Source organism: Pseudophryne corroboree, chromosome 7, assembly GCF_028390025.1.
Source record: "Pseudophryne corroboree isolate aPseCor3 chromosome 7, aPseCor3.hap2, whole genome shotgun sequence".
NCBI lineage: Eukaryota > Metazoa > Chordata > Amphibia > Anura > Myobatrachidae > Pseudophryne > Pseudophryne corroboree.
The window spans coordinates 289,394,187-289,459,357 of record NC_086450.1 but is presented as its reverse complement, the minus strand read 5'-3'; the positions used below and the strand labels follow the sequence as shown (position 1 = coordinate 289,459,357).

At 47.0% G+C, this 65,171-nt stretch overlaps 1 protein-coding gene across 1 annotated transcript; it reads right to left on the bottom strand.

The window, feature by feature from the left end:
* Positions 1-6,547: 6,547 nt before the first annotated feature.
* Positions 6,548-24,490, bottom strand: MPG (N-methylpurine DNA glycosylase). The gene is made up of 4 exons (XM_063934210.1): positions 24,424-24,490; positions 12,679-12,865; positions 11,055-11,259; positions 6,548-8,067 (listed from the first exon to the last, which is right to left on the bottom strand). Exons 2-4 carry the CDS (start codon positions 12,862-12,864, stop codon positions 7,664-7,666), a joined length of 795 nt encoding a protein of 264 aa, XP_063790280.1. The 5' UTR covers position 12,865; positions 24,424-24,490; the 3' UTR covers positions 6,548-7,663.
* Positions 24,491-65,171: the final 40,681 nt, after the last annotated feature.

Below are 65,171 nucleotides of genomic sequence, written 5' to 3'. Positions count from 1 at the left end.
TTCATTCATCTGATGGGGGAACAAAACACTGCCTGCTTTTTCTACCCAAACATAAAAACCCATTTTTAGAGGTTAATGTCAGAAATGTGTAACACATTTTTTATTGCCGGGATCAAGTCACGGATGTTCCTAGTGGATTGTGTATATGTCTCAACCTTGACGACACTGGAGTCAGACTCCGTGTCGACATCTGTGTCTGCCATCTGAATGAGCGGGCGTTTTTGAGCCCCTGATGGCCTTTGAGACGCCTGGGCAGGCGCGGGCTGAGAAGCCGGCTGTCCCACAGCTGTTACGTCATCCACCCTTTTATGTAAGGAGTTGACACTGTCGGTTAATACCTTTCACCTAACCATCCACTCTGGTGTCGGCCCCACAGGGGGCGACATCACATTTATCGGCATCTGCTCCGTCACTATATAAGCCTCCTCCTCAAACATGTCGACACAGCTGTACCGACACACCGCACACACACAGGGAATGCTCTGACTGAGGACAGGACCCCACAAAGCCCTTTGGGGAGACAGAGAGAGAGTATGCCAGCACACACCAGAGCGCTATATAATGTGGGGATTAACACTATAACTGAGTGAATTTTCCCCAATAGCTGCTTGTATATACAATATTGCGCCTAAATTTAGTGCCCCCCCCTCTCTTTTTAACCCTTTGAGCCTGAAAACTACAGGGGAGAGCCTGGGGAGCTTTCTTCCAGCTGCACTGTGAAGAGAAAATGGCGCCAGTGTGTCTGAGGGAGATAGCTCCGCCCCTTTTCCGCGGCCTATTCTCCCGCTTTTTTATGGATTCTGGCAGGGGTATTTATCACATATATAGCCTTTGGGGCTATATATTGTGATTGTTTTGCCAGCCGAGGTGTTTATATTGCTGCTCAGGGCGCCCCCCCCCAGCGCCCTGCACCCTCAGTGACCGGAGTGTGAAGTGTGCATGAGGAGCAATGGCGCACAGCTGCAGTGCTGTGCGCTACCTTGGTGAAGACTGATGTCTTCTGCCGCCGATTTTCCGGACCTCTTCTTGCTTCTGGCTCTGTAAGGGGGACGGCGGCGCGGCTCCGGGACCGAACACCAAGGACTGGGCCTGCGGTCGATCCCTCTGGAGCTAATGGTGTCCAGTAGCCTAAGAAGCCCAATCCGGCTGCAAGCAGGCGAGTTCGCTTCTTCTCCCCTTAGTCCCTCGCTGCAGTGAGCCTGTTGCCAGCAGGTCTCACTGAAAATAAAAAACCTAATTCTATACTTTCTTTCTAGAGGCTCAGGAGAGCCCCTAGTGTGCATCCAACCTCGGCCGGGCACAAGATCTAACTGAGGCTTGGAGGAGGGTCATAGTGGGAGGAGCCAGTGCACACCAGGTGGTCATAAATCTTTCTAGAGTGCCCAGCCTCCTTCGGAGCCCGCTATTCCCCATGGTCCTTTCGGAGTTCCCAGCATCCACTAGGACGTTAGAGAAATAAAATTTACAGGGCTCTGACTGCGTCCAGCAACTTGGAATCCTCCAAGTCCCCAGTAGCCGCAGGCACCACAATAGGTTGGTTCAAGTGAAAACCTGAGACCACCTTCGGGAGAAACTGAGGACGAGTCCTCAACTCTGCCCTATCCATACAGAAAATCAGATAAGGCCTTTTACATGACAAAGCCGCCAATTCTGACACACGCCTGGCCAAGGCCAAGGCCAACAGCATGACCACTTTCCACGCGAGATACTTTAGCTCCATGGTTTTAAGTGGCTCAACCAATGCGACATTAGGAAATCCAACACCACGTTGAGATCCAAAAAGTGCCACAGGAGGCACAAAAGGAGGCTGAATATGTAGTACTCCTTTAACCAAAGTCTGAACTTCAGGCAGTGAAGCCAGTTTTTTCTGGAAGAAAATCGACAGAGCCGAAATCTGGACCTTGATGGACCCCAATTTGAGGCCCAAACGTCACCCCTGCTTGCCGGAAGTGCAGGAATCGACATAGTTGAAATTCCTCCGTCGGGGCCTTCATGGCTTCCCACCAAGCAACAAATTTTCGCCAAACGCGGCGATAATGTCTTGCGGTGACATCCTTCCTGGCTATGATCAGGGTAGGGATGACTTCCTTCGGAATACCCTTTTCCTTTAGGAACCGGTGTTCTACCGCCATGCCGTCAAACGCAGCCGCGGTAAGTCTTGGAACAGACAGGGTCCCTGCTGCAGCAGGTCTTGTCTGAGCGGCAGAGGCCAAGGGTCCTCTGCCAGCATCTCTTGAAGTTCCGGGTACCAAGCTCTTCATGGCCAATCCGGAACCCCGAGTATGGTTTTCACTCCTCGCCTTCTTATTATTCTCAGTACCTTGGGTATGAGAGGTAGAGGAGGAGACACATAAACCGACTGGTACACCCACGGTGTCACTAGAGCGTCCCCAGCGATCGCCTGATGGTCCCTTGACCTGGCGCAATATCTTTTCAACTTCTTGTTGAGGCAGGACGCCATCATGTCCACCCGTGGTCATTCCCAACGGTTTACCCGCATTTGGAAAACTTCTGGATGAAGTTCCCATTCTCCTGGGTGTAGGTCGCCCATCGGAGAATCCTTGTGGCTTCTGCCATCGCCATCCTGCTTCTTGTGCCGCCCTGTCTGTGTACATGGGCGACCGCCGTGATGTCGTCTGATTGGATCAGTACCGGCTGGTTCTGAAGCAGGGGCCTTGCTTGTTTTAGGGCATTGTAAATGGCCCTTAGCTGCAGAATATTTATGTGAAGCGAAATCTCCTTGGAAATTTCTTTCCTGTGTGACTGCACCCCAGCCCCGAAGGCTGGCATCCGTGGTCACCAGGACCCAGTCCTGTATTCCGAATCTGCGGCCCACTAGTAGATGAGCCCTCTGCAGCCACCACAGCAGCGACACCCTGTTTCTTGCTGACAGGGTTATCCGCTGTTGTATCTGTACATGGGACCCGGACCATTAGTCCCACAGGTCCCACTGGAACGTCCTTGCGTGGAGTCTTCCGAATGGAATTATGCTTCGTACGAAGCTACCATTTTTCCCAGGACTCGTGTGCATTGATGTACCGACACCTGTCCTGGTTTTAGGATGTCTCTGACTAGAGATGACAACTCCTCAGCTTTTTCCACTGGAAGAAACACTCTTTTCTGGTCTGCGTTCAGAAACATTCCCAGGAACAGAAGACGTGTCGTCGGGACCAGCTGTGACTTTGGAATATTGAGAATCCAGTCGTGCTGTTGTAGCACTTCCCGAGAGAGTGCTACCCCCACTACCAACTGTTCTTTGGACCTCGCCTTTATCAGGAGATCGTCCAAGTACGGGATAATAAAAACTTCCTTCTTGTGAAGGAGTATCATCACTTCGGCCATTACCTAGGTAAAGACCTTCGGTGCCGTGGACAACTCCAACGGCCGCGTCTGGAACTGATAGTGACAGTCCTGTACCACATATCTGAGGTACTCCTGGTGAGGGGGGGGGGGGGAATGGGGACATGCAGGTACGCATCCTTGATGTCCAGGGAGACCCTGTAATCCCCCTCGTCCAGGCTCGTAATAAGCGCCCTGAGCGATTCCATCTTGAACTTGAATCTTCTGATATAAAAGTTCAAGTATTTTAATTTCAAGATGGGTCTCACCGAACCGTTGCGGTACCACAACCATTGTGGAATAGTAACCCCTTCCTTGCTGAAGGAAGGGGCACCTTGACAATCACTTGTTGTGATTATAGTGTTGAATATCCACCAACACCGTCTCCCTGGCAGAGGGAGGTGCCGGTAAGGCAGATTTTAGGAAACGGCGGGGGGAAGAACGTCTCGAACTCCAGCCTGTACCCCTGAGATACTACTTGAAGGACCCAGGGATCTATGTGAGAGAGTCCACTGTCCGCTGAAATATCTGAGACGGGCCCCCACCGTACCCGGGTCCGCCTGAGCAGCCCCAGCACCATGCTGTGGCCCTACCGGACGCAGGGAGGACTTCTGCTCTTGGGAACTAGCTGTGTGTTGCAGCTTTTTTCCTCTACCTTTGCCTCTCGGCAGAAAGGATGAGCCTCTAGCCCACTTGTTTTTCTGGGGCCGAAAGGACTGTACTTGATGATACGGTGCTTTCTTTTGTTGTGGGGTAGCCTGTGGCAAAAAAATTAATTTCCCAGCAGTAGCTGTGGAAACGAGGTCTGAAAAACTATCCCCAAACAGTTTTACCCCCTTATAGGGCAACTTCCATGTGCCAATTCGAGTCGGCATCGCCTGACCATTGCCAAGTCCATAACCCCCGTCTGGCGGCAATGGACCTAGCGCTTATTTTTGATGCCAGCCGGCAAATATCCCTCTGTGCATCACGCATGTATAAGACCACGTCTTTTATATGCTCTATTTTCAGCAAAATATTGTCCCTATCCATAGTTATTTTCCGACAGGGAATCTGACCACGCAGCGGGAGCACTGCCCATCCATGCCGAAGCAACGGCTGGTCGCAATATAATGCCCTAGTGTGTGACCATATCTTATAAGGTAACCTCCTGCTTTCTATCAGCAGGTTCCTTCAGGGCGGCCGTACCCGAAGACGGTAGTGCCACCTTTTCTGATAAGCGTGTAAGCGCTGTATCTACCCTATGGGGTGTTTCCCCGCGTGACCTATCCTCTGGCGGGAAAGGGTACGCTGCCAATAACCGTTGTAGAAATTATCAATTTCTTACCGGGGGAAGACCACTCTTCCTCACACACCTCATTTAATTTCTCAGATGCAGGAAAAACTACTAATAGTTTTCTCTCACCAAACACAATACCCTTTTATGTGGTACCTGGGGTATAATCATAAATGTGTAATACATTTTTCATTGTCTCAATCCTGTAACGGGTGGACCTATTTGGAGGGTACACCAGTCTCATCGATGTCGACACTGGAGTCAGTGTCCGTGTCGACATCTGTGTCTGTTATCTGAGGTAGCGGGCGATTTTAGAGCCCCCCATGACATTTGAGACGCTGGAACAGGCACAAGCTGAGTGGCCGGCTGTTCCGTGTCGTCGGCCTTTTATGTAAGGAGTTGACACTTTCACGTAATCCTTCCATAAGTTCAACCACACCGGTGTCGACCCCGCAGGGGGTGACAACATATTTACAGGCATTCGCTCCGCCTCCACCTCATTATCCTCCACATACCTGTCGACACAGCCGTACCGACACACAGCACACACACAGGGAATGCTCTGATAGAGGACAGGACCCCACAAAGCCCTTTGGGGAGACAGAGGGAGAGTATGCCAGCACACACCAGGGCGCTATATATCACAGGGATAGCACCTATAAAAAAGTGTTTTCCCTTATAGCTGCCTATATGTTGTATACTGCGCCTAAATTGTGCCCCCCCCTCTCTTTTTAACCCTTTCTGTAGTGTATTAACTGCAGGGGAGAGCCAGGGAGCTTCCCTCCAACGGAGGGAAAAATGGCGCCAGTGTGCTGAGGAGATAGGCTCCGCCCCTTTTTCGCGGACTTTTCTCCCGCATTTTTATGGAATCTGGCAGGGGTTAATATACATCCATATAGCCCTGGGGGTTATATGTGATGTATTTTTGCCAGCCAAGGTGTTTATATTGCTGCTCAGGGCGCCCCCCCCCAGCGCCCTGCACCCTCAGTGACCGGAGTGTGTGGTGTGCATGAGGAGCAATGGTGCACAGCTGCAGTGCTGTGCGCTACCTTGGTGAAGACTGATGTCTTCTGCCGCCGATTTTCCGGACCTCTTCTTGCTTCTGGCTCTGTAAGGGGGCCGGCGGCGCGGCTCTGGGACCGGACTCCGAGGCTGGGCCTGTGTTCGGTCCCTCTGGAGCTAATGGTGTCCAGTAGCCTAAGAAGCCCAAGCTGGCTGCAAGCAGGCAGGTTCGCTTCTTCTCCCCTTAGTCCCTCGATGCAGTGAGCCTGTTGCCAGCAGGTCTCACTGAAAATAAAAAACCTAAAACTAACTTTTTCTAAGAAGCTCAGGAGAGCTCCTAGATTGCACCCTGCTCGGTCGGGCACAAAAATCTAACTGAGGCTTGGAGGAGGGTCATAGGGGGAGGAGCCAGTGCACACCAGATAGTCCTAAAGCTTTCTTTAGATGTGCCCAGTCTCCTGCGGAGCCGCTATTCCCCATGGTCCTTACGGAGTTCCCAGCATCCACTAGGACGTCAGAGAAATAAAAAATACTGCCACTGGTTATGTAAACTATAGTATAAATACAGTCACTGTTTATGTAAGCTATAGTATAAATACTGCCACTGGTTATGTAAACTACAGTATAAATACCGCCACTGTTTATGTAAGCTACAGTATAAATACTGCCACTGGTTATGTAAACTACAGTATAAATGGCGCCACTGTTTATGTAAGCTACAGGAGAAATGGTGCTACTGTTTATGTATCTAGGGGGAGGGGGACCAACCTTTGGCGCTACTGGTTAATACTCAGAAATAGCGGTTTATTTAAAATAGAACACAGTTTTCTGCAAAAAAATATATAGTGAAATTCTGTTGTCAAATTGAGGTATGTATAGTTATGCACAGTGTATATATGGGTGTAATAGATATTAACGGAGGCAATGGGATGTGTCTAAATAAAGCTTGTTTATTATGGTAATAATTCTTTAAAAAAAGGACAATCTTGATTTAAACCTTTTTGCTTTAGCGCGCTCTTTTTGTTATTATCACTAGCATGCAGTGAGAATAGGAATGAAATATAAAAATAAAGCTACAGTATAAATACCGCCACTGGTTATGTAAGTTACAGTATAAGTGGCCCCACTGTTTATGTAAGCTACAGTACAAATGCTGCCACTGGTTATATAAGCTACAGGATAAATGACTCCACTGTTTATGTAATCTGCAGTATAAATTGCGCCACTGTTTATGCACGCTACAGTACAAATGCCGCCACTAGTTATATAAGCTACAGTATAAATGACTCCACTGTTTATGTAAGCTACAGTACAAATGCCACCACTGTTTATGTAAGCTACAGTACAAGTGCCGCCACTGGTTATATAAGCTACAGTACAAATGCCGCTACTGGTTATATAAGCTACAGGATAAATGCCACCACTGGTTACTTAAGCTACAGTATAAATGGCTCCACTGTTTATGTAAGCCACAGTATAAATATGGTCACTGGTTACGTAAGCTGCAGGATAAATGCCACCACTGTTTATATAAGCTATGATGTTCGTTTTCTCAAGCACTTTCTAAATACAGGTTGAGTATCCCATATCCAAATATTCCGAAATATAGAATATTCAGAAAAATAGAATTTTTTGAGTGAGATAGTGAAACCTTTGTTTTCTGATGGTTCAATGTACACAAACTTTGTTTAATACACAAAGTTATTAAAAATATTGTATTAAATGGCCTTCAGGTTGTGTGTATAAGGTGTATATGAAACAAATACATTCTGTGCTTAGACTAGGGTCTCATCGCCATGATATCTCATTATGGGATGCAATTATTCCAAAATACAGAAAAATTCGATATCCAAAATACTTCTGGTTCCAAGCATTTTGGATAAGGGATACTCAACCTGTATAGCCAAATTGTTTAAAATACCTAGAGAACCATAATACACACGCATAAAAAACAAAAACAGGTACGTTTTTATATCTTAATTAATAGAAAAGCATATAAAATGATTACAAGGAAAGTCCATATGAAATATTTTTATACAATATCAATTACTTATCTGCCTGAAACGCTGTAATTACACTTAGGCAAGGAACACCAGTCTCTGCAGCTTTGTTCCGCACACTAACATATTTGTTGTCTTTAATATAAAATCGCAGAGGCTTGTGGGTCCACTCTCCTGCATTACCAATCCCAATTCGTGCACAAGACGCAATGTCCTCCTCCAATATACTAGACCCAGCCTCTAGCCAAGCGCTCTTATCAGTTGCAAGATCTCTTCGGTCAAAACTCTTTTCAAAAGCAAACGCTTGGCAGAGTTTTGAGGGTCCATTGCAAAGTTCTTTGTCTTTCAGTGGTTTTGATTGTTCACTTCTTCTAACATTTCTAAATGTTCTCATTGTATCAAGGCCTTCTATAGGTTCTATTGAGCGTAAAAGAACTGCAGCTCCATCTCCTGCAGACAGAAAAGAATAGTAATGAACTGATTGAGAACTTTTAAGGAGGATTACAGCTTGATGATAAATGGAGTTTTAAGGCAAAGCCACTGATGATTGGTGGTTTAGCATTCATTTATGTTACTACTTTAAATCAGATCAACGGTGGCTTTGACAAATCAACACTTAGTAAATCCACCCCTTAGTCTAGTATTTAAATCTTGTCATACAGTATTAGATAGTATGATTATATCACTGTTTTACTTGTTTTGTACATGGAAGAGGGAAGGAGCGACGGCTCGATAATCAGAGAGCCTCCATACACTACACAATCCATGGAGAAAATCTCCACTCACAGCCTGAAGTTGGCTGAACAATGGTTGGTGGATCAGACAGGTTTCAAAACCAAACCAAATGATCCTGAGCGTTTCTGGGCTGGCTGGTTTGATGATTATTGTGCAGTGTATAATCAACTTAAGGGGAAATAAACACAGGTCTATGAAATTCAACTTTAATATAACTTCCAACAGGATCCAGAGGAAGGCAAAACAAAGCAAATAAAGAGATGGATACAAGTTGAGTTTTACACTTAGAAAAAAAAAATGTCCTTCCTGACCCTAAAAATAGCAAACAGATAACCACCCCCTTCCCCCCATTAATTCTTTCTCCTAATATGGGGTACACAGAGATGTGTGCTGAGTGATCTAACACAGTGCGATGTGTGCTGAGCGAGCAGGGGTAGTCAGATGGCTTAGAAATTAAGCATACATCGCTATGTGGATACCCCCCTTAATTATAGCTACATATACAATTTCATGAAAGGCATCCAATTCATCTTTACATTCAGTAAGTGAATATCCCGTCATCACCAAAGTAATAAAAACACCTTCATGTGCTCATGGTGAATACATCTTTCTTCTATTCAGTTAGTAACTCCTTGCCCTCTGTATTGTCATCAGGCAAATCTTTGTATTGACCTTGGATATATTTATAAAAATTAACCTCTAAACCGCCAAAGTAAATAAAACTAGACGCAGATTTATCAAGCCTTGGAGAGTGATAAATTGCACGGTGATAAAGCACCAACCAGCTCTTAACTGCCATGTTACAGGCTGTGTTTAAAAAATGACAGGAGCTGATTGGTTGGTACTTTATCACCGTGAAATTTATCATTCCCCAAGACTTGATAAATCTATACAAGTGAAGGCTTCCATTTCCTTTATTAATCAGGATGCCTGACACTGATCCCTCTGGTGTTCTCCTTACAGTTAGGTGCTCAAAATAGCAAATGCTATTTAAGATGTTCTGTAACTAGTGACATATAGAATGTTAAATGCATATGATGGAAACATGATGTCCTCCATTTTATTGATACCAAAACAGTGTAGAGAGTCACCTAATAAAACTAATACATTGTGAAGATATAACATTATGGCAAGATCTTAATTTGTATATTATGTGGCTTAACTATTGGGGAAGGTAAATTATTTAATGTGCAAATGTACTACACCATAAATATTTCAGCCCTGTTACACTACAACCTCTATCTGTGGGTTAGTACTTTCCCATGGCATATTCTGAATACACAGTGACTAAACCCCTCATATAAAGTGCTGAATGTAAAGGATGCTCCCAGAAGTGACACTGCCTACATTGGAAATAAAGAAAGCTACGCTGTCCTGGCATATTCTCTTCTGTGTGTGAGCACAGAACAAACTAATGGGCCCTACACACTGATAGATCCGCCGCCGAGCTGCCCGACAGCGGATACGGCCGGCGGGCGACCCAGCGGCAGGCAGGGGGAGTAGTGACGTGGGGAGTAAAGTTTCTTCACTCCCCCGTCACCCGGCTCCATAGCAGTGCAGGCAAATATGGACGATCTCGTCCATATTGGCCTGCATGCACAAGCGACGGGGCACCAGCGATGAACGAGTGCGGGGCCGTGCATCGTTCATCGCTGGTGCCTCCACACTGAAAGATATGAACGGTATCTTGTTCATTAATGAACGAGAACGTTCATATCTTTCAGCATTATCTGCCAGTGTGTAGGGCCCATAACTCAACCAAGATCTGATAGGGCTGGATTATATCGTTATCATGAATTTGATTGGCTACAGATCACAATGTGCAGCTGGGTTGCATTTATCAGCTGAAAGAACTGTTTTAGTTGTGCAGAAAAGTTATGATAGTGGGGAAATAATGTTTCCCAATGCACAGCAGAGTTTCAGAATGTATCTGAAGGCACTGTAGGCAAGCTGCGTCTAAAATGCATCAGGAAGCATTAGCTTTCACTTTTCCTGATCTAGCTTCCATACGTAATGATTGGCAGCCCTCAGGGCGCATGAGAACTGCCAGCTCCCATGTGACCTGGCCAGCGCCAAGCTTTTTTCCCCCTCAAAACTGAATCTTTTTTTCCAGGAAAACACTGTAACATAGCATTTCATATGCAGACACAGCTGCAGTCGCACACAGTACACATATAATTTTAATCAGCAAATTCTGCTTGTGCGTCTTATTTGCACAGTGATACGAATAAGGTGCATTTTCGGGAGAAAAAAAAATGTACAAAAAGAAGGGCTGTTAAACTTGACTGCAGCAATAATGAGGGAGGACACATCTGTACCTGAGTAGCAAATGTAGATACAATGTCAAACATACAACTAAACAAATTTACTAGACATTTCCTATTCTCTTGTGACTCCCAAATGACAGCTAATCCTACTGAAATCAATTAACATCATTATCAGCCATGGTGGAGTATGCTGCCTTAAGCTGATGAATATATAAGCTTTGGTTGCTTGTGACTGCACTAATAGACCGATATGAAGCCACGTGGCTACTTGGTAAAAAGATGAACATCTAGATCTTGTCCAATTAGGCCCCCTCTGAGTGTGGTCAAATGTAGCTATGATATCACTGATCAAACGTGAGGTGAAAAGGCAGATTAGTCATACGTTTATGGATTTATTTCCCACCATATTTTAACAGCCAAAGATACCTGACTCACCCTGACTGGAGACATTCATACAGAAGTATACACCATAAATCTGATAAACGTATATGGTTCCAGGCTTCATGAACATTGCTACATTTCTTTCCGTCTGTTTTCCTCCTCTCGAATGTGAGGCTTCGTCTTCCCCTCCTAAGTAAGACTCTGTCTCCACAATCCTACCACGGAGTTCTGTCCCATCTGGAAGCCTGCGAACCAGAATCTGAGAGACATGCTGTACAATCAAGAACAGCTCTCGATACAAGCATCAGAAGAACAAGTATCAGAACCCGGACCTTCTATACAGTATTTGTCAAGAAAAGCACTCCTCCAGAGAGCAGATGTAGCATACAGTTACAGTACAGTACATATTGTATTAAGCACTCCTCCAGAGAGCAGATGTAGCATACAGTTACAGTACAGTACATATTGTATTAAGCACTCCTCCAGAGAGCAGATGTAGCATACAGTTACAGTACAGTACATATTGTATTAAGCACTAGGATTGTCTGAATGTGACACAATCCTTTTCATGGAAGAACAGTACTTATACAATAAAAATAAGTATGTGATGTATGCTTGCAGGTTTCAGGATAAGGAATTTTTCTGTAATTTGCCAAAATTGTACCTATATTTAGAAGTAATCTTCTTTCCCCATTCTGTACCATATTCTCCTGTTCGTTAAACTGCTTAGCACTAATCATCACAGAGACTGTAGGCAGCATCCAGTGATCACGTCTGCAGGCATAATACTACAGATCTGCCAACAATACCAACTGGAACATATCCACACCCTTCCGTCCATGCCAGTCAATTTCAGGTGAGGTCATACCCATTTGGAATAACATTATCGCACAACTGAAACAATATTTTTTTCTGTTTTATTGGAACTTTCTCTATAATAGGTTTTTGGTTAAAACAAACCATGCCTGTAATAACAATAAATACATTTACCAACTAACTACAGTGGAGATCAATTTAAACTTTCTGATAAAGTTTTTTTGAATGTTTTCAAACTTTCAAAGTTCTAAGGAACCTTCCTTGGTAGTAATCTCTAAGGTGGTTTTAGAGGGGAATTTATATCACTTTTCCGTCTCTCAGTCACTCCCATGGTGACAGGCATAGTGAGGGTGGAACACTCTTCCCTCTCACATGGGAGTGATTAAGCTCAGAAAACCTGGCATGCAGTTTTAAAGCTAGAAAAGCCCATGTGTTCAAATCATCCATGTGATGTCACCCTTACAGCGTTTTATCGAACACTGATTTTTACCATATTACATTTATCACTCTTATAATTGCTATTACTATTTTTATTTGTAGAAAGTATTCACTTTCTCATCTACAGTATATTGCAGTTAATGATCTCATAGGACTATCTGGACAGTATCACGCTTCCATCAGAGACCATTGTTCTGAACGAAGAACAGGCAACAGTATACAGAGGCACTCACTATGATCTGCTTGTATACTGTGGCCACTTTTTATGTGGAGATCAATGATCCCCAATACCAGAGTTGATAATGCTGTTTTTATGCTGCACTCACCTTTTACCTGGTATGCGGTATGCAGTGAGCAGAGATGAATGAAAAACAACACCCTATTGCAGAAGAAAAGACAAACATTTTACAACTAAATGAATTACCTGTCCCAAAAAGGATTTAGCCAGCTCAATGCAGGACTTATTGTAAAAGTCAGACAAGAGACGAGTCATTTTGTCCTTGAAGTATTTGCTAGTGGCTGAATCCTTTTCTCTCTCAATTAAAGCGCCATCCATTTCTTTACTGTTGTCATCAGCTAATGCTTGTGCACGTCTTCGTTTTCTAGGCATTCTGGCAGAGAAAATGTGAGTTTCTGAGACAGAAAGTGGCAGTTACAGCAGTAAACCACAGGCCAGAGACAGAATAAGCAAAACAAAGGATTTGAAACTGGCAGATGCACAATGTGGTTTTGTGTTTATACTTTGCACAAATTCACCAAACAGCAGTTATTGATTACTGATGGCAAGGTGCAGCCAAACCAAGCAATTTGTTTTAATCAGGTCCAGATCTCTTCATTACCCACTGAGTGAGTGAGCTTAATAGTTGTGTTCATTCTAGCACCCTGTACCTGTGTTACAGTCAGTGCAGTTCCTCTTTCTTGCCTGTTGTGTCACTTTCTGCTCTGTTGCTTCTAGCACACTCTGATCTGTATCTTAGCACTGAGTTACAAACCAGAGTGTACTAGAAGCACCAGAGCAGAGTGACACCCCAGTCAGGAAAGAACTGTGCGGGTTGTGACAGCTGCAGGGTGCTAGAATGAACATGATACAGGTTGAGTATCCCTTATCCAAAATGCTTGGGACGAGAAGTATTTTGGAATAATTGCATGCCATAATGAGATATCATGGTGATGGGACCTAAGTCTAAGCACATAATGCATTTATGTTACATATACACCTTATAGACACAGCCTAAACCTCATTTTAGCTAATGTTATAAATAAGAATTTACTTACCGATAATTCTATTTCTCGGAGTCCGTAGTGGATGCTGGGGTTCCTGAAAGGACCATGGGGAATAGCGGCTCCGCAGGAGACAGGGCACAAAAAAGTAAAGCTTTTACCAGATCAGGTGGTGTGCACTGGCTCCTCCCCCTATGACCCTCCTCCAGACTCCAGTTAGGTACTGTGCCCGGACGAGCGTACACAATAAGGGAGGCAATTTGAATCCCGGGTAAGACTCATACCAGCCACACCAATCACACCGTACAACTTGTGATCTAAACCCAGTTAACAGTATGATAACAGAAAGAGCCTCTTAAAGATGGCTCCTTAACAATATAACCCGAATTTGTTAACAATAACTATGTACAGTATTGCAGATAATCCGCACTTGGGATGGGCGCCCAGCATCCACTACGGACTCCGAGAAATAGAATTATCGGTAAGTAAATTCTTATTTTCTCTATCGTCCTAAGTGGATGCTGGGGTTCCTGAAAGGACCATGGGGATTATACCAAAGCTCCCAAACGGGCGGGAGAGTGCGGATGACTCTGCAGCACCGAATGAGAGAATTCCAAGTCCTCTTTTGCCAGGGTATCAAATTTGTAGAATTTTACAAACGTGTTTTCCCCCGACCACGTAGCTGCTCGGCAGAATTGTAATGCCGAGACCCCTCGGGCAGCCGCCCAAGATGAGCCCACCTTCCTTGTGGAATGGGCCTTAACAGATTTAGGCTGTGGCAGGCCTGCCACAGAATGAGCAAGTTGAATTGTGTTACAAATCCAACGAGCAATCGTCTGCTTAGAAGCAGGGGCACCCAACTTGTTGGGTGCATATAGTATCAACAGCGAGTCAGATTTTCTGACTTCAGCCGTCCTTGAAATGTATATTTTTAAGGCTCTGACAACGTCCAACAACTTGGAGTCCTCCAAGTCGCCAGTGGCCGCAGGCACCACAATAGGTTGGTTCAGGTGAAACGCTGATACCACCTTAGGGAGAAAATGCGGACGAGTCCTCAGTTCTGCCCTATCCGAATGGAAGATTAGATAAGGGCTTTTATAAGATAAAGCCGCCAATTCAGATACTCTCCTGGCGGAAGCCAGGGCCAGTAACATAGTCACTTTCCATGTGAGATATTTAAAATCCACCTTTTTCAATGGTTCAAACCAATGGGATTTGAGGAAATCTAAAACTACATTTAGATCCCACGGTGCCACCGGAGGCACCACAGGAGGCTGTATATGCAGTACTCCTTTAACAAAAGTCTGTACCTCAGGAACTGAGGCCAATTCTTTTTGGAAGAATATTGACAGGGCCGAAATTTGAACCTTAATAGATCTCAATTTGAGACCCATAGACAATCCTGATTGTAGGAAATGTAGGAAACGACCCAGTTGAAATTCCTCCGTCGGAACACTCCGATCCTCGCACCACGCGACATATTTTCGCCAAATGCGGTGATAATGTTTCGCGGTGACTTCCTTCCTTGCCTTAATCAAGGTAGGAATGACTTCTTCTGGAATGCCTTTCCCTTTTAGGATCTGGCGTTCAACCGCCATGCCGTCAAACGCAGCCGCGGTAAGTCTTGAAAGAGACAGGGACCCTGTTGTAGCAGGTCCCTTCTCAGAAGTAGAGGGCACGGGTCGTCCGTGACCAACTCTTGAAGTTCCGGGTACCAAGTCCTTCTTGGCCAATCCGGAGCCACTAGTATTGTTCTTACTCCTCCTCACCGTATAATCTTCAATACCTTTGGTATGAGAGGCAGAGGAGGAAACACATATACTGATTTGTACACCCAAGGTGTTACCAGTGCGTCCACAGCTATTGCCTGTGGATCTCTTGACCTGGCGCAATACTTGTCCAGTTTCTTGTTGAGGCGAGACGCCATCATGTCTACCATTGGTCTTTCCCAACAGTTTACTAGCATGTGGAAGACTTCTGGATGAAGACCCCCCTCTCCCGGGTGAATATCGTGTCTGCTGAGGAAGTCTGCTTCCCAGTTGTCCACGCCCGGGAAGAACACTGCTGACAGTGCTATTACGTGATTCTCCGCCCAGCGAAGAATCTTGGTAGCTTCTGCCATTGCACTCCTGCTTCTTGTGCCGCCCTGTCTGTTTACATGGGCGACCGCCGTGATGTTGTCCGACTGAATCAACACCGGTTTTCCTTGCAGGAGTGGTTCCGCCTGGCTTAGAGCATTTTAGATTGCTCTTAGTACCAGAATGTTTATGTGAAGAGACTTTTCCAGGTTCGTCCATACCCCCTGGAAGTTTCTTCCTTGTGTGACTGCTCCCCAACCTCTCAGGCTGGCGTCCGTGGTCACCAGGATCAAATCCTGTATGCCGAATCTGCGGCCCTCCAATAGATGAGCCTTTTGCAACCACCACAGAAGATATACCCTTGTCCTTGGCGACAGGGTTATTCGCAGGTGCATCTGAGGATGCGACCCTGACCATTTGTCCAACAGATCCCTTTGGAAAATTCTTGCATGGAATCTGCCGAATGGAATTGCTTCGTAAAAAGCCACCATTTTTCCCAGGACTCTTGTGCATTGATGTACAGACACCTTTCCTGGTTTTAGGAGGTTCCTGACAGGTCGGATAACTCCTTGGCTTTTTCCTCGGGAAGAAAAACCTTTTTCTGAACCGTGTCCAGAATCATCCCTAGGAACAGCAGACGTATCGTCGGAAAACAGCTGCGATTCTTGGAATATTTAGAATCCAGTCGTGCCGTCGAAGAACTACTTTAGATAGTGCTCTTCCGACCTCCAACTGTTCTCTGGAACTTGCCCTTTTTAGGTCGTGCAAGTAAGGGATAATTTAGATGCCTTTTTTCTTTGAAGAAACATCTTTTCGGCCATTACCTTGGTAAAAAGGCCCGGGGTGCCGTGGATAATTCAAACGGCATCGTCTGAAACTGATATTGACAGTTCTGTACCACGAACCAGAGGTACCCTTGATGAGAAGGACAAATTTTGGACATGGAGGTAATCCTTGATGTCCAGGGACACCATATAGTCCCCTTTTTTCCGGTTCGCTATCACTGCTCTGAGTGACTTTATCTCGATTTGAACCTTTTATGTAAGTGTTCAAAACATTTTAGATTTAGACTATGTGTCACCAAGCCGTCTGGCTTCAGTACCACAATATAGTGTGGAAAAATAATACCCTTTTCCTTGTCGTAGGAGGGGTACTTTGATTATCACCTGCTGGATATACAGCTTGTGAATTGTTTCCAATGCTGCCTCCCTGTCGGAGGGAGCCGTTGGTAAAGCAGACTTCAGGAAGCTGCGAGGAGAAGATGTCTCGACTCTCCAATCTTTACCCCTGGGATAATACTCGTACGATCTAGGGGTCAACTTGCGAGTGATCCCACTGCGCCCTGAGACTCTTGAGACTACCCCCCCACCTTGAGTCCGCTTGCACGGCCCCAGCGTCATGCTGAGGACTTGGCAGACGCGGTGGAGGGCTTCTTCCTGGGAAAGGGCTGCCTGCTGCAGTCTACTTCCCTTACCTCTATGTCTGGGCAGATATGACTGGCCTTTTGCCTGCATGCCCTCATGGGAAAGGAAAGATTGAGGCTGAAAAGACGGTGTCTTTTTTAGCTGAGATGTAACTTGGGGTAAAAAAGGTTGGATTTCCCAGCTGTTGCTGTGGTCCCCAGGTCCGATGGACCGACCCCCAAATAACTCCTTCCCTTTATACAGCAATACTTCCATCTGCCGTATGGGATCTGTATCACCTGACCACTGTCGTGTCCCTGACATCTTCTGGGAGATGTGGACAACGCACTTATCTTGATGCCAGAGAGCAAATATCCCTCTGTGCATCTCACATACATATATATAGAATGCATCCTATTAAATGCTCTACATGAATAAAATATTTTCAGTCAGGGAATCCGACCAAGCCAACCCAGCACTGCATCTCCAGGCTGATGGCGATCGCTGGTCGCAGTATAACCACCGTATGTGTGTATATACTTTTTAGGATATTTTTCCAGCTTCCTATCAGCTGGCTCCTTGAGGGCGGCCGTATCTGGAGACGGTAACGCCACTTGATAAGCGTGTGAGCGCCTTATCACCCTAAGGGGTGTTTCCCAACGTACCCTAATTTCTGGCGGGAAAGGGTATAACGCCAATATTTGCTATCGGGGTAACCCTACGCATCATCACACACTTCATTTTATTTTATCTGATTCAGGAAAAACTACAGGTAGTTTTTTCACTCCCACATAATACCCTTTCTTGTGGTACTTGTAGTATCAGAAACACGTAACACCTCCTTCATTGCCCTTAACGTGTGGCCCTAATGAGAAATACGTTTGTTTATTCACCGTCGACACTGTATTCAGTGTCCGTGTCTGTGTCTGTGTCGACCGACTGAGGTAAATGGGCGTTTTTAAAACCCCTGACGGTGTTTCTGAGACGCCTGGACCGGTCCTAATAGATTGTCGGCCGTCTCATGTCGTCAACCGACCTTGCAGCGTGTTGACATTCTCACGTAATTCTCTAAATAAGCCATCCATTCCGGTGTCGACTCCCTAGAGAGTGACATCACCATTACAGGCAATTTCTCCGCCTCCTCACCAACATCGTCCTCATACATGTCGACACACACGTACCGACACACAGCACACACACCGGGAATGCTCTGACAGAGGACAGGACCCACTAGCCCTTTGGGGAGACAGAGGGAGAGTCTGCCAGCACACACCAAAAACGCTATAATTATATAGGGACAACCTTATATAAGTGTTTCTCCCTTATAGCATCTTTTATATATATACAATATCGCCAAAATCAGTGCCCCCCCTCTCTGTTTTAACCCTGTTTCTGTAGTGCAGTGCAGGGGAGAGCCTGGGAGCCTTCTCTCCAGCTTTTCTGTGAGAGAAAATGGCGCTGTGTGCTGAGGATAGGCCCCGCCCCTTTTTCGGCGGCCTCGTCTCCCGCTATTTTTGAAGTTAGGCAGGGGTTAAATATCTCCATATAGCCTCTGTGGGCTATATGTGAGGTATTTTTTGCCTCTAACAAGGTTTTTATTTGCCTCTCAGAGCGCCCCCCCCAGCGCTCTGCACCCTCAGTGACTGTTGTGTGAAGTGTGCTGAGAGGAAAATGGCGCACAGCTGCAGTGCTGTGCGCTACCTTTATGAAGACTCAGGAGTCTTCAGCCGCCGATTTTGGACCTCTTCTCTCTTCAGCGTCTGCAAGGGGGCCGGCGGCGCGGCTCCGGTAACCATCCAGGCTGTACCTGTGATCGTCCCTCTGGAGCTAGTGTCCAGTAGCCAAGCAGCAAATCCACTCTGCACGCAGGTGAGTTCACTACTTCTCCCCTAAGTCCCTCGTTGCAGTGATCCTGTTGCCAGCAGGACTCACTGTAAAGTAAAAAACCTAAGCTAAACTTTCTCTAAGCAGCTCTTTAGGAGAGCCACCTAGATTGCACCCTTCTCGTTCGGGCACAAAATCTAACTGGAGTCTGGAGGAGGGTCATAGGGGGAGGAGCCAGTGCACACCACCTGATCTGGTAAAAGCTTTACTTTTTTGTGCCCTGTCTCCTGCGGAGCCGCTATTCCCCATGGTCCTTTCAGGAACCCCAGCATCCACTTAGGACGATAGAGAAATATACTTTGTGCATTAAACAAAGTTTGTGTACATACACACAATTTATTTATGTTTCATATACACCTCATACACACAGCCTGAAGTTCATTTAATACAATATTTTTAATAACTTTGTGTATTAAATAAAGTTTGTGTACATTGAGCCATCAGAAAACAAAGGTTTCACTATCTCACTCTCACTCAAAATAGTCCGTATTTCGGAATATTCCGTATTTCGGAATATTTGGATATGGGATACTCAACCTGTAATAGGATATGGGGGAGATGTACTAAGCAGTGATAAGAGTGAAGAAATGAGCCAGTGGAGAAGTAGCACATGGCAACTAATAAGCTGCTCTGTATAATTTTATAATATGCAATTTATAAATGTTATTTCAATGCTGATTGGTTGCCATGGATAACTTCTCTACTGGCTCATTTCTCCACTCTTATCACTGCTTAGTACATCTTCCCCATAAACGCCTGTCACAAAAAAAAAAAATTATACAAGAAGGTGCAATTAATGAGGATACCCCAAAAAGCAGCCCATTGGGAGATGAAACCAGAATTTGTGGTGAGCAGTATAAATATCACAGTAGTTTAAAAATTTAATAAAAATTAAAGTTTTGCTTTTGTTCTGATAAGAAAATGCTGGAAGGTATGTTTGGAAAAAACTTCAGAGTCCAACATATCGTGTGGTTGTGCGGTTGAACTTGCGTTGATCGCAGCAGGATTTTTGTTAGCAATTGGGCAAAACCATGTGCACTGCAGGGGAGGCAGATATAACATGTGCAGAGAGAGTTAGATTTGGGTGGGGTGTGTTCAATCTGCAATCTAATTTGCAGTGTAAAAATAAAGCAGCCAGTATTCACCCTGCACAGAAACAAAATAACCCACCCAAATCTAACTCTTTCTGCACATGTTATATCTGCCTCCCCTGCAGTGCACATGGTTTTGCCCAATTGCTAAAAAAAATACTGCTGCGATCAACTTGGAATTACCCCCAAGGTGCAGCACATGAGAGGGGATCATACAATGAACGATAGGTGAAAATGACGGACTGGGTGTACCCACTATAAGATGATCATTCCAATCCACCTTAGATCTTATATATAGCTTATCACTCCACATTCTTCTTCATCACAGCTACAAGTAAAATCAAAGTTTATAATTAACAAACTGTCAGGAATCAAAACAAAAATCAACTTTAAAATGGAACTTTGTCCACAATAATACAAATCCACAGAAACGGCATCTGTTCATACTCCTAAATTTGATTGGATTTTTTGCTTTTTTTTATGAAAATTGTTATTAAAATTTATTCTATACATGCTGGCTTGGAATTTGTTATTACATGTTCTTATTATAGCTGTCTCTGCAATAGTGTTACACTGTCTGTCTTTTCCATTGCCTACGTTTGTTGCACAGCTGCATTAGTTGCTCATGTTCAGCTTCAGTTTCTATTTGTATGGGTAGTGAGGCCCTGCTTTTTGTTCTTTCTGAAAGTGAAAAATGGCAGCTATACTAATATCCATTTCAACAGTGGGGTAAATTTACTAAAATGGGAGTTCTATTTAAAATGGGATGTAGCCCACAGCAACCAATCAGATTCTACTTCTCTTTTAGCTTGCACCTTCTAGAACATAATGCCTGGAATCTGATTGGTTGCTATAGGCAACATCCCTTCTTAAATAGAACTCCCATCTTAGTAAATTCACCCCAGAGTCTGTCTGACTCACACAGGTGCTGCTGCATGCTGTACACTGAGGGGGTGATTCAAACCTGATCACAGATGTTCCAAAAAATACACATCTACCTACGATCAGTTGGCAGGCAGCTACCCGCCATGTTTTGGGTCGCAGCGGCTGCGTGTGACATCATGCAGTGGCTGCAGCCCGCCACAGCAACAGTCCGGACACGCCTGCATTATCCGGACTGCCCCCCCTTCCCCCAACGGCATTCTAACTGCTCTGCTTCTGCCTGTCAATCAGGCAGAGGCGATCGCATCTCACTGGGTGCACGGGCGTACTACAGAAAGGGCATCAGGCTGCGATCGCTGTTGTAGCAGCGATCGGGTCTGAATTATGCCCTGAGAGCGAAGACATCACCTACTTGCCTTTGGTTGTCTATTTCTTCAAATGAAATATGTAAACCGATGTAGTAAGAAAACTGGAGTACACACCAGGCGATGATGTGACTCAGCGACGCAATGCAACAACACATCACATTTGTCATACACGGATACGATGGATTGGGGTACGACAGATCAGGTATATACTATATGTACCAAATAGCATTCCGATCGCCATCAGAACGATATATCTTACAGTATGTGCCCAACTTTCATTTACTGTTTGTAGTATGAATTACTTGAGCTGGCCTTAACCAGGATGCCATATGCAAGATTTTGACAGGTGCCTTCTAGCAGATAATCCCACCACCAAGTTAATGTTTATACGTGGACATCAAAAATCACAGCACAGCACCCCCTCACCCAGCACAGCAACTCTCTGCCAGCATATCGCCCCTCACAGCACCCCTTTCCCAGCACAGCACCCATCAAAGCACAAGTCACCCAGCACAAGACCCCTCACCCAGCCCAGCATTCATCACCTAGAACAGCACCCCACTCCCTGCACAGCACCCCTTATCAGCACAGATCACAGCACCCCTCACAGCACAGTCAGCACCTCTCGCCCGTCACCCAGAGTAAAAGGCTGACAGCTGACTTATTGAAAACTTTTAAGTTAAGAGGTACAGGCAGCCGTAGCCACCCTTGCTTTTCCTGGCTCCTTGCTGTGCTCAGCTGGACTTGGTGACTGCAGTGCAGTCTGCTGGAGGGAAAGCTGAGAGGTGTGACCCTTGGTGGAGCTGCTGCATCTGGGCATGCGCAGAGGCCCTCCCATTGGCATTTTACTTGTACCTGTAGTACAGAATAAGTTTCTGAGCATGAGCAGAAGCTAATCCTGACCGCTGCCCAATAGGAGCTGAGCTCCGATTGCCGCAGCCACCGCCATCCCAGTGCCCCAATTCGCCGCTGGCCCTAGTCTTTGGATGCCTGTGATGCGTATGCCTGGCTCTGCTGGGGAATATTAGAAGAACTACAGTATGGATTTGATTGTTACACTGAGGGGGAAGTACCATAATGAGATCCATTAGCAATATCCCTGTATTTTACTGACAGATTCAGGTTCCACTGGGTGTCTGTCGGGTCGGCAGTGACTAGGTCGACACCTGAAATAGGTTGACACGGTCATTAGGTCGACGTGGAAAAGGTCGGCATGGACAAAGTAAACGAGTTGTTTAAAAAAAATTTGTATTTTCTTTGTACAGTGACCAGGAACCACAATTAGTGCACTGTATCCCCTCGCATGGCAAGCGGTCGGACAAGGTGCCTCACTCGACACAGGTTACTATTACCACTCATAGTCCACGTGGATCGTTAAGTATGAAAAATGAAAAAAAAAAAAAAAATATGAAAAACTCATATCGACCTTTTCATGCGTCAACCTTTGCCATGTCGACCTAGTGACCATGTTGAGCTAATGCAGAGGTTCTCAAACTCGGTCCTCGGGGGGCACACACAGTGCATGTTTTGCAGGTCTCCTCACAGAATTGCAAGTGAAATAATTAGCTCCACCTGTGGACCTTTTAAAATGTGTCAGTGAGTAATTAATACACCTGTACACCTGCTGGGTTACCTGCAAAACATGCACTGTGTGTGCCCCCGAGGACCAAGTTTGAGAACCTCTGAGCTAATGCATGTCGACCAATAGTGGTCAACCTAGTGAATGTTGACCTAAAGTTCGGATCCCGTTCCACTGGCTTGTCTATTAGTGGTAGAAGGAGTGCATGTGCGGAGTGTCCATTCTTGCCTGCACTGCCTGCTGTGCCTCTCCATCCCAGCCTGCACAGACTTCTCTTGCCTGTCCCAGCCTGCATTGTCTGCTGTCTCCAAACTCTGACTGCATAGAGCTCTCCAATAAGAGGGTCTATGCATGCCCAGGGATTGCTGCCTGCGCTGTCTGCTGTCTCCAATATTAATGTCTATGCATGCGTGATTTTGGAGGGGGTAGTGACATGTACACAGAGCGGGAAGGATTGTTGTGTGGCCATGGGGATTGGTTGCCCAAGGGAATTAGCCGCTCATTAATGTGGGTGCGGGGTTTGTGGTTGTTTGCTCGGTGGGTAACTACAGTGCAGTGTGGCTGCAGAGTTCTGGTTTGCCATAGGGCAGAGGTTCTCAAACGCGGTCCTCAGGGGGGGAGGGGGGGGTGTGGGACGTTGGTCCGGCTCCTACACGTTCATCCTGGCTCCTAGATTTTAGAGAAATTTGTCAAGCCCGGCTCTAGCATCAAGCCTAGTTTATTTCCCTGAACACAGGCCAAATCTGTAAATAGCAAGTATGAAGGAAGCTGCAAAATTCCATAAACGTAAATAGGTACAAATGATACAATATGCACACACAGCTCATAAAATGTACACTTATTCTATATATCATAAAAGGCTAACGCTGCTCATCACCTCTTTGGGGGAATTAAAATGTTTTGTGTGCCTGCGTCCACTAGATGTTGCCGATGGAACTATTTGTGTTGCGCCGTTTAGGCATGCTTAGCCACCGGCGCTAACATTACGGTTACGTTGTTTTGGTAATAAAAGCTTACATCATATCTGGAAAGCTACAATAAAGAATATATTTCTTATATCTATGAAGGTCAGAAAGTGTTAGATTAACATGCAACTCTATGACAAACCCAATAGCATGTTACATCAGAATTGTGAAACATATGTATAACTAAATTTGCCAAAATGAAAAACTCATTGTACAGCCACATGTGCCCATGCACACATCTTATACCACCAGCCCCGCACCCAGACAGCCGCACAGCCGATACCGCGCCCAAGCTGGTGAGGGGACATAAGAATCAATATAGTGTGATGTATATTGATGGCCTTTTGTGCAGAGATTATGGCGCATGAGATAGAGGGATGCCTGCATTATGTATAACCCACCTCGGCTCTTACTCTTACTGATATTAAGCAAAATGTGTCTCTTATAAACATCGGACCGACAGCACTATCAGTGACATGTGGCCAGAGAGTGCGGCGTAACCCATCACTGCCCATACACAGACAGGGTGCATAGACTATTATACAGACAGATGTGCACTGTCAGCTCACTGCCGCCTGCCTTCCGCCGATGCTCATACACGCGATCGCCGGTCCTCCCTCCCCACACATTACACTCCGGAGCCGGAGACACGGGGTACTAGTAGCCCGGAAGGGGACGAGGCGGGAGTGCCCACTCACATGGGGGAAGACGGCAAGCATACAGTGCAGTGCTCCCCTGTACAATGCGCTCTAATGGATTCTTCCGCAGGAGGCTGGAGCGAACCTCGTTCTTTTACATGTACAATGTACTGTAGTATACTGTAGCGCTACGGCAAGTTACTGGTTGCTTTTCGGGGTTGTAGGGGAGGGGTGTTGTATAAGCATACTTGCCTACCCGACCCTCTCCATGAGGGAGAAAATGCTCTGTTCCTGGACTTTCCTGGTAATGTCCACAGGTGATGGCAATCATACATTACCAGGAACAGAGCATTTTCTCCCTTATGGAGAGGGTCAGGTAGGCAAGTATGGTTCAGGCAGGTGAGGCAGAGCCTTTCCTGACATGCTAACGTTCAGTGGTTCAAGTAGAAAAAATGTTTAATTGGCATGGATGCAAGTGGGCGGGTACGGGTTGGTACGGCGTACCCTTAAGAATTTAGCCGACGGGCCGCCGCTCCCTCCCTGTGCTGCTCACCGCCGCTGCATAGGGAAGGAGAGCGCAGCCTGAGCCTCTCCTGCCCCTCAGTGTCTTCAATTCAGCGCCGGCCCGTGATCCAGTCAGAGATCGCGGACCGGCAGCCAAGGCTCCTGATTGGCTGCCGGACTGCGAGCTTTGATTGGCTCACGGATCGGCACTGAATTGAAGGTAGAGACCTGCACCGCCGCCGGAGACTGAGAGGCAGGAGAGTTGCAGGCTGCGCTCTCCTCCCCTCACACACAGTACAGGAGCAGCAGGGGAAGGAGGGGCATGTATACCTGTCACTGGGGGCATATCTGCCACTGGGGGGACATGTGTATCTGGCACTGTGGGGACATTTCTGTATCTGGCACTGGGGGGCAATAAATATCTGAACCAGTGGCATTTGTGTATCTGGCACTGGAGACATATCTGGCACTGTTGTGGCATTTCTGTATCTGGCACTGTGGGGGCATTTCTGTATCTGGCACTGGGGGGGTATGTGTATCTGGCACTGGGGGGGTATGTGTATCTGGCACTGGGGGCATATCTGGCACTGGGGGTACATGTGTATCTGGCACTGGGGACATTTCTGTATCTGGCACTGGGGGGCAATGTATATCTGACACAGTGGGGGCATTAGTGTATCTGGCACTGTGAGGCAATGTACTGTATATCTGGCACTCTGGGGGCATTTGTGTATCTGTCACTGTGGGGCAATGTGTATCTGGCACTGTGAGACAATGTATATCTGGCACTCTGGGGGCATTTGTGTATCTGGCACTGTGGGGCAATGTGTATCTGGCACGGTGGGGCAATGTGTATCTGGCACTGTGGGGGCATTTGTGTATCTGGCACTGTGGGGGCATTTGTGTATCTGGCACTCTGGGGGCATTTGTGTATCTGGCACAGTGAGGCAATGTGTATCTGGCACAGTGAGGCAATGTGTATCTGGCACAGTGAGGCAATGTGTATCTGGCACTGTGGGGCAATGTATATCTGGCACTGTGGGGCAACGTGTATCTGGCACTATTGGGGTCATATGTGTATCTGCCCCTCCCCCATATGTGTATCACGCCCCCATTTTCCTTGTCCACACCCCATGTGGCATTTGGACACGTGCGCCTTCCAAAAACGAAAGGGTGTGACCAAATGCCACATGGGGCGTGGCCAATGAAAATGGGGGCGTGATACACATTTGGGGGGACCAGATACACATGACCCCAATAGTGCCAGATACACATATGCCCCCACAATGACAGATACGCCCCCACGTGCCAGATATGCTCCTACAGTGCCTGATATGCCCCCACAGTGCGAGATGCACAAATGCCCCACGATGCCAGATACACAAATGCCCCCAGTAGTGCCATATATGCCCCCACAGTGCCAGATACACAAATGCCCCACGGTGCCAGATACACAAATGCCCCACGGTGCCAGATACATATTAATACACATTGCCCCAGAGTGCCAGATACATATTAATACACATTGCGCCAGAGTGCCAGATAAATATTAATACACATTGCCCCAGAGTGCCAGATACATATTAATACACATTGCCCAAGAGTGCCAGATACACATTGCCCCAGAGTGCCTGATACATATTAGTACACATTGCCTCAGAGTGCCAGATACACATTGGGGGTAATTCTGAGTTGTTCACAGCAGGAATTTTGTTAGCAGTTGGGCAAAACCATGTGCACTGCAGGGGAGGCAGATATAACATGTGCAGAGAGAGTTAGATTTGGGTGTGGTGTGTTCAATCTGCAATCTAAATTGCAGTGTAAAAATAAAGCAGCCAGTATTTACCCTGCACAGAAACAAAATAACCCACCCAAATCTAACTCTCTCTGTACATGTTATATCTGCCTCCCCTGCAGTGCACATGGGCCCTCATTCCGAGTTGTTCGCTCGGTATTTTTCAGCGCATCGCAGTGAAAATCCGCTTAGTACGCATGCGCAATGTTCGCACTGCGACTGCGCCAAGTAACTTTACTATGAAGAAAGTATTTTTACTCACGGCTTTTTCTTCGCTCCGGCGATCGTAATGTGATTGACAGGAAATGGGTGTTACTGGGCGGAAACACTGCGTTTCAGGGGCGTGTGGCTGAAAACGCTACCGTTTCTGGAAAAAACGCAGGAGTGGCCGGGGAAACGGTGGGAGTGCCTGGGCGAACGCTGGGTGTGTTTGTGATGTCAACCAGGAACGACAAGCACTGAAATGATCGCACAGGCAGAGTAAGTCTGGAGCTACTCTGAAACTGCTAAGTAGTTAGTAATCGCATTATTGCGAATACATCGGTCGCAATTTTAAGAAGCTAAGATTCACTCCCAGTAGGCGGCGGCTTAGCGTGTGTAACTCTGCTAAAATCGCCTTGCGACCGATCAACTCGGAATGAGGGCCATGGTTTTGCCCAACTGCTAACACTGGGGGTAATTCCAAGTTGATTGCAGCAAGAATTTTGGGGGTAATTCCAAGTTGATCGCAGCAGGAATTTTGATAGCAGTTGGGCAAAACCATGTGCACTGCAGGGGGGCAGATGTAACATGTGCAGAGAGAGTTAGATTTGGGTGTGGTGTGTTCAATCTGCAATCTAAACTGCAGTGTAAAAATAAAGCAGCCAGTATTTACCCTGCACAGAAATAAAATAACCCACCCAACTCTAACTCTCTCTGCAAATGTTATATCTGCCCCCCCCCCTGCAGTGCACATGGTTTTGCCCAACTGCTAAAAAAAATTCCTGCTGCGATCAACTTGGAATTACCCCCAAAATTCCAGCTGCGATCAACTCAGAATTACCCCCATTGCCCCAGACTGCCAGATACATATTAGTACACATTGCCCCAGAGTGCCAGATACATATTACCCCACAGTGCCTAATACATATTAATACACATTGCCCCAGAGTGCCAGATACACATTGCCCCAGACCCAAAGTGCCAGATACATATTAATACACATTGCCCCAGAGTGCCAGATACACATTGCCCCAGAGTGCCAGATACATATTAATACACATTGCCCCAGAGTGCCAGATACATATTAATACACATTGCCCCAGAGTGCCAGATACATATTAATACACATTGCCCCAGAGTGCCAGATACATATTAATACACATTGCCCCAGAGTGCCAGAGACACATTGCCCCAGAGTGCCAGATACATATTAATACACATTGCCCCAGAGTGCCAGATACACATTGCCCCAGAGTGCCTGATACATATTAATACACATTGCCCCAGAGTGCCAGATACATATTGCCCCAGAGTGCCAGATACATATTAATACACATTGCCCCAGAGTGCCAGATACATATTGCCCCAGAGTGCCTGATACATATTAGTACACATTGCCCCAGAGTGCCAGATACATATTACCCAACAGTGCCTCTCCTCCTCCGCCCTGCTCACCGCTGCCTCTGCCGTGATGGTCGTGATGTCCCTGCAACCTGCGCTGCACAAGGAGAGACACAGCCACAACCCGGCCAGACAGCCACGGGGTCGTCTGCGCGCCCGCCGCGGGAGCGCGATTACGTCACGGTCACACTTACAGCAGGCTGGAAAGGGGAGGCTCGGAGCACAGCGGCAGCGTTTTAAGTAACTAATAGTATTTAACTAATAGTATTACTTAGAACGCATGATAGCCGCTAACGGCGGTTTTGGTGAGCGGCGGACCGTCGGCGGTGGGTACAGCGTACTGGCAGCTAAATTCTTAGCGGTACGCCGTACCCAAGCGTACCCACACACTTGCACCGCTGCTAACGTTTGCACCAGAGTTTTGACTGTATAAAGCAGAGGTTCTCAAACTCGGTCCTCGGGGGCACACACAGTGCATGTTTTGCAGGTAACCCAGCAGGTGCACAGGTGTATTAATTACTCACTGACACATTTTAAAAGGTCCACAGGTGGAGCTAATTATTTCACTTGCGATTCTGTGAGGAGACCTGCAAAACATGCACTGTGTGTGCCCCCGAGGACCGAGTTTGAGAACCTCTGGTATAAATAAGAATTTACTCACCGGTAATTCTATTTCTCGTAGTCCGTAGTGGATGCTGGGAACTCCGTAAGGACCATGGGGAATAGCGGGCTCCGAAGGAGGCTGGGCACTCTAGAAAGATCTTAGACTACCTGGTGTGCACTGGCTCCTCCCACTATGACCCTCCTCCAAGCCTCAGTTAGGTACTGTGCCCGGACGAGCGTACACAATAAGGAAGGATTTTGAATCCCGGGTAAGACTCATACCAGCCACACCAATCACACCGTACAACTCGTGATATGAAACACAGTTAACAGTATGAAACAATAGAGCCTCTCAACAGATGGCTCAACAATAACCCGATTTAGTTAACAATAACTATGTACAAGTATTGCAGTTAAACCGCACTTGGGATGGGCGCCCAGCATCCACTACGGACTACGAGAAATAGAATTACCGGTGAGTAAATTCTTATTTTCTCTGACGTCCTAGTGGATGCTGGGAACTCCGTAAGGACCATGGGGATTATACCAAAGCTCCCAAACGGGCGGGAGAGTGCGGATGACTCTGCAGCACCGAATGAGAGAACTCCAGGTCCTCCTCAGCCAGGGTATCAAATTTATAGAATTTTGCAAACGTGTTTGCCCCTGACCAAGTAGCAGCTCGGCAAAGTTGTAAAGCCGAGACCCCTCGGGCAGCCGCCCAAGATGAGCCCACCTTCCTTGTGGAATGGGCATTGACAGATTTTGGCTGTGGCAGGCCTGCCACAGTATGTGCAAGCTGAATTGTACCACAAATCCAACGAGCAATAGTCTGCTTAGAAGCAGGAGCACCCAGCTTGTTGGGTGCATACAGGATAAACAGCGAGTCAGATTTTCTGACTCCAGCCGTCCTGGAAACATATATTTTCAGGGCCCTGACAACGTCTAGCAACTTGGAGTCCTCCAAATCCTTAGTAGCCGCAGGCCCCACAATAGGCTGGTTCAGGTGAAACGCTGACACCACCTTAGGTAGAAACTGGGGACGAGTCCTCAATTCTGCCCTATCCATATGGAAAATCAGATAAGGGCTTTTACATGATAAAGCCGCCAACTCTGACACTCGCCTGGCTGAAGCCAAGGCCAATAACATGACCACTTTCCACGTGAGATATTTCAGATCCACGGTTTTTAGTGGCTCAAACCAATGTGATTTTAAGAAACTCAACATCACGTTGAGATCCCAAGGTGCCACAGGAGGCACAAATGGGGGCTGAATATGCAGCACTCCTTTCACAAATGTCTGAACTTCAGGTACTGAAGCTAGTTCTTTTTGAAAGAAAATTGACAGAGCCGAGATCTGTACCTTAATGGAGCCCAGTTTTAGGCCCATATTCACTCCTGCTTGCAGGAAATGCAGAAATCGACCTAGTTGAAATTCCTCCGTTGGGGCCTTTTCGGCCTCACACCATGCAACATACCTCCGCCATATGCGGTGATAATGAGTTGCTGTGACCTCTTTCCTGGCTTTAATAAGCGTAGGAATGACTTCCTCCGGAATGCCCTTTTCCTTCAGGATCCGGCGTTCAACCGCCATGCCGTCAAACGCAGCCGCGGTAAGTCTTGGAACAGACAGGGGCCCTGCTGCAGCAGGTCCTGTCTGAGCGGCAGAGACCACGGGTCCTCTGAGATCATCTCTTGAAGTTCCGGGTACCACGCTCTTCTCGGCCAATCCGGAACCACGAGAATTGTGTTTACTCCTCGCTTTCTTATTATTCTCAATACCTTTGGTATGAGAGGTAGAGGAGGGAACACGTAAACTGACCGGTACACCCACGGTGTCACTAGAGCGTCCACAGCTATCGCCTGAGGGTCTCTTGACCTGGCGCAATACTTCTCTAGTTTTTTGTTTAGGCGGGACGCCATCATGTCCACCTGTGGACGACCCCATTGATTTACAATCATTTGGAAGACTTCTGGATGAAGTCCCCACTCTCCCGGGTGGAGGTCGTGCCTGCTGAGAAAATCTGCTTCCCAGTTGTCCACTCCCGGGATGAACACTGCTGACAGTGCTAGTACATGATTCTCCGCCCATCGGAGAATTTTTGTGGCTTCTGCCATCGCCGTCCTGCTTCTTGTGCCGCCCTGTCGATTCACATGGGCGACTGCCGTGATGTTGTCTGACTGGATCAGCACCGGCTGGTGTAGGAGCAGGGATTTTGCTTGACTTAGGGCATTGTAAATGGCCCTTAGTTCCAGAATATTTATGTGAAGGGCAGTCTCCTGACTTGACCATAGTCCTTGGAAATTTCTTCCCTTTGTGACTGCCCCCCAGCCTCGTAGGCTGGCATCCGTGGTCACCAGGACCCAGTCCTGTATGCTGAATCTGCGGCCCTCCAGAAGATGAGCACTGTGCAGCCACCACAGAAGAGACACCCTGGTTCGTGGAGACAGGGTTATTAAACGATGCATTTGAAGATGCGATCCGGACCACTTGTCCAACAGGTCCCACTGAAAAATTCTGGCATGGAACCTGCCGAATGGAATTGCTTCGTAAGAAGCTACCATCTTTCCCAGGACCCGCGTGCAGTGATGCACCGATACCTGTTTTGGTTTTAGGAGGTCTCTGATTAGAGAAGACAACTCCCTGGCTTTCTCCTCCGGGAGAAACACTTTTTTCTGGGCCGTGTCCAGAATCATTCCCAGGAACATTAGACGTGTCGTGGGGACCAGCTGTGACTTTGGGATATTCAGAATCCAACCGTGCTGGCTCAGCACTTCCTGAGATAGTGCTACTCCCACTAACAACTGTTCCTTGGATCGTGCCTTTATTAGGAGATCGTCCAAGTATGGGATAATTAAAACTCCCTTTTTTCGAAGGAGTATCATCATTTCCGCCATAACCTTGGTGTGACAAGAACACTGGGATAGTGTTTGAGGGCAGGTATATTTGTCCCAGGTTCTTGTCTTACATGTTTTAGAAAATGTTAACTTCTAGGAAAAATGCTTTTTGTTTTGTCTGAACCTTTTCAGTTTGCTGTAAAAGCTGGGTAAAGGCTCTGAGAGAGAGATAAGGCGAGTTCTAGACATTGGGCCCAGTTCGGGTCTTTGGCCTCACAGAGGGCTAATCAGGGTTTCAGCTGTGTAAGAGTGATATAGTGCTTCTAACCTGATTAGTATGGGCAGACTGCCTGGGAAGGCTGCAGGATCTGTGTGTGAGAGACACGCTTTCTGATGCAAGTAAGCTATACAGTATGTACTGAAGAACTCTGTGTTTTGTTTAGTGACAGTTAGGAACATCTTATGTTTAGTTAGTGCCGGACAGGCAAGGTATTTTTATTTTGGGGTTTGTTTTATTTTCTGTTTCAATAAAACTGGCCGGGGTCAGTTGTACCAGAAACTGGACTTGTGTTGTTCCTCAGCTGCTGCGGGCTGCCATATTCCCCAGGAAAAGGCACCTTGCACCCCTACAGTGTTACAACTTGGTGGAGAATGCGAGCAGGCCGTTCTGCGCATAAGTGAAAGCAGCAGCTTTGTGAGGCCTGCAGAAAACGGTGGTTTATGCAGATACAGCCCAGTGTGAAGTTACTGAGACTCACCCCTGAGGGTTTGATATATGTCCTGGGTGAAAGCAGCTGCAAAGCCGCCTGAAAAATCTGTTGACATGGAGGATCTGCTTAAAGCCTTGCTGCAAGCTACAGCGGCTCAGCAGGAGGCCAACCGACAGCAGCAGGTGGCAATGGAGGAAAATAGGAGACAACAGCAGGTGGCAATGGAGGAAAATTGGAGACTACAGCAGGAGGCCAACAGACAGCAGCAGGTGGCAATGGAGGAAAATAAGAGACAACAGCAGGCAGTTGTTGATGAACTTTACAGGCAACAGCGTCAGGATAGAGAGGCCTTAGCAGAAGTGGTGCAGAGACTTGCAGCTCGGGTTGGAGATGTGGCCGTCAGTGCTCCAACCAGCTCTAGTTCTATACGAGCCAGTCACTTCCTGCAGAAAATGACAGAGGCTGATGATGTGGAGGCCTATCTGACCACGTTTGAAAGGACTGCCGAGCGTGAGAACTGGCCGAAAGCACAGTGGGCCAGTCTGCTGGCACCTTTCCTGTCAGGTGAGCCCCAAAAAGCTTACTTTGATTTAAGCCCTGCTGAGGCTCGGGACTATGATAAACTAAAGACTGAGACCCTGACCCGCCTGGGAGTCACGCTGTCAGTACGAGCACAACGGGTGCACCGTTGGCTGTACGCCATGGAGAAGCCTCCGCGCTCCCAGATGCACGACCTTATTCAGCTAACAAAAAAATGGCTGCAGCCAGAGACATTAACTGGTCCCCAGATGGTGGAAAGAGTCGTCATGGACCGCTACTTGAGATCTTTGCCCATGGTCCTGCGCAAGTGGGTGAGCCATGGAAACCCGGGTACTGCTGACCAATTAGTGGACATGGTAGAGAGGTATTTGGCAGCAGAGGAACTACTGATGACCACCCAGCAACCCATAGATCCTCGACAGCGCCCTTCAGTAAAGACTGGTAAGACTGTTCCGTGGGAAAACGTTGCTGGGCGGTTAAGAGAACGCAAGGCTGGAGAGACTGTAAACACTGGCCCTGGAAACAGGCCAATGGGGCTAGAACGGTCTATGCTGCCCAAATGGGTTGATAATCGTGTGGTTAAATGTTTTAGGTGTGGTATGCCAGGTCATGTTATTGCCAATTGCCCAGTCACGCAAGAACCCATGCAATGTGATGCTGCCTGTGAATGTCGCAGAATGTCTTTCTTTGCTAGGTTAGCCTGTACTGTGGTACCTTCACCTGAGCTGGAAAAACAAATGTGTGATGTGTTCTTAGAAGGTAACCGGGTAGAGGCCTTGCTAGATTCAGGAAGTTTAGTTACCCTCGTGAAAGCTGGGTTAGTGAACCCCTTAAAGGTCCAGCAAATACCTATTGGGGTAACTTGCATACATGGGGATACCCAATATTATGCCACTGCTGAGGTGAATATAGAAACTTGTTGTGGGTCAGCAATGGTTAAAGTGGGACTGGTCCCTACCTTGGTGCATGAGGCCATAATAGGGAGGGATTTTCCTCATTTTTGGAAACTGTGGGAATCACGGTTATCAACAGATGTGAGAAGTAAAAAGCCAGTTGATAATACTGGTGATTTTATGGATGTACGTGGGTCTTCGGAACTTTCTGGCCCTTTGCCTTTTGCTAGTTTGGCTGGGGAAGTGACAGATGGGGAGTCCAGTGAGGACCCTCTTGCCGGGAACAGAGACATAGTAGTTAGAACTGAAAGCGTGCCTGACCTGGAGGTAAAGAAGGATCTGTTTGCGTCTGAACAGTTAAAGGATCCTACCTTAATAAAGGCTAGAGAGAATGTTAAGATTGTTAATGGGGAACCTGTGGTACCAGGTGACAGGGTTACGTATCCCCACATGGCCATCTGTAATGAGCTCTTGTACCACATTGTCAAAAGGGGTGAGGATGTGGTGGAACAGCTGGTAGTTCCCCAGCCTTATCGGAGAACGGTACTAGATTTAGCTCATAGTCACGTTACCGCAGGACATTTAGGGGCAGAAAAAACCACTGAAAGAGTTTTACAATGGTTCTTTTGGCCAGGGGTTTATAAAGAAGTGTCTGAATATTGTTCTTCCTGTCCTGAATGCCAGTATCATGCCCCTAGACCCCATTTCAGGAGCCCACTAGTTCCCATGCCTATTATAGAGGTCCCGTTTGACAGAATAGCCATGGATCTCGTGGGGCCCTTGTTAAAGTCTGCTCGGGGCCATCAGTATATCCTGGTAATTATGGACTATGCCACTCGATATCCTGAGGCTGTCCCTTTACGCACTATCACAACCAAGGCGATAGCTAGGGAGCTGGTGCAGGTATTTAGTAGAGTGGGAATACCAAAAGAAATTTTGACTGACCAAGGTACTCCATTTATGTCAAGGATCATGAAAGAATTGTGCAAGTTATTTAAGGTCACTCACCTCAGGACGTCCATCTACCATCCCCAAACTGACGGGTTGGTGGAAAGGTTTAATAAAACATTAAAAAGTATGTTAAAAAAGGTTGTTGAGAGAGATGGGAAAAACTGGGATTGTTTGTTGCCCTACTTGTTAATGGCCATCAGAGAAGTTCCTCAGTCCTCTACGGGGTTTTCTCCATTTGATTTGTTGTATGGTAGACACCCCAGAGGGCTGTTGGATGTTGCCAAAGAGACGTGGGAAGGACAGCCCACTCCTTATAGAAGCGTTATTGAGCATGTAACACAAATGCAGGATAGGATTGCAGCCGTGGTACCTGTTGTCAGAGAGCACATGGAACAGGCCCAAAGTGCTCAACAGAGGGTCTATAACCGGAGTGCCAAGATACGGGAATTTGCTCCTGGAGATAGAGTTCTTGTTTTGGTACCCACTGTGGAAAGCAAATTCCTAGCTAAATGGCAGGGTCCATTTGAGATTAGGGAAAAAGTGAATGAGGTTAATTACAAAGTATACCAGCCGGGAAAGAGAAAACCCGAACAGATCTACCATGTTAACTTAATCAAACCCTGGAAAGATAGGTTGTCTCTGTCAGCGGAGCCTTGCCCTTCGGTGTCTTCACCCCGGTTGCTTCCCGCAGTGAAGGTGTCAGAGACATTATCAGCTGATCAGAACAATCAGGTTAAAGAATTTCTCATCCAAAATAGGGAGGTATTTTCAGAGCTGCCTGGCCGAACGACCATAATAAAACATGACATTGTCACAGAACCAGGGGTCAGGGTTCATTTAAAGCCATATAGGATTCCTGAAGCTCAGCGAGAAGCTATTTCTATATTCAAAAATTTTTATTGACAGATGGTTACAGAATGTAATAACAGATAACAGGTCACAAATGTATTCAATGCAAAACATCTTGACAGTACATATAAATTATGGTGTTCCGTCATATTTTAACATCCTTAAATGTGTAGTTAGAGCAATCAATTATGGAAAGATGAGTGTGATATTACAAAGTCATATCAGATTCTATGGAGATTGTGTGAAGGTATGTATACAGGTGAAGATCAGAGTCAGAAAGGAGCAGTAGAGTTAAGCGTCTCTAGTAGGTACCATCTGGTATCTTGAAAACATTGTCGTAAAGCGGCCCTTACCAGTGGAGATAGGGTTATAACATACGGCAGCCAAGTTTGGAAGTATTTTTCTGTTAGTTTGTCTTTCTGTAGTGAGGTGTTGGTCCAATCTAAGTGGAAGAGATGGGAAATTCTGGGGTGTAGCAGTGTGATGGGGATTGGATTTGTGGCGATCCATTGAGAGAGGATTGTTTTCTTTGTTGCAGCGGCCAATTTGATTAATAGGATGCGGTTACCTTTGGTTAGCGTGTTGTGTGAAGAAGGTGGGTAAATGCCCCAGAACGCCCAGGTTTTATTTATGGTAAATTGTATTTTTAGCTCTGTGGATATATATGATTGTAGTGCCTGCCATAGGGCCTGTACTTTAGGGCATGACCAGAGACAATGGACTATGTCCGCTTCTAAGGTGGTGCATTTATAGCAGCGTGATGAAGGGGCAGCTCCTATAAGAAACCTCAATCTGGGGGTGACGTATGCTCTGTGTAATATTTTCTGGTGCATCTCTGTGTATGTGACTGAGCCCAGTGTCTTATCTAGATAGCTGTTGGCGTCTAGAATAGTTCTTAGTGTCAGGTCCGGAAAGTCCCTCGTCCATTTCAGTAAGCCCACTGTGCCAGAATCTATATTTAGTAATGGGCGAGAGTGTGTGTGTGTGTATGAATGCTATTGAGAAATGATCTTTTGGATTAAGTCGAGCCGATCTATCTAAAGCGTTGGAGATATCTTGGGAGGATAGACTGGATAATAATTTTCTTACAAAGCTGCTTGCTTGAAGGAAGGGGAATAGTGGTATGGATAAGTTTGGGAAACGTTCTATGATCTGTGAGTGTGTGAGTAGTGTTAGATTTTGGGAGTCTAAGAAGTGATGTGCATATTTTAGTCCCCCTTCGTGCCAATTACGGAATATCGGGGAGGTGACATGTGGCTTAAAGTCAGGGTTGCCCCAGAGGGGTGTGAAGAGTGACATCTGGTTTGAGAGTTTTAATTGAGAGCGGGTCTTTTGCCATGCAGCACAAGTCGCAGAGATGAGCACATTGGGGCAGATGTATTAACCTGGAGAAGGCATAAGGAAGTGATAAACCAGTGATATGTGCAAGGTGATAAAGGCACCAGCCAATCAGCTCCTAACTGTTAATTTACATATTGGAGTTGATTGGCTGGTGTCTTTATCACCTTGCACATATCACTGGTTTATCAATTCCTTATGCCTTCTCCAGGTTAATACATCTGCCCCATTGTCTTTTATATGGGTAGGCATGTTATTTGGAGAGGTGTGTAGTAGGGATGTCAGGTTCCAGGTGGGACTGAAGGATTGTTCTAATTGTGCATTGGTGTATTTGTTTTGTCCACCAATCCAGTCCAGGGCAATCCTGTAATTTGCTGCTAATGCGTAAGCTCGAAGACATGGTAGATTTAAACCCCCGAGTGATCTTGGTTGTCGCAATTTGAATAGGGAAAAGCGTGGGCGCTTACCCGCCCAGATAAATTTAGTCAGCGCTTTATCTAGTTGTGTGAATGTGCCTTTGTTTGGGATCATCGGAAGCATTTGTAACACGTATAAGAGGCGTGGGAAGTTGATCATCTTATACAAGTGACCTCTGCCAGTGTATGTCAGCGGAAGGTGAGCCCATCTGGTGAAGTCTGCGTAAGTTCTGGCGAGGAGTGGGAGAACGTTGAGGGAGTATAATTTGGAAGGGTGATCTGGGATTATGATGCCCAGATATGTGAGACGATTGTTCTTTGCCCATTGGAATGGAAAGGTGTCGCCCCATCCCAATTTAGCTGCAGGAAAGAAGGCTAATGCTTCTGTCTTTGAGTAATTGATTTTGAATCCTGATACTGTTTCAAAGGAATTAAGTATGTTAAGCAAATGTGGTATGGCCTCATGAGGATTGCTAACATAAAGTAATATGTCATCTGCAAATGCTGAAAATTTAAGTTCCTGATTAGCTAGTTTAATACCTCTCCATTTTTTTTCCTTTAAGAAGTGTCTTAGGAGGGGGTCCATTGCTAGGTTAAATAAGAGAGGGGATAAAGGACAGCCTTGTCTGGTCCCGCGTTGCAGTGTAAAACGTTTGGAATTATGGGCGTTGACTGTTAAGAATGCTTGGGGATTTTGGTATAGTGTTTGAAAAACATGTGTAAAGGCTGGATCAAAGTTCTGGTGTCTAAGCATCCTATTGATATGTGCCCAAGACACCCTGTCGAAGGCCTTGTCTGCGTCACAGCTTAGGATTATATTCCCCATCTCCCGTGATTCGTGTGATTTGATCATGGCCGCTAATAATGATCGAACATTGATCACAGAGTGCTTATTGCGCAGAAAGCCTGTCTGTGCAGGGTGTAGAAGTGTGGGCAGTATCAATTGGAGGCGGGAGGCAAGGATTTTTGTGAAAATTTTGAAGTCTTGGTTCAGTAGCGAAATGGGTCTGTAAGATGAGACCAAGGTATGATCTTTGTTTGGCTTGGGTAAAATAATGATTCTGGCTGTGTTGAAGTCAAGCGGAGCCGGACCTCCAGTCAGAATTGAGTTATATAAGGCCCTTAAGTGTTTTTTTATGTGTGGAAGAAGTGTTTTATAGTAAGCTGCTGATAGGCCGTCTGGACCTGGAGATTTCCCATTGGGGAGGGATTTTATGGTTTGTTCCAGTTCTTCTTCTGTGATGGGGGCGGTGAGACTCATATTATCAGTGTCGCTAAGAGTAGGAAGGTCAGCTTGCAGTAAGAAGTTCTCTCCCATCTCAGGTTGGTCGGGGGGTGCTGTGTATAGATTCTTGAAGAATTTCAGGAAAGTGTTGCTAATTGCTTCTTGAGTCAGTGAAGGTTTGGTGTTACTGTCTCGAATCGAGGGGATATGTTTGGGAGTGTCTCGGGTTCTTACCATGTTAGCCAATAATTTTCCTGGCCTATTGCTCCAGCGAAAGTATTTGTTAGTTTGAAAAGAGAGGAATAGCTTGGCCTGCTCTGTGCATAAGGTGTCGTGGACTAACTTAGCGTCTTTGTATTGTAGTCTATTGTTTTCAGTGGGGTTGGCCAGTAACTTTGAATATGTGGTGGTCACCTGTTGGGAGGCTGTGGACATCCGTTCCTTAAGGTGTTTTTTCTTTGTGGCTATATAAGATATTATTTGGCCTCTGAGAACAGGCTTGGAGGCTTGTCAGAAAAGGTTCATATCATTTGTGTGCATTACATAATCTTGTGCATAGTTTAAAAAGGACTGAGACAGATAGAGCTTAAAGTCTTCTGAGGTGGCTAGGTATTCTGGGAAGCGCCAATTATAAGAGATTGTGCGAGGTGTGGCCAATGTGATTGTTAATGAGATAGGAGCGTGATCAGATAGTAGGATACTGGCTATGGTGGAATCTTCTACTCTGTGAATTAAAGAGGCCGATACCAGCCAATAGTCTAATCTAGAGAATGTTTTGTGTGGATGGGAGAAGAAGGAATATTCCCTATCGTCTGGGTGTATGAATCTCCAGGGATCGAGAAGTTGTAGGGAGTCTAACATCAAGGATAGTGTGGGTGGTATTGACCTATTGGAACCTGGTTGTTTAGGAGTTCCTGATATGTCTAACTGAGGGTCTAAGGCTACATTAAGGTCACCTCCCAAGATCAATGAGCCCTCGATCCAACCCTGTAGGTTAACGAATATGCTTGAAAAGAAAGGTGCGTTGGGTCCCGTGGGGGCATAGATGCATGCTAAGGTGAATCGTTCACCTTCAATATCCATCTTCAATAGTAAGAATCGCCCTTCTGGGTCTATCCACTCTTCCCTTATTTTATAGTGTAATGATTTATGAAAAAGTATTAAGACCCCTCGTGTCTTTGTGCTATATGAGGCGCTTCTAAAATCACCCACCCAAGCATCTCTCAATGTGTTTGGATCTGAAATACGCCAGTGTGTTTCCTGTAGGAACACCACATCTGGGTGAAATTTTTTAAGGTGGTTTAGAATTTTCTTTCTCTTAATCGGTGTGTTCAAGCCCTCCACGTTCCATGAGACTAATTTGAGCGATGACTTTGTGCCCTCTATAGATGTTTCAGCTGCTCTTGGGTCTATCATTATCCAATACCCAGTCTGATGGAACCTGGAGAGAGAAGCCACAAGCAAAGGTCTGGCCCCCCGTCCCAGCGAGCAGGGGTAGGCCTAAAGGAGTGTGATATGGCAGTGTGTAGAGAAGTATCTAGGTAATCAAGATGTACTGTCATACATATAAACTGTGACAACAAATACAGTAAAAACCATCGGTCAAAACATTTTTTGAATATCTCAACCCAAGATGATGGTTCTAGGAACCATTTGTGTTTAACTGAAACTTTGAAAAGATTAGACAAAGGGAAAAAGGTAGGCATAGACAGAGAGGATGGGCAACCACATTCCCCCCTTCCCTGTCCCAACATCATATGTGAAAGCAACAAGATTATCTGTAACCAGGCTACTCGATTGTCTAGATTTAGCAGTGAATTAGCCATTAGAAAAGCATTGGAGATTATTTATAACAAAAGATACTTGCTATTCTTAGGCATTCAGTCCGCATCGTCCATACGGGAGTTTGATCCATGGGTGTCAAATGATTTGATAAAATTTCGTGCTGTATCAGGAGAATCAAAATAATTTGGTCTTCCTGCGTGGAAGATTCTTAATTTTGCGGGGTATAAGAGTGCGAATCTAATGTTCCGAGAGAATAGTTCCTTGCATATTGGGGAGAATTCCCTCCGTTGTGAGGAGACTTGGAAAGAAAAATCTTGGAAGAGGAGGATCTTGGAACCCTCATAGCAGAGACCGGGACTTTTGCGGTATAGCTCCATAATTTTCACCTTGTCCAGGTAGTTTAGCAGTTTGAAAATTACCGGTCTGGGGCGTGAAGGAGCAGATTGGGAGGGTTGTCTTTCGGGGCCGATGCGATGAACTCGTTCTACTAGATATGAGGTCGGCGAGGAAGGCAGTTCTAAAGTTGAGGGTAGCCAGCGGGTGACTAAGTCCATCAAATCTTTTTGTCTGACCGTCTCCGGAAGCCCAACGAGTCGTAGATTGTTTCGACGATTGCGATTTTCCAAATCTTCGATTTTATCGTTCATGGCTGCTAATGTGCTGTCATGAGTTTTTAATTGAGATTGGGTCGCGTGCTGGTCGTCTTCCAATGTGGAGATGCGGTCTTCGGCCTCTGTTAATCGTTGCGTGTGTTGTGATATTTGGGCCGCAGCTGAGTTGATGGCCTCTAATAGGGGTGCCAGTTTCGTGTCAAACAAGGGTGAAATGATTTCCATTATCTCCCTGGCCCTCTGTACTGCAGACGGGCTGGCCCTGAGGTCAGTTGTTGATGTATCGTCCGCGTCTCTTTCGCCCGGTGGGGAGGGTGACCGTTGTTGAAGTGGGCTTTGTTCTTTGGGTGTCGGCTTGTTTTTGTTTTGAGAATTTTTATTTGCCCGAAGTGTTTTGGCCACGTATTTTTCCATGATGATAGGTTTGTCTTCAGGTTAGGTGTGGTGTGGTTTAAAAGTTGTGATGCCGTGTGCATGTGACTCAGACTATGCTGCAGGTTCAGGACTGTATATGACGGTCAGGGAAGTCTCAGGATACCTGATGGGGGTCAGTAGGGTCCTATTTGCAGGTTGGTTTTGTCAGATTTGTTTTGGATTCAAAATATAGGGCTCACCTGCTGCTGTCGTGGGTACGGGCAGCGACCAGCGCGGTACCCGTGGGACCCACAGCGTGTGGTGGCAGTTCACTGTCTTGTAGTGTCGGGTTGAGGGGAAGCGTGGCCGCACCGCTCACCTGTCTTTTGCCAGGAGTTGCCGGGGGTGTGGTGCAGTAGGTCTCAGGCAACCAAAGTGCTGCGGGCTCGTGTGAGTGTGGAGGAAAGTGCCGCCGGTTAGGCCCTTCTGTGGCTGTAGCGTTGATCGGCTGTGAGGTCTCTTTCAGCTATTCCCGGAATGATGCTGGTGGGTTGCGGATGGGGTCTGGGGTATTTCCCAGGAGGGGGGTCGCGGGCCTCGGCCGAGGTCCGCGGCGTGGTGCGGAAAACTGGAGCTCGAGCGGCTATTGCCGCGAGGGGTAGTGGTTGGGGACTTCCCCCGTCCGTCTCCCCGGGGCACCCGCCGGTTGTGTTGAGTGTCGGGCAAGTCGGACTCGGGTGTTCACGAGTCCCAAGATGGCCGCCGCTGTGCCCAGAGTGGGGATCTCGGGTCTCCGCTGAGGTCCGCGGTGCAGCGCGGGAGCCCGGGGTTCGAGCGGTGAGTGTCGCGAGGGGTGGTGAGCGGGGTTGTCCCTCTTCCGTCCTTCCGAGGTGCCTGTTGACTGTACTGGGTGTCAGGCTGGCCGGACTCGGATGGTCGCGAGTCCCAAGATGGCCGCCGCTGTGCCCAGAATGGGGATCTCGGGTCTCCGCCGAGGTCCACGGTGCAGCGCGGGAGCCCGGGGTTCGAGCGGTGAGTGCCGCGAGGGGTGGCGAGCAGGGGTGTCCCCCGTCCGTCCTTCCGAGGTGTCTGTTGGCTGTGCTGGGTGTCAGGCTGGCCGGACTCGGATGGTCGCGAGTCCCAAGATGGCCGCCGCTGTGTCTGGCACTTCACGTGTGCCTCTTTCGGTGGGCTCAAATGAGGTGGGGGAGCGAGCCGGGGAGAATGCCTCTTTGCTCCCTGTTATCTCCGTGCCCCGTGTTCTTGTAATTGAGGCCCCCAGGTCAGATTCAGCCGATGATAGTGGCTATATTGGCGGGGTGTACGGAGAGCTCTCTAAAAGCAGCCGATCCGCTCGGCCCGCCCACCGGAAGTCACTGAGAAGCTATTTCTAAGGAAGTTAAAACCATGTTAGAACTTGGAGTCATAGAGGAGTCTAACAGTGAGTGGTCCAGTCCCATAGTGCTCATCCCGAAGCCCGACGGTAGCATACGCTTCTGTAATGACTTTCGTAAGTTAAATGAGGTGTCCAAGTTTGACGCATACCCCATGCCCCGTGTGGATGAGCTTGTAGAAAGGCTGGGAACAGCCAGGTTTCTCACCACATTGGACCTGACCAAAGGTTACTGGCAAATACCTTTATCTGATAGCGCCAAAGAAAAAACAGCCTTTTCGGTTCCGGAGGGGCTGTACCAGTATAAGATGTTACCCTTTGGGTTGCATGGGGCTCCAGCAACCTTTCAACGGGCGATGGATAAAATTTTGAGGCCCCATAGAAAATATGCAGCTGCCTATTTGGATGATGTGGTAATTCACAGTACAGACTGGGGGTCACATTTGGTTAAAGTACAAGCAGTACTGGACTCAATCAGAGAGGCAGGGTTAACTGCTAACCCAAAGAAGTGCTGCCTCGCAATGGAGGAGGTCAAATACTTGGGCTTCACCATAGGCAGAGGTCTGATTAGGCCCCAATTGAATAAAGTTGATGCTATTCAAAACTGGCCTCGTCCAGTGAATAAAAAACAGGTAAGGGCTTTTTTGGGAATTACTGGGTACTATAGACGGTTTATTCCTAATTTTGCGACAACAGCGGTGCCGTTGTCAGACCTTACCAAAGGGAAGCAGTCAAATGTGGTGAAATGGAACCCTGATGCAGAAAAGGCGTTCCAAGCGTTAAAAGTGGCTTTGTGTTCACAACCGGTGTTGATAACACCAGATTTTTCAAAAGAATTTGTGGTACAGACAGATGCCTCAGAGGTTGGGATAGGTGCTGTGCTGTCCCAAACCAGAGATGGGGACGAACACCCTATCATTTATTTGAGTAGGAAACTCAATGAGCATGAAAAAAGGTATGCCATTGTGGAAAAGGAGGCTTTGGCCATTAAGTGGGCACTAGATACCTTGAGATATTACCTCTTGGGTAGACAATTCAGACTAGTGACAGACCATGCCCCTTTAAAATGGATGTATGTAAATAGAGGCAAGAATGCTCGTGTAACTAGATGGTTTCTAGCGTTGCAGGACTTTAAGTTTACTGTCGAACATAGACCGGGAACACAATTGGCCAACGCAGATGCATTGTCTCGCATCTTCTGTTTGGGGGCTACAAGTGTTCCGGCCCCTAGGTCGAAACAGGGGAGGGGGATATGTGACAAGAACACTGGGATAGTGTTTGAGGGCAGGTATATTTGTCCCAGGTTCTTGTCTTACATGTTTTAGAAAATGTTAACTTCTAGGAAAAATGCTTTTTGTTTTGTCTGAACCTTTTCAGTTTGCTGTAAAAGCTGGGTAAAGGCTCTGAGAGAGAGATAAGGCGAGTTCTAGACATTGGGCCCAGTTCGGGTCTTTGGCCTCACAGAGGGCTAATCAGGGTTTCAGCTGTGTAAGAGTGATATAGTGCTTCTAACCTGATTAGTATGGGCAGACTGCCTGGGAAGGCTGCAGGATCTGTGTGTGAGAGACACGCTTTCTGATGCAAGTAAGCTATACAGTATGTACTGAAGAACTCTGTGTTTTGTTTAGTGACAGTTAGGAACATCTTATGTTTAGTTAGTGCCGGACAGGCAAGGTATTTTTATTTTGGGGTTTGTTTTATTTTCTGTTTCAATAAAACTGGCCGGGGTCAGTTGTACCAGAAACTGGACTTGTGTTGTTCCTCAGCTGCTGCGGGCTGCCATATTCCCCAGGAAAAGGCACCTTGCACCCCTACAGTGTTACAACTTGGTGGAGAATGCGAGCAGGCCGTTCTGCGCATAAGTGAAAGCAGCAGCTTTGTGAGGCCTGCAGAAAACGGTGGTTTATGCAGATACAGCCCAGTGTGAAGTTACTGAGACTCACCCCTGAGGGTTTGATATATGTCCTGGGTGAAAGCAGCTGCAAAGCCGCCTGAAAAATCTGTTGACATGGAGGATCTGCTTAAAGCCTTGCTGCAAGCTACAGCGGCTCAGCAGGAGGCCAACCGACAGCAGCAGGTGGCAATGGAGGAAAATAGGAGACAACAGCAGGTGGCAATGGAGGAAAATTGGAGACTACAGCAGGAGGCCAACAGACAGCAGCAGGTGGCAATGGAGGAAAATAAGAGACAACAGCAGGCAGTTGTTGATGAACTTTACAGGCAACAGCGTCAGGATAGAGAGGCCTTAGCAGAAGTGGTGCAGAGACTTGCAGCTCGGGTTGGAGATGTGGCCGTCAGTGCTCCAACCAGCTCTAGTTCTATACGAGCCAGTCACTTCCTGCAGAAAATGACAGAGGCTGATGATGTGGAGGCCTATCTGACCACGTTTGAAAGGACTGCCGAGCGTGAGAACTGGCCGAAAGCACAGTGGGCCAGTCTGCTGGCACCTTTCCTGTCAGGTGAGCCCCAAAAAGCTTACTTTGATTTAAGCCCTGCTGAGGCTCGGGACTATGATAAACTAAAGACTGAGATCCTGACCCGCCTGGGAGTCACGCTGTCAGTACGAGCACAACGGGTGCACCGTTGGCTGTACGCCATGGAGAAGCCTCCGCGCTCCCAGATGCACGACCTTATTCAGCTAACAAAAAAATGGCTGCAGCCAGAGACATTAACTGGTCCCCAGATGGTGGAAAGAGTCGTCATGGACCGCTACTTGAGATCTTTGCCCATGGTCCTGCGCAAGTGGGTGAGCCATGGAAACCCGGGTACTGCTGACCAATTAGTGGACATGGTAGAGAGGTATTTGGCAGCAGAGGAACTACTGATGACCACCCAGCAACCCATAGATCCTCGACAGTGCCCTTCAGTAAAGACTGGTAAGACTGTTCCGTGGGAAAACGTTGCTGGGCGGTTAAGAGAACGCAAGGCTGGAGAGACTGTAAACACTGGCCCTGGAAACAGGCCAATGGGGCTAGAACGGTCTATGCTGCCCAAATGGGTTGATAATCGTGTGGTTAAATGTTTTAGGTGTGGTATGCCAGGTCATGTTATTGCCAATTGCCCAGTCACGCAAGAACCCATGCAATGTGATGCTGCCTTTGAATGTCGCAGAATGTCTTTCTTTGCTAGGTTAGCCTGTACTGTGGTACCTTCACCTGAGCTGGAAAAACAAATGTGTGATGTGTTCTTAGAAGGTAACCGGGTAGAGGCCTTGCTAGATTCAGGAAGTTTAGTTACCCTCGTGAAAGCTGGGTTAGTGAACCCCTTAAAGGTCCAGCAAATACCTATTGGGGTAACTTGCATACATGGGGATACCCAATATTATGCCACTGCTGAGGTGAATATAGAAACTTGTTGTGGGTCAGCAATGGTTAAAGTGGGACTGGTCCCTACCTTGGTGCATGAGGCCATAATAGGGAGGGATTTTCCTCATTTTTGGAAACTGTGGGAATCACGGTTATCAACAGATGTGAGAAGTAAAAAGCCAGTTGATAATACTGGTGATTTTATGGATGTACGTGGGTCTTCTGAACTTTCTGGCCCTTTGCCTTTTGCTAGTTTGGCTGGGGAAGTGACAGATGGGGAGTCCAGTGAGGACCCTCTTGCCGGGAACAGAGACATAGTAGTTAGAACTGAAAGCGTGCCTGACCTGGAGGTAAAGAAGGATCTGTTTGCGTCTGAACAGTTAAAGGATCCTACCTTAATAAAGGCTAGAGAGAATGTTAAGATTGTTAATGGGGAACCTGTGGTACCAGGTGACAGGGTTACGTATCCCCACATGGCCATCTGTAATGAGCTCTTGTACCACATTGTCAAAAGGGGTGAGGATGTGGTGGAACAGCTGGTAGTTCCCCAGCCTTATCGGAGAACGGTACTAGATTTAGCTCATAGTCACGTTACCGCAGGACATTTAGGGGCAGAAAAAACCACTGAAAGAGTTTTACAAAGGTTCTTTTGGCCAGGGGTTTATAAAGAAGTGTCTGAATATTGTTCTTCCTGTCCTGAATGCCAGTATCATGCCCCTAGACCCCATTTCAGGAGCCCACTAGTTCCCATGCCTATTATAGAGGTCCCGTTTGACAGAATAGCCATGGATCTCGTGGGGCCCTTGTTAAAGTCTGCTCGGGGCCATCAGTATATCCTGGTAATTATGGACTATGCCACTCGATATCCTGAGGCTGTCCCTTTACGCACTATCACAACCAAGGCGATAGCTAGGGAGCTGGTGCAGGTATTTAGTAGAGTGGGAATACCAAAAGAAATTTTGACTGACCAAGGTACTCCATTTATGTCAAGGATCATGAAAGAATTGTGCAAGTTATTTAAGGTCACTCACCTCAGGACGTCCATCTACCATCCCCAAACTGACGGGTTGGTGGAAAGGTTTAATAAAACATTAAAAAGTATGTTAAAAAAGGTTGTTGAGAGAGATGGGAAAAACTGGGATTGTTTGTTGCCCTACTTGTTAATGGCCATCAGAGAAGTTCCTCAGTCCTCTACGGGGTTTTCTCCATTTGATTTGTTGTATGGTAGACACCCCAGAGGGCTGTTGGATGTTGCCAAAGAGACGTGGGAAGGACAGCCCACTCCTTATAGAAGCGTTATTGAGCATGTAACACAAATGCAGGATAGGATTGCAGCCGTGGTACCTGTTGTCAGAGAGCACATGGAACAGGCCCAAAGTGCTCAACAGAGGGTCTATAACCGGAGTGCCAAGATACGGGAATTTGCTCCTGGAGATAGAGTTCTTGTTTTGGTACCCACTGTGGAAAGCAAATTCCTAGCTAAATGGCAGGGTCCATTTGAGATTAGGGAAAAAGTGAATGAGGTTAATTACAAAGTATACCAGCCGGGAAAGAGAAAACCCGAACAGATCTACCATGTTAACTTAATCAAACCCTGGAAAGATAGGTTGTCTCTGTCAGCGGAGCCTTGCCCTTCGGTGTCTTCACCCCGGTTGCTTCCCGCAGTGAAGGTGTCAGAGACATTATCAGCTGATCAGAACAATCAGGTTAAAGAATTTCTCATCCAAAATAGGGAGGTATTTTCAGAGCTGCCTGGCCGAACGACCATAATAAAACATGACATTGTCACAGAACCAGGGGTCAGGGTTCATTTAAAGCCATATAGGATTCCTGAAGCTCAGCGAGAAGCTATTTCTAAGGAAGTTAAAACCATGTTAGAACTTGGAGTCATAGAGGAGTCTAACAGTGAGTGGTCCAGTCCCATAGTGCTCATCCCGAAGCCCGACGGTAGCATACGCTTCTGTAATGACTTTCGTAAGTTAAATGAGGTGTCCAAGTTTGACGCATACCCCATGCCCCGTGTGGATGAGCTTGTAGAAAGGCTGGGAACAGCCAGGTTTCTCACCACATTGGACCTGACCAAAGGTTACTGGCAAATACCTTTATCTGATAGCGCCAAAGAAAAAACAGCCTTTTCGGTTCCGGAGGGGCTGTACCAGTATAAGATGTTACCCTTTGGGTTGCATGGGGCTCCAGCAACCTTTCAACGGGCGATGGATAAAATTTTGAGGCCCCATAGAAAATATGCAGCTGCCTATTTGGATGATGTGGTAATTCACAGTACAGACTGGGGGTCACATTTGGTTAAAGTACAAGCAGTACTGGACTCAATCAGAGAGGCAGGGTTAACTGCTAACCCAAAGAAGTGCTGCCTCGCAATGGAGGAGGTCAAATACTTGGGCTTCACCATAGGCAGAGGTCTGATTAGGCCCCAATTGAATAAAGTTGATGCTATTCAAAACTGGCCTCGTCCAGTGAATAAAAAACAGGTAAGGGCTTTTTTGGGAATTACTGGGTACTATAGACGGTTTATTCCTAATTTTGCGACAACAGCGGTGCCGTTGTCAGACCTTACCAAAGGGAAGCAGTCAAATGTGGTGAAATGGAACCCTGATGCAGAAAAGGCGTTCCAAGCGTTAAAAGTGGCTTTGTGTTCACAACCGGTGTTGATAACACCAGATTTTTCAAAAGAATTTGTGGTACAGACAGATGCCTCAGAGGTTGGGATAGGTGCTGTGCTGTCCCAAACCAGAGATGGGGACGAACACCCTATCATTTATTTGAGTAGGAAACTCAATGAGCATGAAAAAAGGTATGCCATTGTGGAAAAGGAGGCTTTGGCCATTAAGTGGGCACTAGATACCTTGAGATATTACCTCTTGGGTAGACAATTCAGACTAGTGACAGACCATGCCCCTTTAAAATGGATGTATGTAAATAGAGGCAAGAATGCTCGTGTAACTAGATGGTTTCTAGCGTTGCAGGACTTTAAGTTTACTGTCGAACATAGACCGGGAACACAATTGGCCAACGCAGATGCATTGTCTCGCATCTTCTGTTTGGGGGCTACAAGTGTTCCGGCCCCTAGGTCGAAACAGGGGAGGGGGATATGTGACAAGAACACTGGGATAGTGTTTGAGGGCAGGTATATTTGTCCCAGGTTCTTGTCTTACATGTTTTAGAAAATGTTAACTTCTAGGAAAAATGCTTTTTGTTTTGTCTGAACCTTTTCAGTTTGCTGTAAAAGCTGGGTAAAGGCTCTGAGAGAGAGATAAGGCGAGTTCTAGACATTGGGCCCAGTTCGGGTCTTTGGCCTCACAGAGGGCTAATCAGGGTTTCAGCTGTGTAAGAGTGATATAGTGCTTCTAACCTGATTAGTATGGGCAGACTGCCTGGGAAGGCTGCAGGATCTGTGTGTGAGAGACACGCTTTCTGATGCAAGTAAGCTATACAGTATGTACTGAAGAACTCTGTGTTTTGTTTAGTGACAGTTAGGAACATCTTATGTTTAGTTAGTGCCGGACAGGCAAGGTATTTTTATTTTGGGGTTTGTTTTATTTTCTGTTTCAATAAAACTGGCCGGGGTCAGTTGTACCAGAAACTGGACTTGTGTTGTTCCTCAGCTGCTGCGGGCTGCCATATTCCCCAGGAAAAGGCACCTTGCACCCCTACAGTGTTACACTTGGTAAATACCCTCGGTGCCGTGGAGAGTCCAAACGGCAGCGTCTGGAATTGGTAATGGCAATCCTGTACCACAAATCTGAGGTACTCCTGGTGAGAATTGTAAATGGGGACATGCAGGTAAGCATCCTTGATGTCCAGGGATACCATGTAATCCCCCTCGTCCAGGGTTGCAATAACCGCCCTGAGCGATTCCATCTTGAACTTGAATTTTTTTATGTATGTGTTCAAGGATTTCAAATTTAAAATGGGTCTCACCGAACCGTCCGGTTTCGGCACCACAAATAGTGTGGAATAGTAACCCCGGCCTTGTTGAAGTAGGGGTACCTTGATTATCACCTGCTGGGAATACAGCTTGTGAATCGCTGCTAGCACCGCCTCCCTGTCTGAGGGAGCAATCGGCAAGGCGGATTTTAGGAAACGGCGGGGTGGAGTCGCCTCGAATTCCAGCCTGTATCCCTGAGATACTATTTGAAGGATCCAGGGATCCACCTGTCAGCGAGCCCACTGATCGCTGAAATTCCTGAGGCGGGCCCCCACCGTACCTGGCTCCGCCTGTGAAGCCCCACCGTCATGCGGCGGACTTGGAAGAGGAAGCGGGGGAGGACTTTTGTTCCTGGGAACCTGCTGTTTGCTGCAGCCTTTTTCCCCTGCCTCTGCCTCTTGACAGAAAAGACCCTCCTTTTCCCCGCTTGTTTTTCTGGGACCGAAAGGACTGAACCTGATAAAATGGCGCCTTCTTAGGCTGTGAGGGGACATGGGGTAAAAATGCTGACTTCCCAGACGTTGCTGTGGAAACTAGGTCGGAGAGACCATCCCCAAATAATTCCTCCCCCTTATAAGGCAAAACTTCCATGTGCCTTTTGGAATCTGCATCTCCAGTTCACTGGCGAGTCCATAAGCATCTCCTAGCAGAGATGGATAATGCACTTACTTTAGATGCCAGCCGGCAGATTTCCCTCTGTGCATCTCTCATGTATAAGACTGAGTCTTTGATATGGTCAATTGTTAGCAGGATCGTGTCTCTGTCTAACGTGTCAATATCTTCTGACAGTTTATCTGACCACGCAGCGGCAGCACTGCACATCCATGCTGACGCAATAGCTGGTCTGAGTATAATGCCTGAGTGTGTATATACAGACTTCAGGATCGCCTCCTGCTTTCTATCAACAGGTTCCTTAAGGGCGGCCGTATCCTGGGACGGTAGTGCCACCTTTTTAGACAAACGTGTGAGCGCTTTATCCACCTTCGGGGGTGTTTCCCAACGTAACCTATCCTCTGGCGGGAAAGGGAACGCCATTAGTAGCTTCTTAGGAATTACCAATTTCTTATCAGGGGAAGCCCACGCTTCTTCACACACTTCATTTAATTCATCTGACGGGGGAAAAACTACAGGTAGTTTTTTCTCCCCAAACATAATACCCTTTTTTGTGGTACCTGGATGTAAATCAGAAATATTTAACACCTCTTTCATTGCCTCAATCATGCAGTGAATGGCCTTAACGGGCATTAAATTTGACTCATCGTCGTCGACACTGGTGTCAGTATCCGTGTCGACATCTACTTGTGCCACCTGAGATAGCGGGCGTTTCAGAGCCCCTGATGACTTTTTAGACACCTGGACAGGCACGAGCTGAAGACTCGGCTGTCCCACAGTCGGCATGTCGTCAAATTTTTTATGTAAGGAGTCTATACGTGCACTCATTTCCTGCCATAATACCATCCACTCAGGTGTCTGACCCCCAGGGGGTGACATCCCTGCTAAAGGCATCTGCTCCCCCTCCACATCATTATCCTCCTCAAACATGTCTACACAGCCGTACCGTCACACTCCACACACACAGGGAATGCTCCAACAGAGGACAGGACCCACAAAAGCCCTTTGGGGGGACAGAGTAAGAGTATGCCAGCACACACCAGAGCGCTATATATATACAGGGACTAACTGAGTTATGTCCCTAATAGCTGCTTTTCAATATAATATACTGTATACAGTGCCAATTTTAATGCCCCCCCCCTCTCTTTTCCCTCTTACTGTACTGTAGAATTGCAGGGAAGAGCCAGGGAGCTTCCTTCCAGCCGAGCTGTGAGGGAAAAATGGCGCCAGTGTGCTGAGGAGATAGGCTCCGCCCCTTTTTCGCGGCGTATTCTCCCGCTTTTTATGGGATTCTGGCAGGGGTATTTACCTCATATATAGCCCCAGGGGCTATATATTGAGGTATTTTAGCCAGCCAAGGTGTTTTTATTGCTGCCTCAGGGCGCCCCCCCCCCAGCGCCCTGCACCCTCAGTGACCGGAGTGTGAAGTGTGTATGAGGAGCAATGGCGCACAGCTGCAGTGCTGTGCGCTACCTTGGTGAAGACAGGATGTCTTCATGCCACCGATTTTCCGGACCATCTTCTTGCTTCTGGCTCTGTAAGGGGGACGGCGGCGCGGCTTCGGGACCGAACATCAAGGCTGGGCCTGCGGTCGATCCCTCTGGAGCTAATGGTGTCCAGTAGCCTAAGAAGCCCAATCCGGCTGCAAGCAGGCAAATTCGCTTCTTCTCCCCTTAGTCCCTCGCTGCAGTGAGCCTGTTGCCAGCAGGTCTCACTGAAAATAATAAATTCTAAGACTATAACTTTCTAAGAGCTCAGGAGAGCCCCTAGTGTGCATCCAACCTCGGCCGGGCACGAAATCTAACTGAGGCTTGGAGGAGGGTCATAGTGGGAGGAGCCAGTGCACACCAGGTAGTCTAAGATCTTTCTAGAGTGCCCAGCCTCCTTCGGAGCCCGCTATTCCCCATGGTCCTTACGGAGTTCCCAGCATCCACTTGGACGTCAGAGAAAAGTATATGACAAATACATAGGATATGTTAAAAATATCTTCTTTGTATTATTCTAATCATTTTTAGAGGTAAAACTGTGGAGTAAAAAGTCTATGGCAGCCGAGGCAGTGCGTCCCCTGCATACCTTATCCGCACATCTCTGATCAAATTCACCACATTTCCGGGAATTTATACCTCTGCTCATATATTGTGTGTAAATCTGTCTCTGATACTAGCTAGTGCCTCCTGAGCCATTTAACTCATAGGCAAACGCGGGGGGGGGGGGGGGGTTCCGGTTGCTCTGAAACCCCCCTCCTCTTGACAATTGCCTCCATTATGACAATAGCAATGGTATATAATATGATTACTAGAGCAGCCGCTACATCATGAAGTGTAAGGGACAGAGCAGAACTGCTGCACATGCCCAGTGGTAGCAGCTTCTTCTACCAAGTTTGCTGTGTGTGTGTTAATCTGAGTCCTCAATCAGCGCTCTGGACCAGAGAGTAGCTAGCAGGAAGAAGAGACAGGATCCTTACCATGAGGTGGGAGAATGTGTGCTTAGAAAGTGCAGTACTGCTTCTGTTATGTTTGTGTATTTATTTACAATGGTATGTTTAACCTTTTACTGACCACTTTATTTGATACAGCCTATACTATAGACCATCTATAGTGTTAAATATTAATACTGTATTCCATACCATCCCCAGTGTAAAAAAAAGACCAGTGTTTACATTAATGTCCAGGGTCATTACTAGGTTCTTATACCGCTCCCGCAGACTCCCGCACTTGTTCTAAAGTTCTGCAGAGTGGGTGATTGTGGACTGGCATTTGGAAACCCCCCTTTAAAAATCCTGCGTTTGCCACTGTAAAGGGCCCTACACATATCACGATGCGCCGCCGAGGTGCCCGACGGCCGATACGCCGACGAGCGACCCGGCGGCGGGGGGGCAGTGACGGGGGGAGTGAAGTTTCTTCACTCCCCCCGTCACGCGGCTGCATTGAAGTGCAGGCAAATATGGACAAGATCGTCCATATTGGCCTGCATGCACAGCGGACGGGAGACCAGCGATGAACGAGCGCGGGGACGCGCATCGTTCATCGCTGGAGTCTCCACACTGAAAGATATGAACGAGTTCTCGTTCATTTATGAACGAGATCGTTCATATCTTTCAGAAAATCGGCCAGTGTGTAGGGCCTATAACTCACCGTACGTCCCTCATCAATATGCTAGGAAGCTGTGTTATTTGCTCAGACGTGTGACAGCCGACACGTTTCTGCAATTTAATGAATGTAATTTAAAAAAAAAAAATGCACTTTTCTTAGCTCTGCATATAAACATGAACCCACATGATACAGCAATGTAGAGGCCAGCCACACACTGTTGACGTATGAAGGGGTTTCCTTATACTGGCACATCTCAGTGTCAAGATTAGTGACTTCAGTTCACACTCTCAAAGCCCTCACCCACTTCTTTCCCAGTTACATCTCTGACCAGGGCCGGATTAAGCCTTGGGGGTACCCGGGGCACTTAAAACAGGGGGGCCAAATGGAAGGTGGGGGATGTATATTAAATTGTGCATACCTCCCAATATGTCCCATTCCAGGAGGGACAAAATGCTCTCTACCTGGACTTCCCACTTAATATATGATTGCTGTCACCTGTGTTGAACTATTTAATTGATTAGAAAGGTATTTCAACAACGGTGATTGCAATCATAAATTATGAAGGAAGTCCAGGTAGAGAACATTTTGTTCCTGCTGGAATGGGCCATGGTAGGAGGTATAGATTGTGTATATTAAATTTAAACCAATGGTGTATATTGTTTTAACTAATAGTTTAATAATGCCTGGGTACTGTTTATAGCTCCACCTAATTGAAAGACAAATATTTTATAAACGTTTCTTGTGGCGTAACAAAGACAACTTAACCTTAAAATTAGTGATGAGCGGGTTCGGTTTCTCGGAAACCGAACCCCCCCGAACTTCAGCCTTTTTACACGGGTCCGAGGCAGACTCAGATCTTCCCGCCTTGCTCGGCTAACCCGAGCGCGCCCGAACGTCATCATCCCGCTGTCGGATTCTCGCGAGGCTCGTATTCTATCGCGAGACTCGGATTCTATATAAGGAGCCGCGCGTCGCCGCCATTTTCACACGTGCATTGAGATTGATAGGGAGAGGACGTGGCTGGCGTCCTCTCCGTTTAGATAGAGAGTGAGACACTTGATTTACTGGAGCATTAGGAGTACTCAGAGAGTGCAGAGTTTTGCTGATAGTTATACTAGTGACCACCAGTTTTATTTATTATTTAATATAATCCGTTCTCTGCCTGAAAAAAAACGATACACAGTCACATACCATATCTGTGCTCAGCCTCAGTGTGCTGCATGATAATATCATCTATGTATATCTGACTGTGCTGAGTAGTGCTCACTGCTCACACAGCTTAATTGTGGGGGAGACTGGGGAGCAGTTATAGCAGGAGTACATATTTAACAGTGCACACTTTTGCTGCCAGAGTGCCAGTGTGACTGACCAGCAGTGACCACCAGTATATTGTCTGCCTGAAAAAGTTAAACACTCGTGTGGTGTTTTTTTTTTTTTATTCTATAAACGCATTCTGCTGACAGTGTCCAGCAGGTCCGTCATTCATTATATTTCTATCTTCTTCATACTAGTAGTTTAGGAGTCTGCAGTGCTGACAGTGTCCAGCAGGTCCGTCATTATATAATATATACCTGTCCTGCAGTAGTGATATATATATATTTTTTATATCATTATCATCCAGTCTATACTAGCAGACGCAGTACGGTAGTCCACGGCTGTAGCTACCTCTGTGTCGGCAGTCGCTCGTCCATAATTGTATACCAACTGTGGTGGTTTTTTTTTCTTTCTATCTTCTTCGTACTAGTAGTTTAGGAGTCTGCAGTGCTGACAGTGTCCAGCAGGTCCGTCATTATACAATATATACCTGTCCTGCAGTAGTGATATATATATATTTTTTATATCCTTATCATCCAGTCTATACTAGCAGACGCAGTACGGTAGTCCACGGCTGTAGCTACCTCTGTGTCGGCAGTCGCTCGTCCATAATTGTATACCTACCTGTGGTGGGTTTTTTTTTTTCTATCTTCTTCATACTAGTAGTTTAGGAGTCTGCAGTGCTGACAGTGTCCAGCAGGTCCGTCATTATACAATATATACCTGTCCTGCAGTAGTGATATATATATATTTTTTATATCATTATCATCCAGTCTATACTAGCAGACGCAGTACGGTAGTCCACGGCTGTAGCTACCTCTGTGTCGGCACTGGCAGTCGCTCGTCCATAATTGTATACCTACCTGTGGTGGGTTTTTTTTTTTCTATCTTCTTCATACTAGTAGTTTAGGAGTCTGCAGTGCTGACAGTGTCCAGCAGGTCCGTCATTATACAATATATACCTGTCCTGCAGTAGTGATATATACATATTTTTATATCATTATCATCCAGTCTATACTAGCAGACGCAGTACGGTAGTCCACGGCTGTAGCTACCTCTGTGTCGGCAGTCGCTCGTCCATAATTGTATACCTACCTGTGGTGGGTTTTTTTTTTTCTATCTTCTTCATACTAGTAGTTTAGGAGTCTGCAGTGCTGACAGTGTCCAGCAGGTCCGTCATTATACAATATATACCTGTCCTGCAGTAGTGATATATATATATTTTTTATTTCTCTATCGTCCTAGTGGATGCTGGGGTTCCTGAAAGGACCATGGGGAATAGCGGCTCCGCAGGAGACAGGGCACAAAAAGTAAAGCTTTAGGATCAGGTGGTGTGCACTGGCTCCTCCCCCTATGACCCTCCTCCAAGCCTCAGTTAGATTTTTGTGCCCGGCCGAGAAGGGTGCAATCTAGGTGGCTCTCCTAAAGAGCTGCTTAGAAAAGTTTAGCTTAGGTTTTTTATTTTACAGTGAGTCCTGCTGGCAACAGGATCACTGCAATGAGGGACTTAGGGGAGAAGAAGTGAACTCACCTGCGTGCAGGATGGATTGGCTTCTTGGCTACTGGACATTAGCTCCAGAGGGACGATCACAGGTACAGCCTGGATGGTCACCGGAGCCTCGCCGCCGGCCCCCTTGCAGATGCTGAAACGAGAAGAGGTCCAGAATCGGCGGCAGAAGACTCCTCAGTCTTCTTAAGGTAGCGCACAGCACTGCAGCTGTGCGCCATTTTCCTCTCAGCACACTTCACACGGCAGTCACTGAGGGTGCAGGGCGCTGGGAGGGGGGCGCCCTGGGAGGCAAATGAAAACCTTTTTTGGCTAAAAATACCTCACATATAGCCTCCGGGGGCTATATGGAGATATTTAACCCCTGCCAGAATCCGTTAAGAGCGGGAGACGAGGCCGCCGAAAAAGGGGCGGGGCCTATCTCCTCAGCACACAGCGCCATTTTCCCTCACAGAAAGGCTGGAGGGAAGGCTCCCAGGCTCTCCCCTGCACTGCACTACAGAAACAGGGTTAAAACAGAGAGGGGGGGCACTAATTTGGCGTTAGAAATATATAAAAAAGATGCTATAAGGGAAAACACTTATATAAGGTTGTCCCTATATAATTATAGCGTTTTTGGTGTGTGCTGGCAAACTCTGCCTCTGTCTCTCCAAAGGGCTAGTGGGTCCTGTCCTCTATCAGAGCATTCCCTGTGTGTGTGCTGTGTGTCGGTACGTGTGTGTCGACATGTATGAGGACGATGTTGGTGAGGAGGCGGAGCAATTGCCTGTAATGGTGATGTCACTCTCTAGGGAGTCGACACCGGAATGGATGGCTTATTTAGGGAATTACGTGATAATGTCAACACGCGCCAAGGTCGGTTGACGACATGAGACGGCCGACAAACAATTAGTACCGGTCCAGACGTCTCAAAAACACCGTCAGGGGTTTTAAAACGCCCGTTTACTTTAGTCGGTCGACACAGACACAGACAGGGACACTGAATCCAGTGTCGACGGTGAATAAACAAACGTATTCCTTATTAGGGCCACACGTTAAGGGCAATGAAGGAGGTGTTACATATTTCTGATACTACAAGTACCACAAAAGAGGGTATTATGTGGGATGTGAAAAAACTACCGTAGTTTTTCCTGAATCAGATAAATTAAATGAAGTGTGTGATGATGCGTGGGTTCCCCCCGATAGAAAATATGGGCGGTATACCCTTTCCCGCCAGAAGTTAGGGCGCGTTGGGAAACACCCCTTAGGGTGGATAAGGCGCTCACACGCTTATCAGAACAAGTGGCGGTACCGTCTATAGATAGGGCCGTCCTCAAGGAGCCAGCTGACAGGAGGCTGGAAAAATATCATAAAAAGTATATACACACATACTGGTGTTATACTGCGACCAGCGATCGCCTCAGCCTGGATGTGCAGAGCTGGGGTGGCTTGGTCGGATTCCCTGACTAAAAATATTGATACCCTTGACAGGGACAGTATTTTATTGACTATAGAGCATTTAAAGGATGTATTTCTATATATGCGAGATGCACAGAGGGATATTTGCACTCTGGCATCAAGAGTAAGTGCGATGTCCATATCTGCCAGAAGATGTTTATGGACACGACAGTGGTCAGGTGATGCAGATTCCAAACGGCACAAAGGTGTATTGCCGTATAAAGGAAGAGGAGTTATTTGGGGTCGGTCCATCGGACCTGGTGGCCACGGCAACTGCTGGAAAATCCACCGTTTTTACCCTAAGTCACATCTCTGCAGAAAAAGACACCGTCTTTTCAGCTTCAGTCCTTTCGTCCCTATAAGAGTCATATCTGCCCAGGGATAGAGGAAAGGGAAGAAGACTGCAGCAGGCAGCCCATTCCCAGGAACAGAAGCGTTCCACCGCTTCTGACAAGCTCTCAGCATGACGCTGAGACCGTACAGGACCCCTGGATCCTACAAGTAGTATCCCAGGGGTACAGTTTGGAATGTCGAGACGTTTCCCCTGCGCAGGCTCCTGAAGTCTGCTTTACCAAGGTCTCCCTCCGACAAGGAGGCAGTATGGGAAAAAATTCACGAGCTGTATTCCCAGCAGGTGATAATTAAATTACCCCTCCTACAACAAGAAAAGGGGTATTATTCCACACTATATTGTGGTACTGAAGCCAGAAGGCTAGGTGAGACCTACTCTAAATCTAAAAAAAATTTGAACACTTACAAAGGTTCAAATCAAGATGGAGTCACTCAGAGCAGTGATAACGAACCGGGAAGAAGGGGACTATCTGGTGTCCCGAGACATCAGGGATGCTTACCTCCATGTCCCAAATTTGCCCTTATCACTAAGGGTACCTCAGGTTCGTGGTACAGAACTGTCACTATCAGTTTCAGACGCTGCCGTTTGGATTGTCTACGGCACCCCGGGTCTTTACCAAGGTAATGGCCGAAATGATGGTTCTTCTTCGAAGAAAAGGCGTCTTAATTATCCCTTACTTGGACGATCTCCTGATAAGGGCAAAGTCCAGGGAACAGTTGGAGGTCGGAGTAGCACTATCTCGGATACTGTTACAACAGCAGGGGTGGATTCTAAATATTCCAAAATCGCAGCTGATCCCGACAACAAGTCTCCTGTGCTTAGGGATGATTCTGGACACAGTCCAGAAAAAGGTGTTTCTCCCGGAAGAGAAAGCCAGGGAGTTATCCGAGCTAGTCAGGAACCTCCTAAAATCAGTGCATCATTGCACAAGGGCCATGGTAAAAAAATGGTGACTTCCTTCGAAGCAATTCCAGTCGGCAGATTTCATGCAAGAACTTTTCAGTGGGATCTGCTGGACAAATGGTCCGGATCGCATCTTCAGATGCATCAGCGGATAACCCTATATCCAAGGACAAGGGTGTCTCTCCTGTGGTGGTTACAGAGTGCTCATCTTCTAGAGGGCCGCAGATTCGGCATTCAGTTTTGGATGTTGGTGACCACGGAGGCCAGCCCGAGAGGCTGGGGAGCAGTCACACAAGGAAAAAATTTCCAGGGAGTGTGATCAAGTCTGGAGATTTTTCTCCACATAAATATAGCTAAGGGTAAATTTATAATGCTCTAAGCTTAGCAAGACCTCTGCTTCAAGGTCAGCCGGTATTGATCCAGTGGGATAAAACATCACGGCAGTCGCCCACGTAAATAGACAGGGCGGCACAAGAAGCAGGAGGGCAGTGGCAAAAACTGCAAGGACTTTTCGCTGGGCGGAAAATCATGTGATAGCACTGTCAGCAGTGTTTCATTCCGGGAATGGAAACTGGGAAGCAGACTTCCTCAGTAGGCACGACCTCCACCCGGCAGAGTGGGAACTTCATGGGGAAGTTTTCCACATAATTGTAAACCGTTGGGAATTACCAAAGGTGGACATGATGGCGTCCCGTCTGAACAAAAAACGGGACAGGTATTGCGCCAGGTTAAGAGACCCTCAGGCAATAGCTGTGGACGTTCTGGTAACACCGTGGGTGTACCAGTCGGTGTATGTGTTCCATCCTCTGCTTTTCATACCTAAGGTACTGAGAATTATAAGACGTAGAGGAGTAAGAACTATACTCATGGCTCCGGATTGGCCAAGAAGGACTTGGTACCCGGAACTTCAAGAGATGCTCACAGAGGACTTATGGCCTCTGCCGCTAAGAAGGGACTTGTTTCAGCAAGTACCATGTCTGTTCCAAGACTTACCGCAGCTGCGTTTGACGGCATGGCGGTGGAACGCCGGATCCTAAGGGAAAAGGCATTCAGGAAGAGGTCATTCCTACCCTGGTCAAAGCCAGAAAGGAGGTGACCGCACAACATTATCACCACATGTGGCGAAAATATGTTGCGTGGTGTGAGGCCAGGAAGGCCCCACGAAGAAATTTCAACTCGGTCGATTCTTGCATTTCTTGCAAACAGGAGTGTCTATGGGCCTCAAATTGGGGTCCATTAAGGTTCAAATTTCGGCCCTGTCGATTTTTCTTCCAGAAAGAATTGGCTTCAGTTCCTGAAGTCCAGAAGTTTGTCAAGGGAGTATTGCATATACAACCCCCTTTTGTGCCTCCAGTGGCACTGTGGGATCTCAACGTAGTTCTGGGATTCCTCAAAACACATTGGTTTAAAACCAGTCAAATCTGTGGATTTGAAGCATCTCACATGAAAAGTGAACATGCTCTTGGACCTGGCCTGGACCAGGCGAGTGTCAAATTGGTGGTTTTTTTCTCAAAAAAGCCCATATCTGTTTGTCCATTCGGACAGGGCAGAGCTGCGGACTCGTCCCCAGTTCTCTCCCTAAGGTGGTGTCAGTGTTTCACCTGAACCAGCTTATTGTGGTGTCTTGCGCCTACTAGGGACTTGGAGGACTCCAAGTTGCTAGATGTGGTCAGGGCCCTGAAAATATAGGTTCCAGGACGGCTGGAGTCAGGAAAACTGACTTGCTGTTATCCTGTATGCACCCAACAAACTGGGTGCTCTTGCTTTTAAGCAGACTTTTGCTAGTTGGATGTGTAATACAATTCAGCTTGCACATTCTGTGGCAGGCCTGCCACAGCCAAAATATGTAAATGCCCATTCCACAAGGAAGGTGGGCTCATCTTGGGCGGCTGCCCGAGGGGTCTCGGCTTTACAACTTTGCCGAGCGGCTATTTAGTCAGGGGCAAACACGTTTGTAAAATCCTACAAATTTGATACCCTGGCTAAGGAGGACCTGGAGTTCTCTCATTCGGTGCTGCAGAGTCATCCGCACTCTCCCGCCCGTTTGGGAGCTTTGGTATAATCCCCATGGTCCTTTCAGGAACCCCAGCATCCACTAGGACGATAGAGAAAATAAGAATTTACTTACCGATAATTCTATTTCTCGGAGTCCGTAGTGGATGCTGGGCGCCCATCCCAAGTGCGGATTATCTGCATTACTTGTACATAGTTACAAAAATCGGGTTATTATTGTTGTGAGCCATCCTTTCAGAGGCTCCGCTGTTATCATACTGTTAACTGGGTTCAGATCACAGGTTGTACAGTGTGATTGGTGTGGCTGGTATGAGTCTTACCCGGGATTCATAAATCCTTCCTTATTGTGTACGCTCGTCCGGGCACAGTACCTAACTGAGGCTTGGAGGAGGGTCATAGGGGGAGGAGCCAGTGCACACCACCTGATCCTAAAGCTTTACTTTTTGTGCCCTGTCTCCTGCGGAGCCGCTATTCCCCATGGTCCTTTCAGGAACCCCAGCATCCACTACGGACTCCGAGAAATAGAATTATCGGTAAGTAAATTCTTATTATCATTATCATCCAGTCTATACTAGCAGACGCAGTACGGTAGTCCACGGCTGTAGCTACCTCTGTGTCGGCACTGGCAGTCGCTCGTCCATAATTGTATACCTACCTGTGGTGGGGTTTTTTTTTTCTATCTTCTTCATACTAGTAGTTTAGGAGTCTGCAGTGCTGACAGTGTCCAGCAGGTCCGTCATTATACAATATATACCTGTCCTGCAGTAGTGATATATATATATATTTTTTATATCATTATCATCCAGTCTATACTAGCAGACGCAGTACGGTAGTCCATGGCTGTAGCTACCTCTGTGTCGGCAGTCGCTCATCATCCATAAGTATACTAGTATCCATCCATCTCCATTGTTTACCTGAGGTGCCTTTTAGTTGTGCCTATTAAAATATGGAGAACAAAAATGTTGAGGTTCCAAAAATAGGGAAAGATCAAGATCCACTTCCACCTCGTGCTGAAGCTGCTGCCACTAGTCATGGCCGAGACGATGAAATGCCATCAACGTCGTCTGCCAAGGCCGATGCCCAATGTCATAGTACAGAGCATGTAAAATCCAAAACACCAAATATCAGTAAAAAAAGGACTCAAAAATCTAAAATAAAATCGTCGGAGGAGAAGCGTAAACTTGCCAATATGCCATGTACCACACGGAGTGGCAAGGAACGGCTGAGGCCCTGGCCTATGTTCATGGCTAGTGGTTCAGCTTCACATGAGGATGGAAGCACTCAGCCTCTCGCTAGAAAAATGAAAAGACTTAAGCTGGCAAAAGCACAGCAAAGAACTGTGCGTTCTTCGAAATCACAAATTCACAAGGAGAGTCCAATTGTGTCGGTTGCGATGCCTGACCTTCCCAACACTGGACGTGAAGAGCATGCGCCTTCCACCATTTGCACGCCCCCTGCAAGTGCTGGAAGGAGCACCCGCAGTCCAGTTCCTGATAGTCAGATTGAAGATGTCAGTGTTGAAGTACACCAGGATGAGGAGGATATGGGTGTTGCTGGCGCTGGGGAGGAAATTGACCAGGAGGATTCTGATGGTGAGGTGGTTTGTTTAAGTCAGGCACCCGGGGAGACACCTGTTGTCCGTGGGAGGAATATGGCCATTGACATGCCTGGTGAAAATACCAAAAAAATCAGCTCTTCGGTGTGGAAGTATTTCAACAGAAATGCGGACAACATTTGTCAAGCCGTGTGTTGCCTTTGTCAAGCTGTAATAAGTAGGGGTAAGGACGTTAACCACCTCGGAACATCCTCCCTTATACGTCACCTGCAGCGCATTCATCATAAGTCAGTGACAAGTTCAAAAACTTTGGGTGACAGCGGAAGCAGTCCACTGACCAGTAAATCCCTTCCTCTTGTAACCAAGCTCACGCAAACCACCCCACCAACTCCCTCAGTGTCAATTTCCTCCTTCCCAAGGAATGCCAATAGTCCTGCAGGCCATGTCACTGGCAATTCTGACGAGTCCTCTCCTGCCTGGGATTCCTCCGATGCATCCTTGCATGTAACGCCTACTGCTGCTGGCGCTGCTGTTGTTGCTGCTGGGAGTCGATGGTCATCCCAGAGGGGAAGTCGTAAGACCACTTTTACTACTTCCACCAAGCAATTGACTGTCCAACAGTCCTTTGCGAGGAAGATGAAATATCACAGCAGTCATCCTGCTGCAAAGCGGATAACTGAGGCCTTGGCATCCTGGGCGGTGAGAACCGTGGTTCCGGTATCCATCATTACTGCAGAGCCAACTATAGACTTGTTTGAGGTACTGTGTCCCCGGTACCAAATACCATCTAGGTTCCATTTCTCTAGGCAGGCGATACCGAAAATGTACACAGACCTCAGAAAAAGACTCACCAGTGTCCTAAAAAATGCAGTTGTACCCAATGTCCACTTAACCACGGACATGTGGACAAGTGGAGTAGGGCAGACTCAGGACTATATGACTGTGACAGCCCACTGGGTAGATGTATTGACTCCCGCCGCAAGAACAGCAGCGGTGGCACCAGTAGCAGCATCTCGCAAACGCCAACTCTTTCCTAGGCAGGCTACGCTTTGTATCACCGCTTTCCAGAATACGCACACAGCTGAAAACCTCTTACGGCAACTGAGGAAGATCATCGCAGAATGGCTTACCCCAATTGGACTCTCCTGTGGATTTGTGGCATCGGACAACGCCAGCAATATTGTGTGTGCATTAAATCTGGGCAAATTCCAGCACGTCCCATGTTTTGCACATACCTTGAATTTGGTGGTGCAGAATTATTTAAAAAACGAGAGGGGCGTGCAAGAGATGCTGTCGGTGGCCAGAAGAATTGCGGCACACTTTCGGCGTACAGGCACCACGTACAGAAGACTGGAGCACCACCAAAAACGCCTGAACCTGCCCTGCCATCATCTGAAGCAAGAAGTGGTAACGAGGTGGAATTCAACCCTCTATATGCTTCAGAGGTTGGAGGAGCAGCAAAAGGCCATTCAAGCCTATACAACTGAGCACGATATAGGAGGTGGAATGCACCTGTCTCAAGCGCAGTGGAGAATGATTTCAACGTTGTGCAAGGTTCTGCAACCTTTTGAACTTGCCACATGTGAAGTCAGTTCAGACACTGCCAGCCTGAGTCAGGTCATTCCCCTCATCAGGCTTTTGCAGAAGAAGCTGGAGACATTGAAGGAGGAGCTTACACAGAGCGATTCCACTAGGCATGTGGGACTTGTGGATGGAGCCATTAATTCGCTTAACAAGGATTCACGGGTGGTCAATCTGTTGAAATCAGAGCACTACATTTTGGCCACCGTGCTCGATCCTAGATTTAAAACCTACCTTGGATCTCTCTTTCCGGCAGACACAAGTCTGCAGGGGTTCAAAGAACTGCTAGTGAGAAAATTGTCAAGTCAAGCGGAACGCGACCTGTCAACATCTCCTCCTTCACATTCTCCCGCAACTGGGGGTGCGAGGAAAAGGCTCAGAATTCCGAGCCCACCCGCTGGCGGTGATGCAGGGCAGTCTGGAGCGACTGCTGATGCTGACATCTGGTCCGGACTGAAGGACCTGACAACGATTACGGACATGTCGTCTACTGTCACTGCATATGATTCTCTCCCCATTGAAAGAATGGTGGAGGATTATATGAGTGACCGCATCCAAGTAGGCACGTCAGACAGTCCGTACTTATACTGGCAGGAAAAAGAGGCAATTTGGAGGCCCTTGCACAAACTGGCTTTATTCTACCTAAGTTGCTCTCCCACAAGTGTGTACTCCGAAAGAGTGTTTAGTGCCGCCGCTCACCTTGTCAGCAATCGGCGTACGAGGTTACATCCAGAAAATGTGGAGAAGATGATGTTCATTAAAATGAATTATAATCAATTCCTCCGTG

What these genes read in the sequence shown, in the direction of transcription:
- MPG (XM_063934210.1), bottom strand. Translation starts at nt 12,864, where the DNA reads ATGCCTAGAAAACGAAGACGTGCACAAGCATTAGCTGATGACAACAGT. An exon ending in CTAAATCCTTTTTGGGACAG is followed by an intron (nt 11,260 to 12,678) that starts GTAATTCATTTA and finishes CATGTCTCTCAG; the next exon opens with ATTCTGGTTCGCAGGCTTCC. An exon ending in TATGAATGTCTCCAGTCAGG is followed by an intron (nt 8,068 to 11,054) that starts GTGAGTCAGGTA and finishes TTCTGTCTGCAG; the next exon opens with GAGATGGAGCTGCAGTTCTT.